Genomic DNA, 56293 nt, shown 5'->3' with positions numbered 1-56293 from the left:
TCTTGGCTTTCTTGACCTTTTTTTTAATTTTTAAATTAAAAAAAATTTTTAAACATCTTTATTGGAGTATAATGGCTTTACAATGGTGTGTTTCTGCTTTATAACAAAGTGAATCAGCTATACATATATCCCCGTATCTCCTCCCTCTTGCGTCTCCCTCCCACCTTCCCTATCCCACCCGTCTAGGTGGTCACAAAGCACCGAGCTGATCTCCCTGTGCTATGCGGCTGCTTCCCACTAGCTATCTATTTTACACTTGGTAGTGTATTATAAATCCACGGTACTCTCTCACTTCGTCCCAGCTTATCCTTCCCCCTCCCCGTGTCCTCAAGTCCATTCTCTATGCCTCCGTCTACCTAGCCTGCCCCTAGGTTCTTCAGAACCTTTTTTTTTTCAGATTCCATATATATGCATTAGCATACGGTATTTTTCTCTGACTTACTTCACTCTGTATGACAGTCTCTATGTCCATCCACCTCACTACAAATAATTCAATTTCATTTCTTTTCATGGCTGAGTAATGGACGTTGACACTTTAGAAGATTACAGGCCAGTTACTTTGGGTGGTGTTTCCTGTCAGATTAGGTTAGGTTAGGTTTAGTTTATGCATCTTTGGCAGGAGCAGCATAGAAGCAATGCTGCGTCTTCCTCGCTGCATCTCTTCAAGCGGTGCATGATTTCCACCTGTCCCATCATTATGACACTAACTGACCACTTGTTTAAGGTGGTGCTTGCCAGACTTTTCCACTATAGAATCACTTATTCCCCCTTTATTAATTTATATTAATATTACAAGTATGGATTCTTCAGTTTTTATTCAGTGGGTTGTAATTGGTTATTATCGTTATTCCTTTAGATGCTTAAATGGTCTCAGATGTGGCCAGCAGGAACACCTTCAAGCTGGCTCCTGTGTCGTCTTGACACATCCCCCTTTAACTTGGGCATTTCTTTATTTTCTGACACTATAAGACATTCCAAGTTTGTCTTGTACTTTCCCTATTCCAGCCCTGCTTGCTTTAGTGGAAAATTATCTTAAAGCGAAGATTTGAGTGCTAAGTGTACCCAGTACTGTTGTGGAGCCACTGGTCCCAGGCCATCTCAGTGGTCAGAGTTTGGGAATATCTGCATGTGTGTATATGTATACACATACCTATGTGCCCATGACATCTAAATTTATTTCTGTATCCATATATTGAAAACCATGAATTTATACCTTACCTCCAATTTCAGACTAACAACACAGGGTTCCTTTTGTTTTCTCCCTTTCCAAACTTGTAACTCCCTTGTCAGATAGACATGTGGCTCCCATTAGGCTCAGTGGAACAACCCATATTGGTACAGATTTTCTTCCTCTTGGACATGCTTAAAATTGCTCATCAAAAAAAAAAAAAGTGAAATCACTTTTGGGGTACTTTTCCTGCTAGATATTTAAATAGGCATTTTTATTTGTCTCTCAACATGGAGAGTAGAACTATTCATTCCATATATAGATGGGTTCCTAAAGTTTTGCAAATTTATAGGCTTAAGCCAGCCAAACTCATGGTACAAAGAACATTTTCTTAAATATATATTTTTAAAATGGAGTATAGTTGATTTACAATGTTGCATTAGTTTCAGGTGTACAGCAAAGCAAATCAGTTATACATGTATCCACTCTACAAAGAATTGTCTTATCCATAGAGTGCCCTGTGGTTATTGGCATATTTGTGCTGTGTTTACCATAGAGCCTGTGTATTATGAGAAAAGAAACGAGTTATTTGCCTAGTTCAGAGATATGAGGAAGAAGGGACTCTGATTACCCCCATCTTCTATTTCCATATTCTTTTCCCTGTGAATTGTAGCTAATTCATGGCTTTCATTATCACTATTCACAAGACTCTCAAATCTCCATCTTCTCTGGACCTCCACTCACATGTGAGCCTGGATTTCAAGTCTATGTATAGCCCCAGAAATACATGGTTTTTTTTAAGCATCCCTACTGATTTTAATGCTAGCTTGTAGCCAGCTAACTGCTTCTCGCCTACAGAGAACACTGAGGGTTTCAAGTGCGAACCAAGCAGTATTGCTTCTGTTCCTGGCTCAGCACCTGGGAAAGCAGGTAAGCCTCAGCAGTGGCGCTGGCTCCTGAGTTGATTGCAAAGAGTTGACTTTTTGGAGTGGTTTCATCAAAAGCATGCCTTAACGTCAGGTCTCTCACACAAAATAAGGGAGAGAAGAGGGTCTACTGGACCACGGATAACAACACCTGAGCTGGAATTATACACAATCTTGATATTTCTTAGCAAGGCTCATCTTCAGCAAGCAAGTACCTATATAGTGCTGGTAGAAAACAGACAAAGGAATGGTCCCAATCCTGGGAAGAGGTAGAATTTTAAGGTAGGAAGAGGAACTTAACCAGAAAGTTAAGAGTTTTAAACTTTTTTTTTTCTTCCCATAGTAATAACAACTTAGCACTTTTCTCTTTGAGGGGAAAAAAGCTTTGAGTCATGAATGCTTTCTGCAGCTGGCTGCACCATATGCAGTATTCAAAAGACAAGAACTAGCTAATCATAGAGAACCAGCGGCAGCTTAACAGCCCTCTGCTGGCTTCCAAAGGGCTTATAATTGAGTGCAGATGGTCCCGGCAGGATGGGTATGAATCCCTGCTGACTCCTCACATCCCAGAGGGCCAAGGGGGGCTCATGAAGCCTCCCCGCCCTGATTGTGCCCTCGTGGGAGCCACTGAGGAAGGAGGGGAGGCAGGTGGTGTGAGAGCCTGCTGGCTGCCTCCTGCCCAGCCTTCCCTTGGCTGTGTGGACAGATCTTCAGGCTGCAGAGTGTAGCTTTGATGAGTCTAGGGTCTCAAGATTATAGAAGTCCTGGGGTAAGGGAGCAGGGTTGGGGGTTCTTTATACTCATTGGAAGAGCCTCATCGTGTAACCTGCAGGTGGCTGCAGGGCGCCAGAGCCTCACGGAGGAGGGGTGTGGTGGGCACTGCACAGACTGCTGCTTTCAGGGAGCATCCTCCTGGGGGTGGGGCCCTCACAGCCGGCCCGGCCTCTCCTTCCCATCTCTTTCCCAGCTTCTCTCTTTAAAGGAGTCATGGTAGTCATCCTTGCACCATTCACAAAAAGCTTTTCTGGCTTTTCTAGCTAAACAATTCTAAACAAATTTCAGTCTCATTCAAAAAAAGAACTTTTCTAGCTAAGTAGAATTCTAAACAAATTTCAGTCTGCTTTTAATACCAGAGTCAGTGAATTGGGAGTAGATACACAGATAATCCAAGATTCATGTAGTCTTTGGAGGGAGAAAGAGAGAATGAACCTACCACGTCTAGCTGACAGCACAAGGTGCATTTCTTTCTAAAGACTTGTATTTCTTCCTCTTATACCATATGCTCTAGCCAGAGCTGCAGTAAAATTCTATGTATTTTATGTCCTGTTTCTGAGCTGAACACGCGTTCCTATCCCCTCATCGATTGCCTTGTTTCTGTGAGGACCCTCCTTTCTTCAGATGTGGGAAGGAGTTCTCTCTGCATTGCTTGCATTTCGGTATAATTCCTGGATTTGCCTTTCACCTCTGGCCACGTTGCCACCATTCCTGTGGGAGGTGAGAGCATGAGAAAGAACAGAGGTCTGGACGTCAATCAAACGGGCTGGCTGTCTCAATAGTTAAGAGTCCTATGCGCCAAAGGAGTCAGGGCTGAGACTGGATTGCTACAAGGCTTGCTCGCCCTGCACAGAGAAATCTGAACCTGGTGGGCAGCTCCACCTAGGTGTCACCCTCACTGCTGGGTGGAACACCTGCACTTGCTTGTCCTCCTGGCTCCCACAGTGGGCGGGGCATGGCACAGGCCGGGCCAAGTTGTCATGGTCTTCAGGCTTGGGCCTCTGCAGCTGGCTGGGACTGGTGGGAGATGTAGCCTCAGCTGACAAGGGCAAAGAAGGCAGTCTTTGCTGCTTGGCTGATTTGGAAGCTGTGCCGAATTCCTGCCCATCTGTTCTCCCAACTGAGCCAAGGCCAAAGCTGTCTAGCTCTTGCCAACCCAGGGAATGACATGGAGCCCTGTGTCCTGCAGCCCTCATTCTCACTGCACCCTGCAGCCCCTCTCATCTGTCAGTTTGACTCCCCACAGAGATGGCCCTGGGCTCACAGCTGCTGTTTGCCCACAGATGTTCATGGATTTCTGCCTTTTGTGTTCATCATTTTTCAAAACCGGCCCTGAGCTGGGTGCTGACACCAACATTACCACCAACCCACTGTGGCTCTGTGCAGGTCCTCCTGGCCACCTCTCAGCTTTCTCATCTTTAGAAAGCGGGGTACAATCTCCACTATCCTGACAGAGGGACATGAGAGAAAGTAGAAGAGACTGCTGTTGTTTGCCCTGTACTCGCCTCCTACTTCCCTAGTAAGAGGACCCTGGATTTTATTGGGTGACAAAGTGCCCAGTCCCCCTTGCGGTAGGGTGTGGCCAGGGAAAAGAGCACTAACCCTGGGGCAGACTCTTAGGAGAGCTCTTTGAAACTGGTAGGAACACCACTTTTTCCTCTTGTTCTTCCCTTTTTCCTGCCTGCAACACAGAAGTGATGGTGGAGCCAAAGGGCAGAAGGAGCCTGGCTCTCAGGTCATATCCTGAAGCTGCATCCCAGCTCTGCATGGTCTCTCTTCACACTTTTCTGTGAAAACCTAAATCCCTCATTTGTTTCAGCCACTGAGGCCAGGCAGTATTGTTGGCCTCAGGCTGTATTGCCAAGTCCTAACGGCTACAGAGGACAAAAATGGGATCACAAGTCCTGAAGTCCAAAGGCTCTGCCTATTCTTTCTTCTTTCTTCTTGTCTCTGCAGGAACCAGCATAGAGACTGTGCTTCAAGGTTGACGCCTGGCCATTTGGTGACAGTGCGGAGTGAGCGCTAAGACGTGTCTGGCTTTGTGCCATCACTTCCGTCATCTCCAACCCAACTGGATCTGTAAGAATGAGGGAGGACATATGTCTCCTCATAGGGTTTATGGAAACTGATGGTGGCAGAAAAATAACTGGCAAGAAAACAGACTTCAATTCTCTGAAAGTTGGCGACCACCTGTTTTTCATTTCTTCAGGTGTATTTCAAAGCAAAACTAGGAAATGGGTCCAGATCCCCAGTTTGGCAGCAACTTAGAGGTCTTGTGGTCCAATCTGCTGCTTGACCCCTGAGTCGCCTATAGGTTGTCTCTGAGAGGGAGATCAGCTCAGTGCGTCGTGACCACCTAGAGGGGTGGGAGGGAGAAGCAAGAGGGAGGGGATATGGGGATATATGTATATGAATAGCTAATTCACTTTGTCATACAGCAGAAACTAACACAACATTGTAAAGCAATTGTACTCCAATAAAGATGTTAAAAATAAAAACAGGACTATCATACAGAGTGAAGTAAGTCAGAAAGAGAAAAACAAATATATATTAACATATGTGGAATCTAGAAAAATGGTATAGATGATCTTATGTGCAAAGCAGAAATAGAGACACGGATGTAGAGAACAAATGTATGGTTCCAAGGGAGAAGGGGTGGTGGTGGGATGAATTGGGAGATTGGGATTGACATATATACACTATTTTTTTAATACTTTTTTAAACATCTTTATTGGAGTATAATTGCTTTACAATGGTGTGTTAGTTTCTGCTGTATAACAAAGTGAATCAGCTGTATGTATACATATATCCCCATAGCTCCTCCCTCTTGCGTCTCCCTCCCACCCTCCCTATCCCACCCCTCTAGGTGGTCTCGAAGCACCGAGCTGATGTCCCTGTGCTATGCGGCTGCTTCCCACTAGCTATCTGTTTTACACTTGGTAGTGTATATATGTCCATGCCACTCTCTCACTTCATCCCAGCTTACCCTTCCCCCTCCCCATGTCCTCAAGTCCATTCTCTATGCCTGTGTCTTTATTCCTGTCCTGCCCCTAGGTTCTTCAGAACCATTTAAAAAAATTTTTTTTCTAGATTCCATATATATGTGTTAGCATACGGTATTTGTTTTACTCTTTCTGACTTACTTCACTCTGTATGAGTCTCTAGGTCCATCCACCTCACTACAAATAACTCAGTTTCGTTTCTTTTTATGGCTGAGTAATATTCCATTGGACATATATACACTATTAATACTATGTATAAAATAGATAACTAATGAGAACATACTGTATAGCACAAGGAACTCTACTCATTGCTGTGTGGTGACCTAAATGGGAAGAAAATCCAAAAAAGGAGATATATGTACATGTATAGCCGATTCACTTTGCTGTACAGCAGATACTAACACAACATTGTAAAGCAACTATATGCCAATAAAAATTCATTAAAAAAAATGACAGGATCTGAACCCAGGTAGTATGATTCCCCCAAACCCACATTGTTTTTCACTAGTTGATGCTTCTCTAAAACAAAAACAAAAAAGCACTCAATAGATTGTAGCCATTATTATTACTACCCCTTTAAAAGGAGAGATCTGAAATTGTTGAACTCTTAAAAAGACAGAGGATTATAATGCTTTCTTGGTGGTGGTAGCCTTGTTATAAACAAACACTAAGTTGTTTTGTATGCCATCCTTCTGGATTGTATGACATTCTAAAGGGCGGTCTAGGCTTCTGAGAAGCTTAATGCCTCATATAGCAGATGATTATTGAAGGCATATTTTTAACTTGTTTGCTGCTCTGTTTATCCTTGGTCCATCGAGCTTTACCCAGGGAAATTAAATTCTTAATATCAGGCCAAATAAAAATTAAGAAGATACCTTTTCTTGAAACATGCACCTACACGGAAAAGCAGCATAACAGTGTTTAAAATCATGGACACTGAAGCAAGGCTTCAGGCCTGGGTTCAAATCTTTGCTTTGCTACTTTCTAGTGATTTTTATGAAATTCCTTTAACTCTCTGTGTCTCAGCAGCCACATCTGTAAAATGGGCTTATGGTAATAGTAATACCTGTCTCTAGAGTTGTTATAATAATTAAGTTACTTAATCCATGCAGGGTACTTAGAACTGCTTGGCACATAGTCACTGCTCAGTCAGTCTGAACTAGTATTACATACAGACCTTCCGTCCCACAGCACAAAGCTAAAAGAAAACAAAGGAAAGTCGTGGGGCATCAACTTCTGTTTTGGGTTATTCTTGTCTATAAGCCTTATTCTTTTTAAGTGAGTGAAAAAGAAATTTTGAGAGAGAGGGCTTCAGAAAATAGCTGTGGGGATTTTACTCAGCAAATTCCAGGGCTTAAGGACAAGGAAGTGTGACATTTTAATGAGTTATAAACACCAGGTGGTGCTGTAAACAAGCTCAGTAACAGGCTCTTCACCTCCCCTCTGGCTGCCTCTGGGCTGCCACTGCCCTGTGCCCTCTTGAGCTGAAGAGACCCAGAAACCCAAGCCTCTTTTTCTCTTCTTCTTCTTTTTGAAACAATTCCAACACATAGGAAATGTGAAAATTCAAAGACAGTTACAAAAACTTGTGGTATAATTTAATTGTTTATAAGTTAACCCCTTTTAAAAATGAGTCCACAAATAACATGTTTATTTCAGGAAACAGTTTGTATAGAGCAGTGTACATTATGTTTTAAGAAATGGAAAATCACTACTAGGTGCAATCCATAATTAAACTCACAGATAACTGTTAAAAATTAACATTTTAAACACCCCAAATTATAATAACTTGATGAATAACTTCCTTTGGGAATCCAACCAAATTTGTACGTATGAGGCCCAAGTCAAATGGTCCCCTGCTTCCCCTTCACCAAGCTCTGGCTACACCTTTTGTGCAGAGAAAAGACTGGGCACATGACTTGGAATTCTGGTTGCTTGTCTGAACCTTCATTATGGGGGGGGGGTCAGAGTTTTCCTCATAGAGAAAACTGCTGGGTACTTTCCTAGCCTCTTATCCACCCACCTCTTCCAGGCCTGGCTTGTCACTCACTACCTTCTTGAGACTATCCATTTCCATACCTGCCCCAGAGCAGATGCCCTCCTAACACTTCCTCCCTCTTTGGTCCTCCTCCTGGGAATAGTATTTCCCAGACCAAAAGATAGCAGGAGGCCATGGGGAAAGAGAAGTAAGTTAATATTTATTGAACACCTACTATGGGCCAGGAACTGTCCTGGGTGCTTCATCTGCATCATCTCATAACAACCGTAAACCTAGTATCTGTCACCATTTTTTTCATGTGGGGGAAACATGCTTGGAGAAATTAGATATCTAAGGCTTCCAAAGTTAAACAGCTAGTTAGCGGCCAATGCTGCATGTTTTTTCTGTCATCCCCATGAGATTGAGAAGGAGGTCAGGACTAGCGGCTCAGATGGAGATGAATCTGCAGGGGATTCTTTCAGTCTGTGGCCACGTCTGGTCCATTTTATTAAGCCCAGCAACTCTTAAGCATGAACTCTTCTCTCTGACTCCCTTCCCACGGCTTTACTTAGTTCAGGCCTTTGTTAGCCTCTTCCTGTGGTACAGTCCAGACTTTGGAACCTGCTAGCTTAGGCTTCAATGCCAGCTTTACCTTTTACTGGGTGTGTGACCTTTGTCAAGTTGCTTGCCTTTGTCTTACCTCAGTTTCCTTATTTGTAAGACGGAGATAATGACATCTTTCTTAGGAAGGAGAATTGTGAGGTTGAAATGAAACCACATAAGTACTTATAGATCTCATCAAATCCCGTTCTCTCCCTTTTGCTTGGACTGCCTACTGATTCATCCATGCTACAAATATGTACTGTGCACCCACCATGTGCCAGGAATTCTTTTGGGCACATAGGATAGACCTGCTTCCTGCACTCGGAGAATTAGAGTGCATGGGGGAGACAGAAAATAAACAACGAGAAGCTAGACAAAAATATAATTTCAGATGGTGCTAAATGCTGGAAGAAAATAGAGCAAGGTCAATGGATAGAGATCTTTGTCTGTCTTGTTTCCTCTGCACAGAATGCCCTGTCGCCACTGTGGAACTCTTACCTTTCAAGACCCCCTTCAAATGATCCCCCGCCCCCGTCTACGGCCATACCACCCTGAACGCGCCCGATCTCGTCTGATCTCGGAAGCTAAGCAGGGTCGGGCCCGGTTAGTACTTGGATGGGAGACCGCCTGGGAACACCGGGTGCCATAGGCATTTTGCCTCCCGCTGCGGCTCCGCCTTCTCCTTTAGTCGCCCGTGGCGGTGGCCGCCAGCTCCGCCCCCCCGACGGGCACCGCTGCAGGCCCCACCTCCTCCGGCCCCTCCCACCACAGCGCGCCAGAGGGGGCGCTCTATGCGGCCAGAAGGCGGCCCTGAAAGGCGGCCGCACCCCAGACGCTCCCGGGGTGGCTGACCCGGACCCAGACTCCGCCGCGGGCCCGGGTGCCGTCCGTGCGGCCCGCGAGCCCCTCGACCTGCACCTGGCCGCCCCCTCCGGCTCCCTGCCCCGGCGCCGCCACCTGTCCGCCGGTGTGGCTCTCCACAGCTCCCTCCGGATGAAGGCCCCCCTCCGCCGTTTCGCCATGGCCGGGGGCGGGAGTGGGAGCGGGGGCCGGGGCCGCTTCCCCGGGCCTGCTGGCCACCAGGGCGGGTGGTAGGTGTAGACGGCTGCAGGTGTAGATGGTTCGACAGAACCACTTTCTAGGCTCTTGTAGCCAAGTCATGGCCACCAGTCAGACTGCATCCTGGCTATCCTGCAGGGCACAGAGCTCAGTAAAGGTATCCACCCCTTCTACAGCAATGTCAGTCGGCTCACCGGCTTTGGCGAGGTAAGGACCCGGCTTCCATACCCTGCCCCACATGGATGTACAGCCCCGCCTGTTCCCTACAGATAAATACACACAAGATAAATGCAGCAGCCCTCATGCCCTCTCCCCATCCTGTCCCGGCAGAAGGTGGTGGCAGAAATGAACCGCCTGGGCATGATGGTGGACTTGGCCCATGTCTCGGATGCTGTGACACGGCGAGCCCTACAAGTGTCACAGGCACCGGTCATCTTCTCCCACTCAGCTGCCCGGGGTATGTGCAAGAACACTCGCAATGTTCCTGATGATATCCTGAAGCTTCTGGTGAGAGACTGCCCTGGCCCTCAAACCTAAAGCAAGAGATTCAAACCAGGAGCCCTTGAACCTGAGCCTCTTCTCCCTCCATTTCCTCAAACGCCAGGTTAAATATCCTCTGCCCCCAAAACCCACGGTCCACAGCCCCTGAACTCTTCAGCCCTAGGTGGGGGTCTAGGTGGTAAGAGACTCCTCCAAACCCGGAAACCCAGGGCCAACACACCACCCAGACCAGGGCTGCGGCTCCTCCATTCACACAAACCCAGAGAGGACATGACTCTGACCTCAAAGCCAGGGCTGAACACCTTCCTCACAGGGGCCGAGAGAGTGAACAGGCAGCTGGTTGTGCTGGGGGCCAAGCTGACTGTCCACGGGTCCACCCCTGCAGAAGAAGAACGGTGGCATCCTGATGGTGCCCTTGTCCGAGTGGGTGCTGCAGTGCAACCCATTAGCCAATGTGTCTACTGTGGCAGGCGAGCCTCAGCCTGGGCTCTCTGAAGACTCGGATTTGGAGCTGAAGCTGGGTCCAAATTTAGGGAGGACTTCAGAAGAGCCCCAGTGGTTTGACCCACCTATTGGCAATAGGTACAGCACCCAAAAACCCAAGAATGGACAGTACACAGCACCTTGGTGCCATGTGGAACTGGAGCCACAGAATCAAAACTGTGATACTGATGGGTATCAGGGAGGCTGTCAGACACTGCTTTATGTCAAACACATAAAGAAAATATCCACTATCAGAACCGTTGGTTGACTGACTTTTTTCACATCTTTCTGACAAAATTCGAGAAGTTGTGAGTACCACAAGCGTCATTACACTTCTGTTCAAGATGGAATCTCAGGCTCACAATCATTGTTTAGCTTCTGTATATTGCAGTGTACATGAAGGTCTCTATTAGTCTGGTTGGGCTGTTATAGTGAAATACTATAGACTGAATGACTTAAACAGCAGAAATTTATTTTCTCACAGTTCTGGAGGGTGGAAGTCCAAGATTAAGGTATTGAATACCATAAGAATTGGTTTCTGGTGAGAACAATCTTCCTGGCGTGCTGACGGCTGTCTTCTTGCAGTGTCCTCACACGGCCTTTCCTCTACGAGCAGAGGGAGAGAGATCTCTGGAATCTATTCCCCTTCTTATAAGGACACCATCAGTCCCTGTCAGATTATTTCCTCACCCTTATGACTTCAGTTAACTTCAGTTACCTCCCTAAAGGACCTATCTCCTATCTTCTACAGTCAACTTAGGAGGGGCTTCAACATATAATTTTTCGGGGGACACAATTCAGTCCATAACAACAACTTAAGATAGCTTTCTCTGATTTTCAGTCTTTCACTAATACCTCCCTCTTTGTCTACCAATTATTCAAGTTTCCTTAATTTTTTTTTAATTTTCTTACATTATCCCTTCCCTTTAAATGCTCTCTTCACTTCTTAATTGGCATTTCTTGCAAATGAAGGCAACTTTCCTCACAATACATTGATTACTCTCCCCACTGTAACACAGCATCTTCTCCCATGACTTTCCTGAAATGGTTCCACTTTTGTTCATAAAAGTTTAGCCATCCAATCAGATGCTTTATTTTCAGTTCCCATAGCATTTTGCCTTTGGGAAACAACTGACTCCGTTAAGTGGTGCTTCTTTGAAAACTACCTTCCTTTATGTTTTATAGCAATCTTATGATTTCTGTTGGCATACCACCTAGCTTCTTTCTCATCATTCTTTTTATTTTTATTTTTCAGTTGTTTCTCTCCTCACTCCTTAGCGTTAGATACTACAGACAGTTGGCCTTCTTCTCATCTCTTATATACTCTCTCTCTTACTCCAGCAGCTTTGTTTACCATTTAATATATTATCTGCCAGGCGCCTTCCATCTGTTACCAACATCTCTCCCTCTGTCTTTGTCATTTCAGCCTTCGCTATGCTCTCTGAGCTCTCACAGGCAGATCTATTGAACACAGGAATCTCAGTGGAAAATACGAGTACGTTATTTCTCTACTGAGTAAAGCCCTTACAGATCACATGGTCCTGATCCATCTTGCAGCCACGTCATCTGGACTATCTGACCTCCCATGTCACAATAGCAGAGGACCAGACAAGAGGGACACTGGCTCCTAATGACCTCAGCTCAGAAGTGATACACTTGATTCTGCTTCTTTGCCACTGGCCACAACGAATCAAAGGAAAACAGTTGAACTACAAAGGAGGATGGAAAATGTAGATAAGCACATAGGATATTTGATGAGTGCTATCTCGAGGTGACATCACCTCCCATCAAACTTTTATTTCACAGAGAAAACACAGACTATAAAGCAAAAACACCCCAAACTACCTTCTTCTCTTTACGTCCAAGAATAGCTTTTCGACATAGTTTATAAATACCTATTCTCACTTCCTCAGTATCTTCCATTCATTTTCCCACCTCATTGGGATTGTTAAGGTTTTCCTCTTTAGCGATTTTATTTTGGCCCCCTCCCATTAAAAAGCTGCCCCCCTCCCATTAAAAATTACTCTTGCTTGATGCCAAGTAATTCTCTAGTTACCTTTTCTCTCTTCCTAATTTCACAGTGCAGTTTATCAAAAATTGTATTTATTCTCACTGTCTGTATTTTCTTATCTTTATGTACCTCGTGACTCACACAATTTTGCTCTTTTCTTCTTACTTATCTGCACTGGAATTGCATTCACCAACATTTAATTTGTGATTAAATTGAGTGAATGTTGTTTGGTCCTTCTGTCACCTTTCAGCAATATTTGATTTTGTTGATCAAACTTGTCATCTCAGAAAAATCTTTCACCTTAACAACAGTAGCATCTTAACCTGCTACTTCTTCCTCCTGCCTCTGGACATCCTTATCTCTTTCATTGGGCACTCTCACTTTGCCCTCTGCCAAGAGATGTGTATTTCTCAGAAGCTCTCTTCTGCCCTTGATAGATGGTCTCATCTACTCTTGTGATTCCAGCCACCATATATATCACAGATCTTGACCTAAAACGTACATCTCTCTCTCCTGAGTCTCTTACAAACTTAACTAATTGCCAACTGAACAACTCTGCCCAAATATAACACGGACACTTAAAATTAATTATGTGATGTTACTGAACGATTAATTTTACCTTCAATACTTACTTCCGCTATTCATCTCTCTACATCATTTAGACCACCACTATTTGTACACTTGTCCAAGTTGGATACTGGGGGAACACTGAAGACTCTGGACTCTGACAACCCTCAGAATGGGAGAAAATAGTTGCAAACGAAGCAACTGACAAGGGATTCATCTCCAAAAAATATAAACATAAATAAATTTGTAAACTAGATAAGCAACTCATGCAGATCAATATCAAAAAAAACAACCCAATGAAACAATGGACAGAAGACCTAAATAGACATTTCTCCAAAGATGGCCAACAAACACATGAAAAGATGCTCAACAGCACGAATTATGAGAGAAATGCAAATCAACACTACAAGGAGGTATCACCTCACACCGGTCAGAATGGCCATCATCAAAAAATCTACAAACAATAAATGCTGGAGAGGATGTGGAGAAAACGGAACGCTCCTATACTGTTAGTGGGAGTGTAAATTGGTACAGCCACTAGGGAGAGCAGTATGGAGGTTCCTTAAAAAAAAACTACAAATAGAACTACCATATGACCCAGCAATCCCACTACTGGGCCTATACGCTGAGAAAACCGTAATTCAAAAGGAGTCATGTACCAAAATGTTCATTGCAGCTCTATTTACAATAGCCAGGAGATGGAAACAACCTCAGTGTCCATCGTCGGATGAATGGATAAAGAAGATGTGGCACAGATACACAGTGGAATATTACTCAGCCATAAAAAGAAACGAAATTGAGCTATTTGTAATGAGGTGGATGGACCTAGAGTCCGTCATACAGAGTGAAGGAAGTCAGAAAGAGAAAGACAAATACCGTATGCTAACACACATATATATATATGGAATTTAAGAAAAAAATGTCATGAAGAACCTAGGGGTAAGACAGGAATAAAGACACAGACCTACTAGAGAATGGACTTGAGGATATGGGGAGGGCGAAGGGTAAGCCATGACAAAGTGAGAGAGTGGCATGGACATATACACACTACCAAACGTAAAATAGATAGCTAGTGGGAAGCAGCCGCATAGCACAGAGAGATCAGCTCGGTGCTTTGTGACCACCTAGAGGGGTGGGATAGGGAGGGTGGGAGGGAGGGAGACGCAAGAGGGAAGAGTTATGGGAACTTATGTATAACTGATTCACTTTGGTATAAAGCAGAAACTAACACACCATTGTAAAGCCACTATACTCCAATAAAGATGTTAAAAAAAAGAACACATGTTTTTTGTTTTGTTTTTTGTTTCTTTGTTTTTTTACCGTTTAGTTTAAATTTTAGTTCCTGCCCCCAAACATCCATTAAGCCCCCAGAAGAAGGAAAAGGGGATGTGACTAGCAATAGAGAGAAACTTTCTTCCCAACAATGGCCATGGCAAGCTTAGGCACTTTTGGTGAAATCTCTCTGGGAAGTACTGGCAGAGGAATAAAAGGCAAACTGACACAGAAGTATTGCCTGGTGTGCATTTCCAGGCTCTGCCTTCTTTCTCATGTCTTAGCGGCAGGTGGAGGAAGAGGAGAAAAGGTTAAACTTTTGTATCAACCGGCAGAATAAGCTTATAACATCCTCTCACTATCTCTGCATAGGTTCTAGTCTCTGCAGCACTACATAAGCTTTGCCCAAAGTAATGAACAGTTGAAAGTCAAATGTAATACTTCACCAAACAACTTAAAAATGCTTGCACACTGGAAAGGATTCAGTTGCAGAGAACACAAATGGACCCAGAGCAACTTTTGCCAAAAGAGAATATTGTGCTAAATGTACAGCCATAGCTCTTTTCCATATGAAGAAACAGTCAGAAAGATAAAAGAACTGGGTCAAAATCACACAAGCAAGTAGGACAGAATCTGGTCTGCCTGTCGTAAGGGTTGTGTTTTTTAACCACCAGGCTAGCTTTTCCCAAACCTGATTCATGCATAGAATAACTATACACCTCTGTTTGCCTTGAATATTCCGTTTATACGTATGCCTGCTGCAGTTTTTAATATTGCCCACTTTGACTCCCCAAAGCAACCGAGAACACACAATAATTTGGTCACTCTATCCATGGAGCACTGTGGTGGGACTGCCCAGGAAGCTTAAAAGTGCAGCCTCCAGAGCCCTACTCCAGATCTAGATAAGTTTTCTTAGGGTTGGCTCAAGAATCCAGGTACAAGTCTTTTTCAGTGCTTTTGTGAGTCTCTCGCTCTCGTAAATTAATAAAACCATTTATTCCGCCTTCCCCAGATGCCCAGCCAGGTCCTGTTAAGGTAGGAGTCCCCCCGCCACATCACAGGGATGCTCCCAGTCAAGTGATCTCTGGAGCCGTGGAGAATCTGAATGGTCTCATGCTGGCCCACCTGCCATGACAAACCTCCTCCAGAGCATGCCCCTTCACAGCTTACATTCTACCACTCCCAAAGGCAGTCCGCTCCAATGAGGCCTGACTTCGTCTGTCCTAACGTGTACCCGCTGATTCAAGCAGTTTAGGAAGAGAAGGTGCTGTGCTTCTCAACCACGGTGGCCCAACCTCTGAAATGGTAGTCGAAGCAGTCTCTACCTCCTGGGAACAACGCCTCTGCAACAGTCCCATTAAACGAATGTCCCATCTTTGCTTTTTCAGGGTCGGCAACAGGGAGTCCCCTCCTAAAGAAGGTTCTCTCTCATTGCCACACTATCAGAGGCTGCCCCAAATGTGCTTGCTTCCTGTGGGCCTGATCAGGCTAAGGGCAGAGTTGTCTCTTTCCTTCTCTGAGGTGGACCAAATCGTCTTAGTAACACCTCTTCACACTGTTGACCATGTTTCTCACGGGGGCTGCTGCTGAGTCTTTATCTCATTCTTTCATGGTGGAGAGAGAGAGGATTCTAATGACTTTTACTTCTAGGGGGGAGGGGCCTGTAGTAATTATGTTGTCATTTTGTATTATGTCCTTTTGTCATGAATTTGTTTTCAATTTCATGTTCAAATGGGCCCACCATTCCCACTCTGTGAGGTCATTCAGCACCCGCATTTTGCACCTTTAACATCTCTCTCAGTATCACTTGGAAATGTTTGAAATGGCAGGAGCTTGTCCTCACATTCCTATCAGCTGTAAACCTGGAGCCCCGACATGAACCTAACCATTGAGCAGAACACCTCTCCACTACCTGTGTACCACTGCGAAGGCCCCTTAACCTCTTGGTTTTTTTAAGTCCTCAGTTGTAAAAATTTCAGGGTGCTAGGAATTTATATTGGGGGCAGGACAAGGTCGAGAAGAGTGTGTCTTTGCTTTTATTCTTCCAAACTGGAATGTCTTCCCTCTCTTCCCCATGGGTCCAAATCTCACTTGTCCTTCAGGCCCACTGCAAAGGAGCCTTCCCTGATTCCCCAGTCCACACAAATCTCTGCCTCTTAGGGTAAGCGCCATACAACCTAGCTGTCTCTTACGTTAATCTTGCCTCTCAAGCCAATCACAGAATGTGGGTCTCTCTTGCCCTCCTGTGGCCCCTGGGGCTGTGCCAGACCACCAGCACGCCCCACCTGGGGTGTCTACTAGGCTAGGGCATTGGTGGGGAGGCCCAGCTGTGAGGGGCCAGGCAGAGTACCTCTGCCTCTACCCTGTTCTCCTCCAAAAAACTGCCCCTCCTCCTGAAGCCTGCCCCTCAAGTCACAGGTTCCATATATGACCTCACTGGGTAGTGATGCCCTCGCAGGCCTTCTCACAGATTCCGTGGTAACAGATTCCATGGTAACTGACAACCGAGCAGATTCGTACCTGGTGGAGAACTGGTGGGAAGTTTCTCTGACGGTCAGAGCCCATGTCTGACGTCATAGGCTACAGATACTCAACCCTGTGCTCTGTTCCCTGGGTGGGCAGTGCAGCAGGTACACCCGGACCGGCCACCTCCACAGGAGGTGTGGGATACAATCCACCTCACCTGGCTGGCACATGTTTTTGTGGGGCCTGCCAACCATGTACAACTGAGCACACTCCCACATGTAAGTTATACCAGTGACCTGGGACACCTTCAGGGACCCACAGGGCTCACTGCTGAGGACAAGTGAAAGGTCATCCCTGGACAAGTGTGCAGGACGGTTCTAAGCTTTATAATGTAGCCTTCCCCTTTGGGCTACAGGATGCTTCCGTTCAGACCCTCTCCTGAGTGGCCTCTTAGCAAAAGACAAGTGCATTTTTGTTGGCAGACGGTAAATGGAGCCGTTTGAGGAAGAGGGGCCACAATTAGAAGCACACCTTCAAACCCAGGCACCTCTGTGTTGTCATGCAGACATCTCTAGCGGTCCCCTCAGACACATCCCGTACTGAGTTGCTGAGTACTCGGGGACAGGGTGGTGCCATATTGATGGGAAGACCGGAAGAATGAAGCGGGGGGTGATGAAGTGCTAATGAGACTGGAGGGCTGAGGAGATGGTGTCCCAGGAGGCTGCGTTGATGTGAGCCTAGACTTGGTACCCAGACCCCGGTTCTGAGTCTCCTGATCACTCGGCCTCAGTATTTAGCCTTGTTCTCATCTAGATAAAAGTACCAGAGGGCTAGAGTTCAGTGTGGTTGAAACAGGCAGTATAACTGGGGCCCAAGAGGGGTTGCCAAGGTGAGAGGGGTTCTTAACAGATTTGTATTAGATTATTTCTTTCCAAAACTTGAAAGACATTTCCATTGAAGCCTCAGAAGTGACAGACGGCAAGAAATGTTTTCTCTGTTGTGGAAGGCAGAGATGGAGAGCATCATGAGTGCAATTTCTTTCGGGTTCTACTGTTTTCCCTGGAAACGGTGAAGAGACTTCCTCATCTGCTGCAGCCGTAGGCTCTAGGGATTGCTTTTGCAGCCAGTGTCCCTTCTCTAGGGACTCATAGAGGTGATGGGCCAAGGCTGTGTTTTGGATGTCAAGTAGATTAAAGGTCTTCAGCCAGAAACTGGGAGAGACATGAGAGGGGGAAATTGTGGCAAGAGACTGTGCACAGCACAAGTGACTGATCAGTTCTGATTTTCTTTGCAGCAGCAGTGGCTCCCGTTTCTCCTCCCACACCCGGGCACTACCATGTCCTCTACCGAGGGTGTGGAGAAACACAGTTGGGCTGGCATGGGGAGACATACTGCCTGGTTGGTGGCTACCGGGCCTACGGGGATGTCCCTTTGGCCCCACCAGCAAAGGTGGAAGCAGTGAAGCCAGTCCCCAGACGTGCTCCCAAACGAAAGCACTCTTCAGAAAGTTCGGACGAAGAGCTGGGCTGCTCCAGACCCAAAAACCGGCGATTGGAGCATGGTGGACCTGCTCCCTGAAGCAAGAACAGGATGGAGAGTCAAGCAGCATGCACCCTGCCCCGAGGTTCACATGCTCCTTTACTGCCAGCCCTTTCTGTCCCCACTGGGGTCCCTTACTGCTCAATAAAATGTTTGTGTGTTACAGATTTCTAGGGTCGCCAGTGCTCAGACTTAGGTCACTACCCCTGTGCTAGGCACTCCTGCCACCTGGGAAAGGTTCCAAAGGTGGAACAGCTCCAGGGGGTGCCAGGGATCAGAGCAAAAACTTGAGAGGCTGGGGATGAAGGAGTTTGGGCACAGTCCCTAAAGCATCTCTGTGGTTGAGCTTCTGTGAGAAGGCACATCCCCAGAGACAGAGAGAGAGAGAGAGAGAGAGAGAGAGAGAGAGAGAGTGTTGAGGAGAAGGGGTCTCTAGAGGAGGCAGCTAGGGGGAGGGCCTGAGGCTGGAAATGGGGAATGGCGTGTGGCCTCTGAGTAAGCACAGGCACTTAAGCCCTTGAGCTTTCTGGGAAAGCTAGAGCCACAAGGGCCACGAGATAAGGCAAGTGTAGCAGCAGAACCCAGGTGCCAGGTCTTTCCTCAGAACCTATACTTCTCCACGAGGCCGGGCCTTCCACGCTGAGGTAGGAGGGATCCTGGCCAGAAGGTCAGCCAGCAGCTCTGGGAGGAAGGTTGCTGCGGTGGGGGCTCTGCTGCCATGGAAATCACTTCATTTCCTTCCAGTCAAATAGCCTGCTGACTGGGTTCCTGCTCTGTTGAGTAAAAGGGTCGCTGACTCTCCCCAGAAGGTCGTTCAGTTCACATCCCCAAAGTCCCTCTATTCAGGCCCTGGGGAGGTGTAGCGGCTCCTGAGGGCGCTCTTTCCTGAGGCTGGCTGACAGAAGTGGGGGAGGTTCCTGATAGTTCCCAGGTGCTGGTTGAAGTCCCCAGAGAATGGTCATGCAGGTTGGGGAGTCAAGTAGGTGGAGAGAGAAGGTCGGGGGCAGAGGGCCCCTTCCTGAATCCACAGCTCACATGGTTACCCCCCCATTTCCAGAAACTCTCTCTTTCCCCACACAAGCCCTCATGGCCCAGTCCCGGGAAACCGGGAGCCCAGAGCACCTGTGGCCACAGAGACACTGGCACGCAGCCCTCAGGGTGGGCGGGGCCGGCTGCAGGCAGATGGGGACAAGGTGTGCTCCCGGGAGGCCTCGGGCTGAAGGTGGCCCTCTGAGAGAAGCACCCCAGCTTGGACAGGAAGGTTACAGGCCGGGGAGAGCAACCTAGGGCGCCCCCTCAGAGCAGTGAGAGTGGGAAGAGAGGCAGGGGTGGAGGGAACCCGCGATGGGAGGTGAGTGGGCTCTCCGCAGAGGCCAGCTTAGTCCGCAGGAGCTGCCTGTGAGCAGGGGGCGGGAGGGCACTGCCGCCCTGTGGCTGCTGGGCTTCCCGGATCGCGGCTCTCTGCGCACGGGTTGCAGGGTCCTGTGACTCTGTATCCCCTCCCTCAAACCGCCCCCCTCGCGAGGCCGCGCCGCTGGGTGCCCTGTGTCGACAGGCAGAACCCCACTGCCCGCCCCCTCAGACCCGCCTCTGCCCGCCTCGATGGTCCCCGCGCACTCAGCCAGCGGCCTCTGCTGTGTCTGCTGCTCCTGCTGGGTCTGCTGCTGTGGCCGGTTACCGGTGAAGACCACGCCGGGCACCTCCAGCACCCCAAGTCCGCGGGAGCGCACGCGGGCCCTGATGCGGGACTTCCCGCTTGTGGACGGGTGGCTGCAGTGTGTGCAGGCTGCTGGGGGCCGCTGGGTGCCTAGCCTGGCCCCGGGGAGGGCAGGAGGTCCGGAGCATGCAGAGCTAGTGGGGAGGCTCCCTCACACCACCCCTGGATGTCCTCTCCATCATCTATGGATGCCCTTCCCCTTCTCTGTCATCCCCTCCCTGGTGGGAACCCCTCAGCCCAGGCCTCAGCTGCTCCTAGTATGGTCTGTGTGACAGTGGGAGGTGGGGGACCCACAGGCTGGCCCAGGCCAGGCAATGTGTCCTGCCTGATCCCAAGACCTAAGGAGCCCACCTATTTGCCTTGACCTCCCTCCAGCCACAACGACATGCCCCTGGTCCTGAGGCAGTTTTACCACCACGGGCTACAGGATGTTAATCTGTGCAATTTCAGCCATGGCCAGACCAGCTTGGACAGGCTGAAAAAATGATCTCGTGGGTGCCCATGTACCAAAGGGACACACAAGGTGCCACCATGGCTGCTGGGGAATGTGGGGCAGTTTGGGGGCCTCAGAGACCACAGGTTAGTCACATTGGAACTAAGTTACCATAGTGACCTAGAAAGTGCCATGCCATGGATGCTGGGGGAACAGGGGTCACAGTGAGCCAACCTGACGGGCATCCAAGTACCACAGAAAAAGCAACGCATTACATGTGACTTCTGGGCACAGTGAGTGTTGTGCCAGCTGAGGAGGCTATGAGAAGCCCAAGGAGCTCCAAAGCCCAAACTAAGCCCTTGCCTTCCCTCACTTCTGGTGAGCCTACGTCCCATGCCGGACCCACGAACGCGATGCTGTGCGCCTCACCCTGGAGCAAGTTCACCTCATCTGCCTCATGTGTGCCTCCTATTCTGAGCTGGAGCTTGTGACCTCAGTTAAAGGTAGACGGGGGACTTCCCTGGTAGTCCAGAGGTGAAGACTCCACGCTTCCACTGCAGGGGCCTCGGGTTTGATCCCCGGTGGGGGAACTAAGAGCCCTCATGCTGCGCGGCACGGCCAAAAAAACAAAAAAAAATGGTAAAGAGACTGGTGGTGGTAGGTGTTAGGGACTTCAGTTAGCTACCCCTGCCTCTGAAAATGATCATCTGACCTACCTGCCCCCAGCTCTCAACAACACCCGGAAGTTGGCTAGCCTCATTGGTGTGGAGGGCGGCCACTCACTGGACAGGAGCCTCTCCATCTTGCGTACCTTCTATGCGCTGGGTGTGCACTACGTGACACTCACCCACACCTGCAACACGCCCTGGTGAGCACAGTGCAGGTGGTAAGGGCCCAGTGAGGCAGGGATCTGCCCAAGATCACGCTGGGCCCAAAGCAAGTTTACCCCTGGGATCCAGCCCTGAACCTGCGGTCGGGAGGGGAATGGAGGTTTGCAGAACAAGACTGAATCCCCAGAAGGGCCCTCCTACTGCCAAGCACAGTCCAGTCTGGGTCCCTCCTCTTGCACCAGGGAGCTGCAGGTGTAGACGGTTCGACAGAACCTCTTTCTACGCTCTTGTAGCCAAGTCATGGCCACCAGTTAGACTGCCTCCTGGCCATCCTGCAGGGCACAGAGCTCAGCAAAGGGTATCCACCCCTTCTACAGCAATGTCAGTCGGCTCACTGGCTTTGGCGAGGTAAGGACCCGGCTTCCATACCCTGCCCCACGTGGATGTACAGCCCCGCCTGTTCCCTACAGATAAATACACACAAGATAAATGCAGCCCTCATGCCCTCTCCCCATCCTGTCCCGGCAGAAGGTGGTGGCAGAAATGAACCGCCTGGGCATGATGGTGGACTTGGCCCATGTCTCGGATGCTGTGACATGGCGAGCCCTACAAGTGTCACAGGCACCGGTCATCTTCTCCCACTCAGCTGCCCGGGGTATGTGCAAGAACACTCGCAATGTTCCTGATGATATCCTGAAGCTTCTGGTGAGAGACTGCCCTGGCCCTCAAACCTAAAGCAAGACATTCAAACCAGGAGCCCTTGAACCTGAGCCTCTTCTCCCTCCATTTCCTCAAACGCCAGGTTAAATATCTTCTGCCCCCAAAACCCACGGTCCACAGCCCCTGAACTCTTCAGCCCTAGGTGGGGGTCTAGGTGGTAAGATACTCCTCCAAACCCGGAAACCCAGGGCCAACACACCACCCAGACCAGGGCTGCGGCTCCTCCATTCACACAAACCCAGAGAGGAGACGACTCTGACCTCAAAGCCAGGGCTGAACACCTTCCTCACAGGGGCCGAGAGAGTGAACAGGCAGCTGGCTGTGCTGGGGGCCAAGCTGACTGTCCACGGGTCCACCCCTGCAGAAGAAGAACGGTGGCAACGTGATGGTGCCCTTGTCTGAGCGGGTGCTGCAGTGCAACCCGTTAGCCAACGTGTCTACTGTGGCAGGCGAGCCTCACCCTGGGCTCTCTGAAAACTCGGATTTGGAGCTGAAGCTGGGTCCAAATTTAGGGAGGACTTCAGAAGAGCCCCAGTGGTTTGACCCACCTATTGGCAATAGGTACAGCACCCAAAAACCCAAGAATGGACAGTACACAGCACCTTGGTGCCATGTGGAACTGGAGCCACAGAATCAAAACTGCGATACTGATGGGTATCAGGGAGGCTGTCAGACACTGCTTTATGTCAAACACATAAAGAAAATATCCACTATCAGAACCGTTGGTTGACTGACATTTTTTCACATCTTTCTGACAAAATTCGTGAAGTTGTGAGTACCTCAAGCGTCATTACACTTCTGTTCAAGATGGAATCTCTGGCTCACAATCATTGTTTAGCTTCTGTATATTGCAGTGTACATGAAGGTCTGTATTAGTCTGGTTGGGCTGTTATAGTGAAATACTATAGACTGAATGACTTAAACAGCAGAAATTTATTTTCTCACAGTTCTGGAGGGTGGAAGTCCAAGATTAAGGTATTGAATACCATGAGAATTGGTTCCTGGTGAGAACAATCTTCCTGGCTTGCTGATGGCTGTCTTCTTGCAGTGTCCTCACACGGCCTTTCCTCTACGAGCAGAGGGAGAGAGATCTCTGGAATCTATTCCCCTTCTTATAAAGGCATCATCAGTCCCTGTCAGATTATTTCCTCACCCTTATGACTTCAGTTAACTTCAGTTACCTCCCTAAAGGACCTATCTCCTATCTTCTACAGTCAAATTAGGAGGGGCTTCAACATATAATTTTTCAGGGGACACAATTCAGTCCATAACAACAACTTAAGATAGCTTTCTCTGATTTTCAGTCTTTCACTAATACCTCCCTCTTTGTCTACGAATTATTCAAGTTTCCTTAAATTTTTTTTTGATTTTCTTACATTATCCCTTCCCTTTAAAGGCTCTCTTCACTTCTTAATTGGCATTTCTTGCAAATGAAGGCAACTTTCCTCACAATACATTGATTACTCTCCCCACTGTAACACAGCATCTTCTCCCATGACTTTCCTGAAATGGTTCCATTTCTGTTCATAAAAGTTTAGTCATCCAATCAGATGCTTTATTTTCAGTTCCCATAGCATTTTGCCTTTGGGAAACAACTGACTCCATTAAATGGTGCTTCTTTGAAAACTACCTTCCTTTATGTTTTATAGCAATCTTATGATTTCTGTTGGCATACCACCTAGCTTCTTTCTCATCATTCTTTTTATTTTTATTTTTCAGTTGTTTCTCTCCTCACTCCTTAGCGTTAGATACTACAGACAGTTGGCCTTCTTCTCATCTCTTATATACTCTCTCTCTTACTCCAGCAGCTTTGTTTACCATTTAATATATTATCTGCCAGGCGCCTTCCATCTGTTACCAACATCTCTCCCTCTGTCTTTGTCATTTCAGCCTTCGCTATGCTCTCTGAGCTCTCACAGGCAGATCTATTGAACACAGGAATCTCAGTGGAAAATACGAGTACGTTATTTCTCTACTGAGTAAAGCCCTTACAGATCACATGGTCCTGATCCATCTTGCAGCCACGTCATCTGGACTATTTGACCTCCCATGTCACAATAGCAGAGGACCAGACAAGAGGGACACTGGCTCCTAATGACCTCAGCTCAGAAGTGATACACTTGATTCTGCTTCTTTGCCACTGGCCACAACGAATCAAAGAAAACAGTTGAACTACAAAGGAGGATGAAAAATGTAGATAAGCACATAGGATATTTGATGAGCACTATCTCGAGGTGACATCACCTCCCATCAAACTTTTATTTCACAGAGAAAACACAGACTATAAAGCAAAAACACCCCAAACTAACTTTTTCTCTTTACGTCCATGAATAGCTTTTCGACATAGTTTATCAATACCTATTCTCACTTCCTCAGTATCTTCCATTCATTTTCCCACCTCACTGGGATTGTTAAGGTTTTCCTCTTTAGCGATTTTATTTTGGCCCCCTCCCATTAAAAAGCTGCCCTCCTCCCATTAAAAATTACTCTTGCTTGATGCCAAGTAATTCTCTAGTTACCTTTTCTCTCTTCCTAATTTCACAGTGCAGTTTATCAAAAATTGTATTTATTCTCACTGTCTGTATTTTCTTATCTTTATGTACCTCGTGACTCACACAATTTTGCTCTTTTCTTCTTACTTATCTGCACTGGAATTGCATTCACCAACATTTAATTTGTGGTTAAATTGACTGAATATTGTTTGGTCCTTCTGTCACCTTTCAGCAATATTTGATTTTGTTGATCAAACTTGTCATCTCAGAAAAATCTTTCACCTTAACAACAGTAGCATCTTAACCTGCTACTTCTTCCTCCTGCCTCTGGACATCCTTATCTCTTTCACTGGGCACTCTCACTTTGCCCTCTGCCAAGAGATGTGTATTTCTCAGAAGCTCTCTTCTGCCCTTGATAGATGGTCTCATCTACTCTTGTGATTCCAGCCACCATATATATCACAGATCTTGACCTAAAACGCACATCTCTCTCTCCTGAGTCTCTTACAAACTTAACTAATTGCCAACTGAACAACTCTGCCCAAATATAACATGGACACTTAAAATTAATTATGTGCTGTTACTGAACGATTAATTTTACCTTCAATACTTACTTCCACTATTCATCTCTCTACATCATTTAGACCACCACTATTTGTACACTTGTCCAAGTTGGATACTGGGGGAACACTGAAGACTCTGGACTCTGACAACCCTCAGAATGGGAGAAAACAGTTGCAAACGAAGCAACTGACAAGGGATTCATCTCCAAAAAATATAAACATAAATAAATTTGTAAACTATATAAGCAACTCATGCAGATCAATATCAAAAAAAACAAATACCGTATAATATCACTTATATGTGGAACCTAGAAATATGGTACAGATGAACTTATTCGCAAAGCAGAAATAGAGACCCAGATGTAGAGAAGAAACACATGGATACCAAGGCGGGGGGAAGGGGGGGATCAATTTGGAGATTTGGTTTGACATATATACACCAGTATGTATAAAATAGATAACTAATGATAAACTATGGTACAGCACAGGGAACGCTACTCAATGCTCTCTGGTGACCTAAATGGTTAGAAATATTAAAAAGAGGAAATATATGTATAGGTATAACTGATTCACTTTGCTGTATAGCAGAAACTACCACAACATTGTAAAGCAACTATACTCTAATAAAAATTAATTTAAAGGAATAATAAAACTCTGGACGCTGTATAATCATCCCTCACCTTCACAATTAATTCAGTAACCAAGTACTCTCTAACCTAAATTCCTACTCTCTCTCAATATTGTCTACTTTTATTCAAGCCTCTTGCCACTACTTGGTTCTGAGCTACATTTTCTCTTATTTATGGAACATAAACAGTCTCTTAACTTTTAACAGAATAAATCTTTTAACAGAATAAATATTCATTGAGTACCTACAACACTGGTAAATAAGGACATTGTTCACATGCAGTTTACAATGTAGTAGGGGCAATGAACTATAAAATAGAACTTTACCTCTCATAGGTAACTGGACAGCCAAGTTTTATAAGAACACGTAGAAAGGGAATTTAATCTCTAATGGAAGTCATGAAAAGCCAGAGATTCAATGTTTATTTTGAAACTTGTATGATGAGAGTGCATTAACCAAGGATTGAATGAGTAAAGTATGATACAAATTGATGACATTACCTGGAGAAAGTTCAGCAGTAAGAGAAGTCTAACCCTGAAGTCTACTGAGTATTGCTGAAAATTTATGGAAGAAGGAGATGCTAAGTAAGGATAGAGAAAGCAGATGAGGGTGGACTAGTAGGCAAGAGCACAGTGCTTGAAGCCTTTTCCCCAAAATTAAAGAGAAGCTATCAAAGAGCTCTAAGCTGTTGAGTGAAATTTAGGTTGCAATGCAGAGAATAAACAAGACAGAAATAATACTGGAGTCAGGGAAAAAGTGAACTGGGATGTTACATCCGAGTAAGAAATGTAAAAGATATGACAATGGACATAGAGAAGAATGGACATATGTGTGTGTGTGTGTGTGTGTGTGTGTGTGTGTACATATATACACACATATATGTGTGTATATATATGTGTGTGTATATATATATATATATATATATATATACACATACATATATATATATATATATATATATAGTATAATTATGACGACTCTTAGGGATTGTTCCAGAGTTTAAGGGTGGGGAGAAGAGTAAAGAATGACTCTCAGTTTCTTGCTTGGTTAATTGGGTTAAAACAGTTTGCAATAAAAAAGATTTAGCTTAAGTCATTTAATCATTTTAAGTGCATTCTGAATCCTATACAAATAAGTTTGAGAAATTTAAGAAAATTGTGTTTCCTTAAGTTTTGCATATCTTTTGTTATTCCATGTAAATTCCCTTCTTTTTCATATGATTAAAGAAAAGTTATGAAAAAAATAAGAGAGAAATGAGAGAAAATAAGATCTTATGAAAAATTATGAATGATCTTTATCTGTTTTTGTGCTTACTGTAATTTCTTACTGTTTATCTCTCTATATACATATTCTGAGATATCTTCTCAGACCTGCTGAATCAATCTGTGAGGAGTAAGTTTAACTAATCACTCAGATGAACCTAAAATTGGTTCATCTACAGGAATAACCAACATAAGAGAGTAGTCATGGTAGTCTCAAAATTAGAGAAGACTTCCCAATTATTCCCATTATGTCCAAGACAGAATATGAGCAGGTACTTCAAGTATCCGAACTTCGTACGATTAGATTCTGCAAAAGCATTTTAAATAGGAAAAATACATAGAAGAAAGGTTAAGACAAAACTTCCCCAGGATAAAATGGATCCCATATTTTCACCAGATGCCTTTACTTAGGAAAAAGAAATGTTGAAGAATTGTAACAGTATCCAACCTGGAAAACAAAATACAGAAATTTTCACCACTAAGCCTGAGCTCTGTACAACTCTGATTTAGTGTTTTTTCAAGCCTTACACAGCAGTCTCTATTTTTAAAATATTTATAAGTAACCCATTTTGTAGGAAAACACCTAACTTTCATCATAAGAATTATGACACTTTATACTTTTATTCCAGCCTAACTTTTATACTCTATTTTCTACCATTTGGCAACTTATACCCTACGCTCTAGTCAAAAAAATCTCAGTTACAATCACTTAAACATATTGTGTTGGTTCTCAAGTCCAGGATGTTCCTTCTGCCTGGTATGCCCCTGACCTTCTCTCCACGTGGAACATTCCTACTGACATTCAAAACCTAATTCCAAACCCCCTCATTGTTGGCATTCTCTTTAATATCCCCTATTAGCAGGGTTAGTGACTCTAAGTTCTGTTTTACAAAGTTACATTTTTATGATCTATTTATTTAATAGCCTCTCCCTATTTGATTGTAATGAGTTGTTTATGCATCTCTCACACTCTCTTTTGAGTTCCTCTGGCCTTTATTTTTTCTTTTATCTCTTACCCATAAGCACAGTGCTTGCCCCATAGTACGTGCTCAACGTGTTGGCTGAGTGAAAAAAGACACCTTTTAGCTCTCTAATCATTTGTGAAATGTCATTTAAAATGACATCAGATTACCCTTTGTTTCCTAACTTAATTTCTAGTACTATAGAATGTACACTCAGAACACCGTCAGTGGCCTACAGAAACAGTGTTCTCACTGGACTTCATGCATATAGTCAACCCCCTTATAACTTTCTCTGGCATACAACTGCCAGACATGTTATTAAAAGAAAATGATGTACCAACCCCTCACCTATTGGAAAACTTCCAGAAGCTCTCCATTCCTTATTGTATCTTTTCTACTTGATTTTTCAAATACCTCTGTCTTACTTCATCTATTCAGAACTGGCTTTTCTACCTTTGCTTTCATTTTCAATTTCATTCATATCATTATCTGCACTTACCCATAGAACCTAAGCATATTTTAGTTTCTTATGCAAGTTTCCTCACTAGAGGTCAAAGGGGCAAGGACTATTGTGATAAAATATTAAATAAATAGACGATAGGACTTTGTTCTATTGGTCTGGGAAAATTACTACCTGAAACAAAAGAATTCTGGAAACTGAAGGGGTCAGACCAGTCAGCTTTGTTTACTTCAGACTCAAATCAATGTCTTGTCTTTACCTGAGCTCTGGTTACATTTAGAAAAAAGTACTGTAAATACAGTGAATGAGCAAGGCCACTATCTGAGACGTGTCTGGGTCCTTAGTATAGTAACTGAGGGAATGGTAAGCATTGGTCAATGTTTGCTGATTGATGACTCAATAGATCTGGTTAAGCCTCACCGTCAGAATTCCAGATTTTTTAACAAGCTTCTCAGTCTTTTCAACCCAAAGAAAAAACTAAAGAAAACCAGATGACAAGAATTTCAAATTATAAAATATCCCGATTGTCAAATTTAAATAGGGATATCCTGTGCAATGGAGAGGCTGGCTGGTGCCAATTTCACATTTTGTTCTCTAGTGTCTGGACGAAGCCTGCTCTGCCAGTGAGCTGACAGGTCGAGAGCACTCCAGCTTCCACAGACACCCGAGAACTTTCTATTTTTCATGGTGTTCCTACCTTACCTAAGGGAAGGACTATATTCACAATGAAAAGAGTTATGATTCATCACCAGTAGAGAGATTCTTCCACTTTCTGGGTGCCCACGTTAAAAGTCTGGTATAGTCAACACTCCCTCTAACATAGATCATGTATTGAAATGAGAAAACCATCACCTAATATGGCCAGAGAGGTGAAGGGACTTGGCCCAGCTGAGCCCAGGAGACACCACTAATTCAAAACCTCAACCATTAACACAGTGATTGTGATCAAGGAGACTTACAGCACATAAGAGATTCAAAGAGCATATTAATCCACCTCTGGCAACACTGCCAGTTTAAAAGAATGATGAACCTTCTCTCCCACTTGATTCAACCTGGCTATGTATTATACCACTCTAAACGCTAGCAGACTCTATGCTATGGCTTCCATTAGGTAGCACTTAGTATACATGAAAACTTTCTTCAAGAAGTAATTACTTTTGAAACCATAAACATTTCAGTTGGGAAAAGTGAAAAAGAAAGGAGGTGCAAGTAAAGGGAACTAGAAAAAAATAAGAAAATACCCTCAAATATAAACATGTTGATTCAAAAAATAATTTAATGGGGATTTAAATGATACTAGGTGAGCATTTATTCTGTTTCTGCTTTAAATAAAGCATTCTGTTCTATTTGTTAGGTGTTGTACTTGTTTAGGATCTAATGTCTGTTAAAAACCTCTCGAAAGAGATGTATTCATTCTGGTATCCTAAGCACCTATCTGGATGAAAAGCACAAGCAATGGGAAGTCATGGGGCATAAAGGACCTTGCAAAGGCTCTGAAATCCATCTCTTACTTATGGCCTTTGAGACTCAGCCTCCTCCTCTATGTAGTGTTCATAAAACTTAGTGGAGATAGAACACTAGGGACACAGAAGGTCAAAAGAGGTATTTACTACGACTTTCCAAATATCTTCCTTTAGGAAAACAAATATATTTTATTTGCAATGAGGCTTTCTTGTGAATTTTATTCTTCTAAAGAAGAATATTTTTTAGTGAACAATTGATTCGTTTGCCTCCCTGTGCTACTTTATTGACAATACTCAGGTAGGGGTGGTTTTCCCTCAAGCAGTTACCTCCATGTGATTTGTATATCAGACCTTCCTAAAAGCATGTTTTCCTGCTCTTTCGTTCCACCCCATCCCAGCTCTACTTCAAATATTGTGATCCTCTATTAAAATGCACAGAACCCTGGGAAAATAAGGAGAAGCAAAATGTTTGTCACTCCCAGCTCTGGTATGCATATATCAGAGGCTAAATTATAACTGATGAAGACAGAAATGGGACCCATATCTGTCTGACTTCAGAAACCAGAAGTGTAGCTACTACAAGCTGATGAATGGGAACTCAGATCAAGGCCTAGAGTGGAGAGGAGTCTTCTGATCAGAGGGGGAAAGTAAACAAAGGGCAGCGTTTAATTATTTAATAATAAGTAAGAGAATGACTAGGGTGTTTTTACAGAACAGGATATAATATTGAAATAAAATCCCCCAAAGTGACACAGAAACATAATGCAATCCTCTTAAGCTACAACCCTTCCTAAACCAAACCATACCATTCTCTTCACACATCCTGGAAAGTCAAAAGAAAGGGGATACTGATCTGCATCACACTGGCATTAGAAGCAGATCTAGTTTTAATGAAGTATTACTTCAGGGACTGAAGTTTCCCCCCAAAAAGGGTAAGCTTTTTTCTCAAGAAACATCACTGTGTAATAATCAAGGAGCCAGGGATGGTGGTATTAATTGTTCTAAGTACAGGGATTTGTTTTGCAGAAAGAAGTACCAATCAGAAAGAGAACTGACCAATAATTACTTAACAAAACTGCTTCAGAAGTAGATTTCTAAATCTACTTTTAGACTGATAGTTAGAAAAATCTTACTAAGTTTATTCATTTAGAGGAAATCTGTGCAAGCCTCTGAAACCAAGAGGTACTGTATCAAAAGAGATAAGGTCACTAGACACTTATGTAAGAGCTACTTCTTCCTCAAATGGCCACCATTAAGAGGAGGAACTATTTGCTGTATTTTCTGACTATTACGTTACCAAGAAGTAACAATGCACCTTTAGGAAACTAGTATGAAAGAAAAACATAATAAAATTTTTTGCAGGTGACTCTTTGATCTCATAGGTGTGTGTTAATTTTCCAAAGTTGGCACTGGATCCTGCCTTTACAAAATGCTCCTTGAAATATCACATTGAAAATCTTCTCTTTTACTCCTTATTGTAAACACTGTGTATGTTTTTAAGAAGACCAATAAAAAATATGGACTATGGGGCTTCCCTGGTGGCGCAGTGGTTGAGAGTCCGCCTGCTGATGCAGGGGACACGGGTTCGTGCCCCGGTCTGGGAAGATCCCACATGCCACGGAGCAGCTGGGCCTGTGAGCCAGGGCCGCTGAGACTGCGTGTGCAGAGCCTGTGCTCCACAACGGGAGAGGCCACAGTAGTGAGAGGCCCACGTACCGCAAAAAAAAAAAAAAAATATATATATATATATATATATATATATATATATATATAGAGAGAGAGAGAGAGAGAGAGAGAGAGAGAGAGAGAGAGAGAGAGACTATGAAATTATTTTTCCAATAGTGAAATTGTGGAGAATACATCTTGCATTTCTACTGTATTCCCGCAAAAACAGGAAGTTCTTTTCCACAAAGACTCTCATCAATGTTAACTCTGGGAGAGAAGTATTTGTAGTTGTCTCATGCTTTGTGGTGAGAGACTCGCACTTTTCCCCCTGTCTCTATTGTGGGAAACAGGGCACACTTTGGGCTGAGAATTCATGCTGTGGTCGGAAAAGAAAGAAACGAAAAATACCCTCATTAACACTGCTCTTTAACAAGTTCAGCAAATGGGCTTCAGGCATTCTAAACAGCAGCAATTAAAAAATAACTTTAGATTTCATACATTTCTTCCAGTAGGATGAAAAGCTGAGGTATGTTAACTTTAATTTTATGGTTTGCGTGAATACCGAGTTCGATTACTCCCTGTCAAAGCAGAAATCAGCCTCTTACAGGGAGTAAGTGCTAATTAAGCAAAACAGAGTAAGCATGTTATCTGAAGTATATTTGATTCTTTCCTGTGCACTTTGGCTGCACAAGCTCTAACCACAGTTTCCGGAGGGACCATCAGTGCTCCCTAAGAATGCCAATGCAGTGTTCCGTCCAGTTAGTGGGGTGCAGAGACCAGTCAGAATGCTGATGCTTTCCACAAAGGAGATGGGGCTAGGGAGGCAAATGCAATCAGGGAGTATTAGCTCTGTCTTGTGCGCCTGCTACAAAACCGTGTCCTCTCAAGACTGCCCTATCCCTTCTTTGCTTTATACGTGTATGTGTAAGTTTGTATATGTAAGCTTTACAAGTCTCTCCTAAGAGAAAACTGAAAATGCCCAGGAAAAAGACAAACTGCTTCAACAGAGAAAGGTCTCTCTGTTCCAGTTGAAGAGGATATAGAGTTAATAACAGGAAATATCCATCCCCTGAAACTGTATGAAACATGGATGCTTCCACAATTTACTCAAGGTCTCACTGACCAGGCTATAAGTAATTTTAATTATTATTTCTTATGATTATGGTTGATAAAAAGTCTCAGTGGTATGCTAAAAATCTTTAACACTTGTTGACCTTTTTTCTTGATAGCTTTCCTCCTCCCAGGCTCCAGCCAACAGGAGCAGTAACAGATATCCAGATCTTAAGAGGATAGAAGTATAATGGTGCACTGAATATGGAAAGGAAGAACCAGTAATGGTTCCTATACATTCATAACGCGAATCAGCATCAAACTAAGCTTCCCCAAGAAGAAGCTGACAGCAAATAGTTTCTCCTCTTAATGAATTGAGGAAACAACTTTGAAGTTATCCGTAGCCACCGCTTCTGAAGCAACCAGTAGCTTTGCAACTATTAGTTTACTTGTATTAGATTAATTTATATTAGAGTTTATTTAATGCAATTGCTCACAAATTTTAAACCATTTTGTAGAGTAGTGTTCTCTATCTGTTTAAATGAAATGCTTTCCTAAGCTCAAAATCAGTGTTTTTATGTTGTGTAAATTATGAAATTACTGTGAAATATCTGGTAAACTTGATAGGAAACCCCAGATGTCAGCACTTTGCTGGGCAAGATTTAAAGTGGCCCACACCATTAGCCCTCATCAGGAGCAGTAGCAGTGGGCTAAGTCATAAGGGCACGCCCGTCCATTACACTCACCCAGGATACTGTGAGTGAGAAACAAAGGGCAGTCAGACAGGGACCTCTATGCTCAGATTCCACTGCCAAGAAATGGCCTAAGTCAGCTCTTGTTGTTGAAGAAAATAACCCTTTAGCAATCAGACTGAATCCTATTTTAAGTTTTAGAGGAAGAAGGATACTATTTAAACATTGATGAAATGTGCCTCTCTTTTTTTATCAGCATAGAAATCTATTTGAATTCAAAAGAATATGGTTATATTTAGCATAGTGTAATAATTATCTAAAGCACATATCATCGTTGGCTCTGAAACAGTTCTAAAGATGTCATTCTTTTGAAGTCAAAAAATATGCAGTAAAAATGGACAAGGAAGCAAAAATATGAAAAAAACAAGTTTGCTGAGTATGGGAAGTTGTTACAAGAGGGGCACAACAAGATAATGTAACAGAGTCCAAATTACATAACATGCAGCAAGGAGTTCTCTTGCTTTAACAACTCCTAGAAAATAAACCAGTAATCTCAATGCAAGAATATCACCACTGGGTTATTTAACAGGACAAATTTTCTGAGGGACACAGGTAGTAACTCACTATACTTCCCCTTTCTCTAATATCTTTTCTCACACCAATTTCTTTTCTTTCCTCGAGGATAGATTTTATCCTGTTGAAAACAATTTTAGTTTTATTTGTAAAGTGGAGTAAATAATATCCTGAGTGAAGTAGGCAGCGTTTTAGCTGAAGATGCTTAGGAATCAAACTTTTGAAAAAGGCCAATCAGCTAGCTAGCTAGCAGTTACCATCAGTGGCTTGCAGAGAAAAAAATTACAGATGGTATGTTTGCTAAATAGATAAAAAGAATAAGCAGTTTAGAATGGGTGAAAAATCCCAGGATCTACTGTGACCTAGACCAGAGGTGCCTAAACTTTTTGGAACCAGGGACCGGTTTCCTGGAAGCAAATTTTTCCAGGGAGGGGGGGCGGGGTGTGTGAGGTTCAGGCGGTAATGTGAGCCATAGGGAGCAGCAGATGAAGCTTAGTTGGCTTGCTTGCGACTCACCTCCTGCTGTGCAGCCCGGTTCCTAAGAGGCTGTGGACTGGTACCCGTCCAAGGCCAAGGGGTTGGGAACCCCTGACCGACACACTCAAAAGCAGACAGTTGACCTTTGATTAAGCCCATTTTCCTGTGGAGTGAGCCATAAGGGGCTCCAAGACACAGTTTGGTTTCAATGTTTCAGTGTTCACAGCCAGAGGGCAAACTCAGAATGTCTCCTCCTCTTGCAAAAACTGGACCACGGATGAGAAGTCTTTTTTTTTTGAGTAGCCCTTCACACACAACATCCCTGCAGATCTGATGGGCTTGACTGCCCAGAAGGACTGGGCTCTTTGTGCTGGTAGCAGAGTCTCATGCTAATCCCAGATCCTTAGCCATTAGTGTTGCTCCGAATCCGCCCTGATAGTAATTAGCCGAGGGAACTCCATCCATCACCCCAGGTACAGGATTATAAGTGTCACTTGACCAACATTGTCCTGAGCTCGTATTTAGGATTTTAGCCAAGAGTTTTGGGTCAAGCCCTAACCTGAGTCCCAGATTCATAGCTTCAGCAGTTCCAATCCTACTAATAGCTAACAGCAAGTTTTTGCAGATCTTCGAAGCCTGGCCAGTCCCAACAGCTCCACGATGCACCACATGGGAGCCCATGTACCACAGCAGCTCAACCCCTCCCATCCTAAGTGTGAGGTGGCCAGATCGAGCCATTCCCACACTACCAGAAACAGGGGCATCCGTGAAAACCGCTCCCATTTTCTCAACTTCTTTGGCCAATTCTCCGAAAACCATAGGATCAACAGTACTGGAATCTATTAATAGTGAGTCTTTCTTCACTTTTTTTTGAATTCCATTTGCTCCACAATAAGCTTCTAGTGCATTGATGCATTGTAATAATTCTGTCACCTTTTTCGGCTACATCCCCTGCAGAAGACACTACAGGGTTCATCTGCATCTAGAAGCTCTTTGCATGAATCAGGGAACACATCAACAATGGTGAGTGGCTAGCCATGTTTCATGAGCTCTTTTGCCACTGGACTCCCCACGTTGCCTACTCCAATGAATCCAACTGGAGTCTTGGAAGCTACTGACCTAGAACACAGCGCTGCAAGGCTGGCCACCACTGGCTGCTGCAGACGACTCCCTGTACCGGAGGCCAGAGGTGGCTCCACGGAGACGGAAGGAGGCTGCCACGCTGCCCGCGCCCCTCCTTCCCACGGTGACCTCCTCGACTCCCGGCTCACCCACTGGCTGCTATAGGGTGCGTGATGCGGAGGGCCGGCTCGGCTGTGGCGATTCTTAATACCTCTTTGGTACTAGGTTACACATACAGTTTCACCTAGTGAGCGATTTAACAGAAGGAATTTTTTTCTACGGCATTTTTGTGGCACAGCAGATAGAAGCGAGGTCACTATTTCTTTGAAAAACTGAATTAAAAATTTATAGAAAGTCATGATTCATTCTACAAATATGCTGAGTCAAAGAAACGTGAAAATTGATGCGATGGAGGAAGAGCGCTAGACTTCCCTGATGCTCAACTGGCACCTTTCTTCTGGTGTCAGAACATGGTTGTGTAACTCCTTTAATCCCAGTGGATTTTCCAAAAATTCCAGAATCTTCAGATTTTGGTAGCCTCTGTTTACTGCCTTTGCCCCCCTATGCCAAACCCCACCCCACCCCGCACACATTCATTTTTTACCAGTTGTCCTCCGGGGTGTTTTTCTTTATAGAGTTATTGCAGCAGTTTGTTAGACTACTGACCCCCAGTGCAAATGCCCCTCCCCCCGTTTTCTCACCCTGTGTAGTTTTGTTCCACCTTGACCTGGGCTTGGTCACGTGACTTGCTTTGGCCCAATGGCATATCAAGAGCTGAAGCTTGGAGAGTACTCGTGCTTTAGGGCTTGTCCTCATGGAAACCTGACATGTTAGGAAGCCTGGCTAACCTAGTGGAGACTAGGCACAGGCCACAGCCAGCACCAATGGCCAGACATGTGAAAGCAACCAGCCCCAGTCCAGCAACCAGATGATGGCAGCCTCAGTAGTCACCTCAGGTGAAAGCAAGATAGATCCACCCAGGAGATCCCAGCCCATTCTGCTGATTCACAAATTGTGAGGAGATAAAGTGCCTGCTGTTTTAAACCACCAAGCTTAGGAGTAGTTCATCACACAGGAAGAGATATAACTATCTTTACTGTTAGATTATCTTCCCATTTTATACCATGTTTCCCCTCAAACGACTGTTCCTTAATCCAAGATTCTAGAAAAGAAATAACAACTGATGAGGCTGATAGAGCCTTAACATTTTTTATAAGTTTTGTAAACTTTTAAAATAACTGTTAATAAAATCAATATTTATTTGATCACAAAATTATTTTCTTCAGTTGCCTTAAGAAGTAATGCAGAATTGTACTAAGTTTATACATTTGGAGGCTCTAAAAATGTGTTATTCCTTGGATTCAAGTCCTAGTGTACTTTATGTGGGCATTCACGTTTGCAAAATGATTCCAGGAAAGTTGCGATTTCATTTTACAACTTTGGCCTAAGGAGTCTTATGATATTTTACCTGAGAAAAAGAACACATTAATTCCACTTCCAGCTATTAAACCCATGGCTTCCTGTATTTTCTAAATTCCCTATCAGTGAAGAAGACTATGTATAGCGTACAAGACTGTCATGATTAGGAGGAAGGTAGTACAGAAAGAGCCCATCAAATTAGGCATTGCCCAGTCATGTCAGTATACTAACGTGGTGAGCCACAGGCAGCTTGAAGCCTGGAAAAAAGACAGATACAGTGTAATGATTATCCTAAGGATCCGGATAATGATTCCCATGATTTTGTTTTAAATATTAATGGCAGAGGATTCTGGGGAAATGGTGGTGGCTACAGAGAAGATTTTTATCCCTGAATATGCCACCCCTCCCCTAAATACACAACCCCCCACCCCCACAAAGAAGAAAGAAAAGCATCTAGGATAGCAAGATCAAAAACCCACAGACAACATCTACAACAAGGTGTCCACATTAACTGCAACATACAGCCAGGTAGGAACAAACCAACAACAGGAAAAAGACCTACATATGTGTATCCCAAGGTGTGTGGGAGGAAGACGAGGGAAGGACTCTCTCTCTCTTTAAGGAGAGCCAAAGGTTACTATGGTTCACGAACTCACTGAGATTGAAAAACTCACTGAGAACAGCGGCAGAAACCGGGAGTGAATGTTGCAGGCTCCACTTTGCAGCTGAGTGCAAGAACTTTGAAATGTTCTGAGGATGCCAAGTGTTCTGGGGTCTGTGAAACCTTGACACCTATCAAACCAAAGCACCATTCCAGAACAAATCCCCATACTCAACAAGGACAGGAAAGAGGAGGCCTGGGTAAATGGGCATAGGAGGGCCGAGGAGGAAGATTTTAGAAATTTTAAGGTCATTTTTTAAAATTATGTTGTGGGGCCTCCCTGGTGGCGCAGTGGTTGAGAGTCCGCCTGCCGGGACACAGGTTCGTGCCCCGGTCTGGGAAGATCCCACATGCCGCGGAGCGGCTGGGTCCGTGCACCATGGCCGCTGAGCCTGCGCATCCGGAGCCTGTGCTCCACAACGGGAGAGGCCACAGCAGTGAGAAGCCTGCGTACCGCAAAAAATAAATAAATAAAAAAAATTATGTTGTGAAAATAATAGAAGATAGTGAGCCCTGGAGTTCTGAAGCTAGAAATTATATTCTGATCTATGTTTCCCTCCTAAAGTGGAAACTTATTTCATTTAAAAATGAGCGACAGAAGAGTATTCCATTCACATCCTGTAGAAAATCAGTGAGAAAAAAAAAGAAAAAAGAGGGGTGAAAAGAAAGTTCCAGCAAATCCTGAAAACGTCACAGAAAGACACGTCCACAGAACAAATGAAATTTATTGCCTGATATTGCGGAAAAAGTAAAAGAAATTTTCAAAGGAATAGAAACTGGTTTTAAGAAAAACATAAAAGAAATTAGAAAAATTCAGAAATGAAGTGATTGGAGAATAGCAAGATTTGAAAAGGTGAAAAATTCAGTAAGTAATTTGTTTAAAAAAAATCATGTCTCGAGAGAAGGTTAAACTAGAAGGAACACAAGTTTGAATAAACACAGTGGATAATGTCTCCTTGGAGAAACAGCTGATTTCAAATCCAGCATAAGAAACGAACAAGATGTTCCTGGTACCTCTTGTCATATAAGAGAGCTGGGAAGACTTCAAAGACTACTGTGGTTGTGTGGAAAGGACTCAGGAGCCAACTTGAACAGGATCCGTGAACCTAAGAGGGGACAATCTCTGCATCGATATTTATAACAACCTCACTGAAAACAACAACAAAGCAAGAAAATACCTCATTAGTCATCTTTGGAAGAGTCAACCTTTCTCTCTCTTGTTTTTTCTTTTTTTGTAAAACTGGTAAATAAAATAAAAGAAACATTTATTCTTCCTTTCCTAATTAAACTGTAACTCAGGGCAACCAAGTAGTTGATGAAATAATGTTCTAGCTAGTAAATGAATAATCATCTAGTTAGTAGAATATCACCATTTGGTACCCTTAATAAATTAATGGATCTAGACATTGATCATTAATGGCTGCAACGTCACAGTAAGACAGACACTTTATAGTTCCTTTTGGAATTCATCAGTATTATCTATGAAGTAAACTTGACCAAAAAAATCACACCTGAATTATGTCAGTGCTCTAGATCTATCTACCAACTGACAGTAAATACATGGACCAAAGGAGCATGATAAACATATAAGCAGAAAGGGGATGCAATCAGCATAATCCAGACAGTTGGGAACCCTACTGGATGAATGCTTTGAATTCAAGGACAAATACTTGCAAGAAAAATGAGCAAACTGAGTTCTTTTAAACCTATACTTTAAAAGAAATTGTGTTTGGATCAGCAATCAAATAAATAATGGTTATTAAAATAAAAATACATTTAGAGGACAATCAAGGAAACATGAACTGACTGGCTATTTGTTGATATTAAGGAATCATTATTATTTGCGGATGTGTGATAATGACATAGTTGAGCTTAAAAAGGGCAGTTCTTGCATTTTAGAAATATGGATACTGACGTTTTCACTGAGAAAAAGAAATCTGGGATTTGCTTTAAAATTGCTGGGGATGATGGTGGTAGTAGTAAGAGAGGGTGCAGAGACAATCTATTGGCCTGAAATGGACATTTGACGAGAACAATGGATGAAAGTTTCTACTTCTTTCTCTTTATTTCTGTAGATGTTTGAAATTTTCCATACTAAAACATGTTTTATAAATGTAGATGGCTTGCAATGTGCTCTTCTGAGCTCTCAGAAGGCAAAAAGCCATTCTTAAATTAGGAGCTTTCTTCTCTAGCCAAGAATTCTAATGATAATTTTGTCCCAACTGGCCAGTGCACTCAGATTGCTCTGAGATCTGTTGGTGGGAAAAAAATCAGCACAAACAATAAAGAGGCTCTTCAGTCTTAGAAGAAAACAACAAAGAGTATAAAGGCTGCTGCTAGGTCTGGGGCAATAGTGTAGTTACCAGTATAAGACAAAATATTAGTTTCTTCCAAAATCCACTTGTTACTACTGTGTATACTTTTGCAGCAAAGTATCTTTTCTACGTTGTCAGCATTAAAGTAAATTTACTATTTAGGTAGCATTTAAATTATCATATACTCAAAGCCTAGAAAGAATCCCCTAGGCTGAAATGACGTTAAATCTTAGTTGGGCCATTGCAGTGTATTCTCCAGTCTTACTTGCTTTGTCTATAACTGTCGTAAAAAGGTGTGAGGAGATCTGCCAATATTAATGCCAGGATTCAAAATGAGTTCTTTGTAGCTTGCTTCCTTCAGGATCTTCTGCCCTCAGACCCATGTATTTACTTAATGCCTCAGATTATTGTATATGTCACATCTTTCCAACTAGAAGACAAGCTCCTTTAAGGGCAGTGACTAGTCTCATCAACATCGAATTTACTCCAACACCAGTGCTTTCAAAATGTGTGTTGTTTAGTATATGTCTGATCGTAAGAAGTTATAGAAACAATTCTACTCTAACTAAATAATAATGATACTACTACTACTATTTCTACTACTACCGCTAATAAAATGTATGAAATAGAGTATAAATGGGAAAATAAAGATCACACTGGAAATCCCAGACTATAAAATGAATGATCCCAAAGCCACTGGCCAATCCATCGACTGTAAACAGTTACTTGTGAATTGGTCAACATTTAAATGCATAATTGAGAGAAGGGTTAAAACAAATTTTATTACCAAAAAACACAATTTTTATACCTACAATTTTTGAGCTCAACTAACCTGTAGTTTTAACAGAAATAGATGAGATTCAAAGTATTCATTCAGTTTCCTAAGTGATCCATTCCCTATCTTTCCTTATGAAACAATCAGTTACAACTCTAATAATTTGTCAAGGATTCACCAATCTCTACTTCCTTTATTTTCCAAGGTTTGGTATCATTACAGAATCAAGTCCTTTGGCGGAATTTAATAGTTTCAAAATCCCTCAGCAATATTATTCACTGGGATAAAATAATATGAAAATTTAACAAACACTGACTATGTGCTGAGAAATGATCCTTCAGTGATTCACTCAAGGTGGAGACTAGCATTCAGGCTACACCTGAGGTAGAATTTGAATTCCAAAGTGGACCTTTAAACCACAGCTCATCTTCTCTTTTTAAAACCATCAGAAAGAAGCCTGTTGCCTGACCTTTGAGATTCTGCAAAGAGACCATATTTAGATCTTTTGTCTCTTTTAACTTCCCTAGTCCCCTTCTCTACTTTCAGAATAGTGATTCCCAGATAAGTACAATGAGTTCAAACAGTGTGGTTAAAGGGGTAATTAGTCTGTTCTGCAGCCAAGTTACTCACAGAATAAATAAGTTGGCTTTCACAGTTGTTAGCTTCTTCCTGGGCTTTGTTTAGAGGGGTCTCAGCTCAAGCAAGCAACCTGTTAGCAGCCTGAAATAACTCTGTGGAAATCTAATGGCATATATGTAAAATATGTCTATGAAACCTTTTATTCAATCTTAGGTGCATAATTTTACTACTTCTTTAGGCCTGGAAAAGGATATTCAGCTACAAAAGGACAGAAAAGAAAATGTGTAGAATACCGCATGCCCTCCTCACACCCTAGAACCTTATTTTACCCGTTTCATCAGAAAATGATGTATACTGTAAGAAACATTTTTTAAATTAGTTGATCAAATATTTAAGTGCACTAAGTCTCTGTATTTATTAAAGCAAATATAGTTACCTTTCTGTCCCTTTCTAAAAGAAAGCAAAAGATACAGTTCTTTTTTCTTAAGACTCAGGGTTTATGGATATTAATTATTACACTATATTGACACCCAGACATGTTTATAGGAGGCTTTTGAGACATACAGAGCTATTTATTCCCATACCAAATGGCACTTCTTTTTCCTCTGCCTTCTGCTTGTATTTTTTCTGTTGCGATTATATCCTACTGAGGCTGCTACATGTCTTTGTTTGAGTTGAGGTTCTGAAGGTAAGACTGTATAGTCTCCTTTTTACAGAATAATAATGGGTTTTATGACTGTTTGCCTTCAGAAGCCTCTTTTTCCACTCATTCTCATTTCATATCTATGGTGAGGTGTCGAAAACAGATGAGTTAGTTCTGAACTGGTGATATATAAATCAATTATTATTTGATTCATATTCAAGGCAGCTCCTCCTAAAATAGCGGCCTTCCTGCCTGTGGGATGTAGTCTAACCTACTGCCTGGATCTACACCCACCAACATCCATATTTTGTCTATTGTTACCTTGGACACTTGTAGGAACTGAGTGAGTTTCTGTTTCTATAGTGTCCATTGACAGACAAATGAATAAAGAAAATATGGCACATATGTAGAATGGAATGTTATTCAGCCTTAAAAAATAAGGGAATCTTGCCATTTGCAACAACTTGGATGAACCTTGAGGGCATTATGCTAAGTGAAATACGTCAGAGAGAGAAAGACAAACACTGCATAATCTCACTTTTACGTGTAATCTAAGCTGCTCTCACAGAAACCGAGTAGAATGGTGGCCGTCAAGGGCTGGGGAGTAGAGGAAATGGGGAGTTGTTGGTCAAAGGGTATAACCTTCCAGTTATAAGATGAATAAATCCTGGGAGTCTGATGTACAGCATGGTGACTATAGTTAACAACACTCTATTGCATACTCAAAAGTTTCCGAGATAGTAGATCTTACATGTTCTCATCACACACACACACACACACACACACACAAAAGGTAATTGATTGTGTAAGGTCATGGATGTGTTAACTAACCTTATTGTGGTAATCACTTTGCAATATATACATGTATCAAATTATGATGCTGTACACCTTAAACTTATACAGTGTTACATGTCAATTACATCTCAATAAAACTGGAAAGAAGAAAAAGATTCACATGGAGAAGGGTGAGGCTGGTAGAAAAAAGCCACTGCCTTGAGCAGTGGGCGGAGGTGGGCGGAAAGCCATGGGCCTCTATTAGCACTGCTGGGTAGGTTCTGTTCCCACGTGTGGGGAGGGGGTAGGACAGCACAGCTGTGATCCTTATTGCAGACCCTAGGCAGCCTCAGGCAACTTTTCAAAGTTAGATGCTGAAAACCAATAAATGAAACTATAAGGAAGAATTACATAAATGCCTTTATTCTACTTCTGGTCCTCTTGGCAACTTTTTCCATCTAAAAGCTGCACCCTGCAGTTCTCAAAGCAGGAACATTAACATGGATCAGAAGTTTCCAAACTTTTCATCATCAACCCCTACACCAAAAGAAAAGTTGAAATTTTATGACCCCTAGTAGATGAAGTACCTTGTGTGTTTTTCACATTTATCAAGAGAACATTTAACAGTTACCTACTATGTGCCAAGAGAAAATAAAAATAAGACACAGACTTTCAATGCAGACTTTGTTCCGGTATTATTCTTCGTTTTGACTTCAGTATAAGAACTATTGAGCTATTTGCTGTCCCAATAAGGGGATAAGCAGACGATTACAGAATCCTGTGATCTCTTCCCAAGTTTGCAACTATAGGGTTGGTCCTACAATTGCTCAGTAACTTTGTATTTTGATTTAAGGGGAAACTAAACGAACTTCCTGTCCCAAAGTAACTCTGCTTTGTGGAGACTGGAGGTGCCCTGCAATTGACTCAAGATACTCTTTATTTGTTTAAACAGTTCAATGAGTAGTTTCTATTTAACAAGTGAGCACAAATTTTCACAACAGTACCTACCCCATGACATAGCTCAGACGAAAACTCTGAGGGAAAGGAAAACTATATGGGCAAAAAGTCCAGGTTCCATCCACTGTACATGGGATATTGATAGGCTTGTAAAACTTACAGAGGTACCTGGAGGTACCCAGGAGCCCTGGGTATTTAGTATACAGATCAGCAAAGGATGGTGGAAAATAAGACGACACCAGGTCAGGGGACAAATTAAGCAGGTGAAGCTGGTCCTTTATACTCTTTTCCCTTCTGATACACCACTGCTCTGTCATGTCCAGAATATGTTCTGTATCCTCAGTAGACCTACACACACACACACACACACGTGTAGCACACAAACATGCATGCATGCATGCATGTACACATACATGGACTTCCCAGTCTTCTCAGTTAAAATTCAGCTTGTAGTAACTAAAGAAAATTTATAATGCTCTATATTTTATAGAGTTTAAAAATACTTGCACTTTAAGAGAAAACTTTTCATGTCTGAAAATCCCTTCTCACGAAGGAAGTTATTTCTGATATTGGAGGTTGACAGTTTCACAGAGAAAACTTCAGGAGCACAGAGATATGCCTGACCCTCTCCACACGCACCATCTGGGGAGAATTCACCAACACAGAGGCTCAACCCCTCTGCTAAGTCAAAATCAAGTATCCCAACATCATTATTTCACAGAGAATACCCTACCTCATGTTAGGCATTCATATGTATTTTATTTGTTGAAGAGAGGAAGAAGATATAAAGGAGGGAATCATCCGAAATTACAGAGGACAGCATTTAAGTCAATACAGATATTTAAATTTAGGGTAAAATTAAATGATAATTTGAAATTATATGTGGAGTTTTATTTACTAAAGAATATTTTGGAAAGTTCAACTCCTATTTTCACTTATATTTTCAGAGAAGGTATTTGGTCCAAATGAAGAATACCCTCAATTATTGTTCTTTTATTGCAAGCAAAAAAGGATTTATACTTCTTTTCATGAAATATGGTTGTTTGACAACAGAAGGATAAATATTTTATATTTTTAGAAACAACAGTCAGGCTACTGATATTCGTAATTAGTTTTAATAAATCTGAATGCTTCTTATCATCTACTCTTTAGCTTGTACCTGAGGAGTTGAATACCTCCGGGAAGATACGTGCCCCAGACCCGTAAATATGCAGTTCACAGAGCCCACCACCAGAGGGCAATAAAGAAGTCAAATCTTGAAACCATGGAGTGAAAATAGTGGGAGTTTAAATAAAAGCAACATTTCACAGTATGCTTTTCTGACCAACGTTATATCTAATAACTTAATGGATTGTATGTACATGGATTCTGAAAAGTCAGCAGCACACTTCACTGGTCAATTTCTATGATAAGGGGAACGTAATTGGAGTGTAGAAAAACAGTATACTTACATCTTAAAATTCCACCCCTACAGAATCTACTACTCACTATTGAAAAATGGTAAGAAGAATAGCTTTCTGTGTCTCAGTCACCAGTTAACATTTTCAAGAGTAGAATTTATCTTCCTATGATGCTCAAATACACAGGAAAAATGCATATCTAGGACAATGGATAAACTCTATACGACATGTGAAAATAATTATTCAAATGGAAAAAGTAAAAGATCTACAAGGAACAGTTTTATATGCATTAGTGTGGATATATACATAAAGAGGCTCTAAGAAACATAAAAATCACTTCCAGGAAGTAATTTTAGGTAGAAGAGAATTAACATGGATGAGGAAGAAAAGAGAGTTGGTTTTAAGATAGTTTCATTTACTTGTTTTTTTGTGTTTATTTGTTTGTTTTATTTATTTGGTCTTTGGAATATAAGGAAACAGTGGCTTTCACATCCGTATCCCAGTGGAACAAAGGGACCGAGGTCTATACTGGAGCCCAGCCATTGTTTGACTATCTTGTAATAATACTGGTGAAATACAGCCAAATCATTTGAACTACAAGCATCCTCTCTGACAATAATCTTAAGACATCAACATTATAAATTAAAGAAAGGAAAGAGAGAATACTGTTTTCTTTAGAGAGAAAATACAGATTCTGGATCAAATCAATAATGTCAGCAAACCTCACGGGTATAAAATATTCTGCGGGGCCTCCCTGGTGGCGCAGTGGTTGAGAGTCCGCCTGCCGATGCAGGGGATACGGGTTCGTGCCCCGGTCTGGGAGGATCCCATATGCCGCGGAGCGGCTGGGCCCGTGAGCCATGGCCGCTGGGCCTGCGCATCCGGAGCCTGTGCTCCGCAACGGGAGAGGCCACAACAGTGAGAGGCCCGCATACCGCAAAAAAAAAAAAAAAAATATTCTGCTGCCTATCATTCAGGTCATGCCTCTAGAAGAGGGAAACTGGGTGATAATTTCCCCAGATTTTATATTTAATTCAAATATTTTAGGTAGGAGGCATCTCTAGTAAAGCACTGTATCATTGATTTTTTCCAATAGGATAGCTCACAGGAGTTCCTCTTTCCTTCTCAAATACATATGGGGAAATGGAACTGGGTGTGGGTTAGAGGAACTATCTAAATAGAGCATAGTAATCAACAGTTTGTTTTTTAAAAATAGAAATTTCTATTTAAATTGTTTCCAGAGACAGAAACACACAGAGACAATTCCATGTGACAACAGTGGAAGAGACCAGAGTGATGCAGCTGCAAATCAAAAAATGCCAACACCAGTGATTGATGGCCACCACCAGAATCTGGTTAAGACAAAGAAGGATCCTCCCCTCGAGGCGTCAGAAAGAACATGGCCCTCTCAACACTCTTGAGTTTGATCTTCTGGCCTCTAGAGCTGTGATAAAATAAATTTCTGTTCTTTTAAGCTAACAAGTTTGTGGTATCTTGTTATGGTAGCCCTAGAGATAACAGTATTTGATTCCTGAGATGGCAACTGTATTCTGGCTATGTAATGACTATTCCAAGATGATCAACAGACACAAAGATAAAGAAAGGCAAAACTGAGACTAAGCCCAGTTCTTTTTATTCCCAGAATAATAAATGATTTTTTAATTAATTTAGATCTCTTTGTCTAACCCCTCTGCTTTTCAAAAGACTATGTGCGACCAATCGAATATTAATATGTTATACTTTCCTTTTACTTCATCTCAAATTATTTCTAATTCCCCTTATGAGTTCTTACTTGACCCATGAATTATTTAGGAATATATTGTTGAATTTCCATTTGTGATTTTCAACAAATTTCTTTCTGTTAACGATTTCTTATTGCATTCTGTTGTCATCTGAGAGCACTCTTTGTATTGTTTATATCCTTTAAAAGTACTGAAATTTGTTTTATGGCCTAGCATATAGTATATCCATGTGCATTGGAAAAGAATGTATATTCTGACGCTGTTGGGTGGAAGGTTTTATAGATGGCTGTTAGGTCTAGTTGATTGATAATGTTGTGCAAGTTTTTTTTTTTTCTTGTTGATTTTCTGTCTGTTCTGCTATTGAAAGAAAGGTATTAAAGTATCCAACTATTATTGTAGAACTGTCTGTTTCTCTTTTCCGTTGTGTTGATTTTGCTTCAATGTATTTTGAAGTTCTGTTGTTAGGTGCATAAAAGTTTATAATTATTATACATTCTAGATGGTATAATCATTTTATCAGTTTAAAATATCTTTGTCTCTAGTAAAAATGTTCATCTTAAAATATATTTTTTTCTGATATTTTCTTAGCCACTCCAGTTTTGCTGTTGTTGTCTTGTTTTGTTGTGTTGTTACTGTTATGGTATATCTATTCCAACACTTTTACACTTCACCTATATATTTTCTTGACTCTAAAGTGGGTCACTTTCTTGTTGATGTTATATACATATATAACTGTATATTACATTCAAAAATTACATATATAATAACAAATTATGGAAGACTTTGAACTGGACCTTTTATTTTTTTCCGTATGCAGGCCTCTCAGTGTTGTGGGCTCTCCCGTTGCAGAGCACAGGCTCCGGACATGCAGGCTCAGCGGCCATGGCTCATGGGCCTAGCCGCTCCGCGGCATGTGGGATCTTCCCAAACCGGGGCACGAACCCGTGTCCTCTGCATCGGCAGGCGGACTCTCAACCACTGTGCCACCAGGGAAGCCCTGAACTTCACCTTTAAATGAGTATGATTTAGACAGTAGAGCTTCCCTACCAAATGCAAATAACTCACTTGAACTCTCTTTTTTGTAAAGGACAGACCGATTCTTCCAAGGGGAATTCTTGAACTCATTAGATATGTGATATTCATTATAATTAGTTGCATTTAACACCACAGAAAGGACTTGATCAAAGGCTATTTTACTCTTTTCTTCCTCACTGGATGATTAGCTAGGTTCATTTTTAAATGGAAGATATACTCTAGATATTTCAACATAGGGCATCTCTTCCTTTCAAATCTCAGAAAGAAAGGTGTGCTTCAGTTTCCCTGCAGAAAGCTCTAGTATCTTGCCCCCCTTTTGAAAGAGGAACGAATCCTTCTTTCTCTATTCTTCTTTGTCTTCTTCCCTTCATCAGCAATGAGCCTCTTTATCATTTTTGTCAGCCCAAAGAATAATTTTTCTCTTTCCAGGCCATTCAAAAATTGTACACTACAAAGTAAACAGAAAGAGCTTTATTTATAAAAATAAAACAGCTATGGCATTAGTTCTTAAAGAGTATAAAATTTTGATCCCTCATTCCAACAAAAAGTCTTGTTAGCATTTAGGGTTCAATGAGAGGCAATAAACAAAAATGTTTTGGTGACTCATTTGACGTCTTTACTAATAGGTTTGAATTCATACTGGTGAATATCAGACATATTTGTGTTAGGCAATTAAAATTAAATTATATCTAGAGGTCTTTTAAGTTACCATATTAACATTAACAAGTAATCTTAGAACTCATCTTGAAAGTAAAAGGTACTTTTATACTTTATAATGAAAAAATCAATAAAATGTGCCTTTATGCAGAGAAAATGTAATTATAATACCAATTAATGTTAACTGGTCACTTTTTTATTGAAGTAGAGTTGACATACAATATTATGTTAGCTTCAAGTGTTCAACATAGTGATCCAACATCTAAATACATTTGAATTGGTCACCATGATAAGTCTAGTAACCATATATCACCATACAAAATTATTACAGTATTATTGACTATATTCCTCATGCGGTAGATTGCATCCCCAAGACATTTATTTTATAACTGGAGATTTCTACCACTTAATCCCCTTCACCTATTTCTCTCAGTCCCCATCCCCCTTCCCCTCTAGTAATCACCAGTTTGTTCTCTGTATCTACAAGTTTGTTTCTGTTTTCTTTTCTTTGCTTTATTTTTTTAGATTTCACATATAAGTGAAATCATACAGCATTTGTTCTTCTCTGTCTGACTTATTTCACTTAGCACACCTAGTACTCTAGGTCAATCCATGTTGTTGCAAGTGAAGATATTTCATTCTTTTTTAGGACTAAGTAATATTTCATTATATATATGTGTATATATACACCACATCTTCTTTATCCATTCATCTATTTATGGACACTAGTTTCTTCCATATCTTGGCTATTATAAGTAATGCTCCAATGAACAGAGGGGTGCATACATCCTTTCTTATTAGTGTTTTTGTTTTCTTTGGATAGATACTCAGAAGTTGAATTGTTGCATCATATGGTAATTCTATTTTTAACATTTGGGGGAACCTCTGTACTGTTTTCCATAGTGGCTGCACCAATTTACATTCCCACTAACAGTGCACAAGGGTTCCCTTTTTGATGATGGCCATTCGGACAGGTGTAAGGTGATATCCCACTGTGGTTTGGATTTGCATTTCCCAGATGATTAGTGATATTGAGCATCTTTTCATGTGTCTTTTGGTCATTTGTATGTATTCCCAAAGCAATGTAACCCTGATCAAAATACCAATGGTATTTTTCACAGAATTAGAACAAATAATCCTAAAATTTGTATAGAATCATCCAAACAAACAAACAAAAAACCTCCAATAACCAAAGCTATATTGAGAAAGAAAAACAAAGCTGGTGGTATGACATGCACTGATCTCAGACTATACTACAAAGCTATAGTAATCAAAACAGTATGGTATTAGCATAACAACAGACACATAGGTCAGTGGAATAGAATAGAGAGCCCAGAAATGAACCCACAGTTATGGGATCAATTAATCTACAACAAAGGAGGCAAGAACATACAATGAAATAAAGACAATAAATGGTGTTAGGAAAATTGGACAACTACTTGCAAAAGAGTGAAACTGAATTATTTCCTTACACTATACATAAACATAAATTTAAAATGGATTGAAGACTCACATTTAAGACCTGAAACCATAAAACCCCTAGGAAAAATACATTGACATCGATCTTAGCAATATTTTTTGGGGGTCTATCTCCTCAGGCATGGCCAACAGAAGTAAAATTAAACAAGTGTGATTATATCAAACTGAAAACCTTTTGCAGAGAGGAGAAAACCATCACAAAATGAAAAGGTAACTTACTGAATGAAAGATTTTTTCAAATGATATATCTGATAAGGAGTTAATATCCAAATTATCTAAAGAAATCATACAATTTAATATCAAAACCCCCCAGATATTCCAATTTAAAAATCGGCAGAGAACCTGAACTCGTTACTTTTTAAAGTGTTTGATACAGTACTTAGATGCATTCTCTTTTCATTAGCCTTGAATATCAATACTCTTAACGTCTCCGTTTATAAATGAAGAAATTAAGGAATGGAGATATAAATGACTTGTCTAAGGTACAAAGCTTATTACAAAAAAGATTATACTAAACCAGACCTCTGATTCAGATTCCTATACTTTAATCATTATGGCTTACTGCAGAAGATTAGAGACAGAATTTGACATTGAAAGCTTAGATTCCAGTTTTTAATGTGACTTCTTCACCATGCCTTTATGTCTAAGGGAAAAAATTCTGGTCTGTACTGCCATTAATGATAATACTGCTTTAGAGAAATGTTCTGGAGGGAAAGGATATTATTCAAATTTATTTTTAAAGTTTTTTTTTGGTTTGACTTTGTTTCTTAATTTTCTCATGCTAGGATGGGAGGGCAAACCAAGCCTAAACTAACAATACCAACTATATGTGTGTGCGTGTGAGTGTGCCTGTACTTATAAGTATGAAAATACATCTTACAAGAAAAGGCAAGGCCAGAATCTATAAGGCTAAGGATTTCGACTTTATCTTAGATGCAAGAGAAAGCAATTAAATGAAAAGATAGTTGTGTAGACACTAGGCTGTTCAAGTAGAGCAAAGGAGAAATGGTAGTGGCTAAGATGGTGGCAATGAAGATGAAGAGAAACATTATGTATGTGATGAGAGAGAGAGAGAGAGAGAGAGAGAGAGAGAGATGAGATTCCAGAGGACCTAATGATGCAGTCTATGCAGAAAGTGAAGAAAAGGAAGGAATTGAGGACCATTCCCAGGTTTTTGCACTGAGTTAGTTTTTGTGTGAATCATGGCACCATTCACTGAGGAAGAAAAGATTTGCAGGATGGGACAGTTTGGAAGAAGGAATAATTGAAGTTTCATTTTAGACATCTTAGTTGTAGAGACGTCAAGCAGCGTTCCTCATATTTCTCCAATGAAAAGAATCACCTGGGGATCTTATTGCACATATGGATTATCACCTTTTCTGCTAGAACTTCTGGTTTGGTAGTCTGAGTTGAACACAAAGTACTGGATTTTCTCACACTGCAGAAGAAAAAAAACACACTGAAGGAGGTGGGAAAGAGCTAACCTAAGTAACTTTGGAAAACAGTATTTTAATATACTGTAATTAACCATGCAGAATATATACTGAAAAGCTAAAGACAAAAAGAAATGTACACAAATATTGAACTTGTTAGTAAATTTATTTTTCACACGTGTACAGGTTAATGATTTTTAAATATTTTATGTGTATTCCAGAATTGAGCAAATGACTAAATAGACTGCAAATAATGAGAATCAGGTTTCTAATTGTTAAAGAGTGACAAATAAGGAAAGGGTAAGGGAGGCTAGAATAAACCCTGTGGTGTTGGATTGGAATCAAGGTATCAATTTGAATTCATGTATCAATTTGAAGTTATATATATATGTAGGTAGACAGATGATAGATAAGGTGTGTGTGTGCACACGTGTGTGTGTATACACACACACCCAGATAGATAATATGAAAATAGAGATACTTGTATATTTTTATGTATTCGTATATATTTTTTCAGCTCTCTCTGCTGAAAACACAATGAGGTAGCTTGGATAGTGATAAATCCACCTCATACCAAGATTCTGGTTTCTGAATACCATTATTAATGCAAGGAACAAGAACTTCACGGAGAAATGACTGATTCAAGGCTGAGACAGAGGAAAGTAAAAGATGGGTCTGGAGCATTTTGTGGTGTCAGAAAGTAAGATATTACTCCAAAAATTGTATGGTCATGTAGGAAAAATATAGGAGACAGCTGGAAGGAGTACCAGTGACCAAATATGGAACACTTTGAGAAACAAAACTATTAATGATAGTAATAAATTTTAACCCGTAGAATAAAATAAATATCCACAAGTTCACACTGATGTATGTATATATATGAACAAATAACCAGATAAATACATAAATGAACGAGAAGAACAGCTCTTTCTTATACTCAAATTATAGTTAATAAATGTAGAGGGAATGATGGGAATAGAAAATGAACAATCATCAAACACCACAGTAACTGGTGGAGTCAAAAATTATTGATGGATGCTAAAATTAGTATGGGAAAATTAAACAAGAAGCAGAATATTTGAACAATTTCAAATAATTACAAAGGGAAAAATAGTGATTTTGCAGCTATCATTATAACTAAGTCATCAAAGTTAGCATCCCCAGTAGTGAGACATACAGATTTGTTTGTACCTCTAATATGTACTGAAAATGGCATAATATCTCTCCTGATGTGTTCATGTCAAGAAATTCATATCCTCAGTCTAACCATGAGAAAATATCAAACAAACCCTATTTGAGAAAAATTCTACAAAATGACTGGATAAGATTTTCCATTAGTTCAAGGTCATAACAGACAAAAAAAGACTGAGGAACTATCCTAGATTAGAGAAGAATGGGGAGATATGACAAGCAAATGCAATAAGGGGTCCTAGATTTGAATCTGGACCACAAGACAATAGGCAATATTTGAATACGCGTCTATAAATCGTTAGTAGCATTGTGACAATGTAAACTTTCTGCTTTCAATAATTATACTCTAGTAATATAAAATGTTAACATTTGGGGAAGCTGAGTAAAGGGTATATGGGAACTCATACTGCTATGTTTGAAGTTTTTTGATAAATAAGATTTGATAACACAGTTTTATAAAAACTTAGTTTGGACATTTCTGAACCTCTTTTTTGTTCCTTATGGAAGAAAGTTGCTTGTTTAGGGATAATACTAATTCAATGGGGGTAAGATTTACACAGGACCAACCCTAACATTCATAGTGTGTGGCACAGGAAACAACTTTGAATGGCCATTTCAAGGAACAATATACTTAAGTGTATACAATGAGTAAAGTGGATGAACTACACAAATTAATGAGTTGAAAAACCATAGAATCATAGAATTTTCTCACTGTAAAGGCTCTTACTTTCATAACTTTTCATAACTTTTCAGTTCCTATGGGTAAATACCAAAGAGCATGATTACTAGATCACTGTATGGTAAAAGTACGTTTATTTTGTAAGCAACTGCCAAGTATCCCGCTAGCCACAAATGAGATTTCCAATTGTTCTGCATTATCACCAACTTCGGTATTTCAGTTTTGGGATTTTAGCCATTTAAATAGGTGTGTAGTGGTATCTCATTATTGTTCTAATTCAAAATTCACTGATGACATGGAATGTGCAGCATCTTTTCATATGCTTATTTGCCATGTGTCTATTTTCTTTGTTTAACCATAGTAGTTTTGTTGTTTTTTTTAAACCAAGGCCTGCTAACTCTTGTCCTCCTGTGTCTATTTATGTTGTCTTTTTTCTTTCTTTCTTCTTTTTTTGAACATTTGATCATTTAGTCTTTTTCCTGGTTATGTCCTATTATTTTTTATACTAAAATTGGGCTTAACTTATTTTAGGAAACTATAAAGATACCTCCACATTCTGGATGTTGTTATCTTTCTCTTGAAAAGATTTACTTTGGCCCATGGCAGACAGTTACTATAGGGACTGGTAACCTTAGTCCATTCTCAGTTTGAGCTCATTCAAAGCCGTTTTTCAGTCTGTGTGAAGGTTGGTCTATTTCTGTCTTGTCCTTCCTCTATGGGTGTTGCCCTTTGGGATTACCATGTGAATGTTTGGATTCTCCCTATTCCCAACTACCCTTGTATTTGTTAGGCTTTAAATGTAATGGTTCCCGCAGCCCTGTGAGACTAAAGATACACTTAGCTTGTCATTCCATTAGTTGTTGCCTTTAGCTTGAGCTGTTGCCCATTGGCTTCTGTGGTTAAAGTCTTTTGAACTCTTTGGCTTTTCAGCTCCTAGGCTGTATGAGCTGAATCAGCAAATGCCCCAAGGACAAAAGCTGCACCAAGTGTCCAGCTTGCGTCTGTGTTTCCCTTCTCTCCACAACTTGGCCCACATGTCTTGGTGTCTCTCCAACATTCAGATGCCAGCGAACAGAAGTTTTCCTACTCGATCCAGCTTGTCTAAAATTCCTTTAGACTTCGCCTGATCTTATGTTATTATTCAACTATCATCTCAATTACCCCAGGAAGAAAATTTACAATTTTATGTTTTATTTTTTCATTTTCTATATTACCTCAGTTTCTGTAGAGACCTTTTACCTCACTGTTCAGTCTAGTTCCTGTGTTAGCAGCAAGATGGAGATAAGGTGGAGGCTAAGAATACTGGGGGGAAATCACTGATGAATGATATGTCTCGTTCTTTTTGTTTTTTCCTCTCCTTATTTATTACTCTGGCAGCCTACACCTGCCTTTCTTCATTTGACCCAGTTGCCCAAATAAGAAACCCACTCTGGTAAAGACCTGACTTTACTCTCAACAATGTCTGCATGTTAGGATTAGCTAGATGATGAACACCATGCCAGAGTTCTTTGTGTGACACTTTTGCAGACTTTTGTTAGCCCTTTAGTTTGCCTCTTGCAAACGCTGCTCAGATTGTTGAGGTTTTCTAAGATTCTGTAGGTCAAACCTCTCTACCTGCATACCAGATGAGCCCTTCTCTCTTTCCTGACTTCACTTGTGGGAGGTTAGCCCTCGGTTCTTCTTTTTCCCCATCCAATCATAATTGTTCATGAATTCCAAAAGGCCCTCAAAATATCTGTCGTCCCTTTCTCTCTTCTCTTTTTTATCAACACTGTTAAATATTAACCATATATTTGAATACCTCTTTCTTACTTACAGTGGAATATTGGAAGGCTCGCTCATTAAGTGTGAGCCCCACCAAATTAGGACTCATACAACACTCTCCTCCAGGCCAAAACTTTTGATATCCACTGGGTTTTTTTATACTATCTTATATGTATCTAAATTTGTAATGATTTAGTTAATTCCTGAGTTACGTGACAATAAGAAATCAGTCAAATTAGCACTACAGAAGTGCAGCTTAGACCTAGGGACCAGAACCAAGGACCACAAAAACCTGTGAACCAATAAGTTTCACTTGTACTTCATGTTTAACAACTGCTGAGGGTGAATGGGAAGTGAGGGAAAAAGAGTTTAACTTCATATCACAGAAACTTGCACTAAAATGAAGAGGAAAATGACCCAGTTCCTGGTTCAAGTCACTGCAATCTGCTTCAATAAATAATAACAGCACACAAGGAAAACAAACACTATATGATAGGAACAATGGATAAGTAATTACCAGATCAGGGAGGACAGATTACACTTGCTATGGGATTTCATTAAAGAAGGATTCCAAAAAGTACTGGCTTCTTCTGAGAAGACTTCTCAGGACAGGTAGCATTTAAACTGAGTCTTGAACAAGTATATAGAGGGTAGGGAACAGGCCTTCCGGGCAGGGAACAGGCACAGTGTCAGGAATGGCACAAAGGCCTTATGGAATACGGGACAAAACTGGCTGAACACAGGAGTGCTACGTGTTGGGGAATATGGGGGAAGGCTGGCTGAGGTTGGTTAAATGAAACATAATTAGACGGAAGAGAAAGTAGGTGGAAAGACACGTGGAAGACTGTGGAAAGCCCCTGAAGATGGAGGTCAGCATAATAATATGAAGAACTCAGTGGTACTTTGACACTGTATGAATGTCTAGGTTTAAAAAATCAGGAAAACACAATAAAAGAATAAACTACCGATATAATGATATGTAATCAGAGGCCAGATACCAAAGAATACACACTGTGTGTTTCCACGTATGTCATATATGGTGATAGATAGAGGTCAGCTTAGGTGTTGCCCTGGGAGAGTATGGAACAGAAAGAAGTAACAGAGAACCGTGTAGGCTGTTAGAAATATTTTATAATATCTTGATCTGGTGTTGGATACATGGGTGCATAGAGATGTAAAAATTCAGTTATTAGCAATGTAGTTAACCTACTAGAGTTTTTTTAATGTATGCGTACATTAAAAAAAACTCTAGTAGGTTAATTAGGCTGTCAGTTGTATGAAGTAAATTTTGGTCAAGGAATAGCCAAGGTAGTAATGCAGTAATAAGTTATA

The 56293-nt window shown here is 41.9% G+C and overlaps 2 pseudogenes across 2 annotated transcripts; one reads left to right on the top strand and one right to left on the bottom strand.

Annotated features, from left to right (window-relative positions):
* Positions 1–20069: 20069 nt before the first annotated feature.
* LOC308610441 (dipeptidase 2-like) lies at positions 20070–23060 on the top strand (annotated as a pseudogene). The gene is made up of 6 exons: positions 20070–20569; positions 20873–21002; positions 21226–21367; positions 21668–21737; positions 21858–22034; positions 22414–23060. The product of its transcript is annotated as a dipeptidase 2-like (transcript).
* Positions 23061–34527: 11467 nt separating this feature from the next.
* On the bottom strand, positions 34528–38728 carry LOC308610446 (3-hydroxyisobutyrate dehydrogenase, mitochondrial-like; annotated as a pseudogene). The gene is made up of 2 exons: positions 38717–38728; positions 34528–35617 (listed from the first exon to the last, which is right to left on the bottom strand). The product of its transcript is annotated as a 3-hydroxyisobutyrate dehydrogenase, mitochondrial-like (transcript).
* Positions 38729–56293: the final 17565 nt, after the last annotated feature.

The sequence above is a fragment of the Mesoplodon bidens genome (genome assembly GCF_964165515.1).
Source record: "Mesoplodon bidens genome assembly, contig: HAP1_SCAFFOLD_303, whole genome shotgun sequence".
In the NCBI taxonomy this organism is placed as follows: domain Eukaryota; kingdom Metazoa; phylum Chordata; class Mammalia; order Artiodactyla; family Ziphiidae; genus Mesoplodon; species Mesoplodon bidens.
Note: the sequence above shows the minus strand (reverse complement) of the source record. Positions and strands in the feature narration are given on the sequence as shown.